The sequence below is a fragment of the Trichechus manatus genome, unplaced genomic scaffold (assembly GCF_000243295.1).
Source record: "Trichechus manatus latirostris isolate Lorelei unplaced genomic scaffold, TriManLat1.0 scaffold00048, whole genome shotgun sequence".
NCBI classification, from domain to species: Eukaryota; Metazoa; Chordata; class Mammalia; order Sirenia; family Trichechidae; genus Trichechus; species Trichechus manatus.
Window position 1 is genome coordinate 6,333,591 of NW_004443984.1, and position 72,089 is coordinate 6,405,679.

Consider the following 72,089-nt stretch of genomic DNA (forward strand, 5'->3'; position numbering starts at 1 on the left):
TGTCTGCTCGCTGCTTTTCCTGCTCTCTCTCCCGGGAAGCGAACCCTTGCGCCCGAGATGGCAGCCACCCTGCTCATGGCTGGGTCCCAGGTAAGCCGGGGGTGGCTTCTTGGACCCTGCCTCTGCTTATCCACCCCGTCCCGGCGTTTCTCTGCTTTGCAAACCCCTGTGGGAAATTCCCTGGGGTTAATTCACTCGCGTCGGTTTTTTGCCTCCAGGGGCCTAGTACCAGACTAGTATAGCGACAAATAGGCATTTATTGAGTACTTGCTGTATGCTTTTAAATACTGAGGGGACAAAAGATGGATGAGACGGATCCTCCCCACCTGCCCAGTCTGTAGGGAGACACACGCAATCGGTTAACTGTGATACAACGTGATAAGTGCTCCACTTGCAGTAGGACCAAGTGCTATGGTGTAGGAACCAAGATGTGAGAGTGATTAATATTGTCTAGGGGTTCCGAGGGAGGAGCAGAGTGGAAGGAGGGGGCGAGCATTAAGAACAGTTGGCATGGGCACAGAATAGTAGAATTTCACTAGTCTGAGAAAGATATAGGAAAAGAGGAAGATTGCGAGTAGAGGTATGGAACGATGTAAGTGCTAGATGTGTTCTGAGAAAGGTATGGCTAGAGGATAGGTTCTGGGGTAGGGCAGGGATGTCTGGCCATGGGACCAGAGCAGCCAGCTCATAAATTGCTTCCCTTTTTACCATACCTCCTTTTTGCTTATTTCTTTGGACTCTGTAGCTCAGACTTAAAACCTTGTTGCTTGCCTTCTCAACATTTCTTGCCATGTCTCTAACTTCAAGAAGAAAAACTGGGCTAATCCCCTAGCTACAAAGTAGTAAGGAAGCATTTGTGTAATTTCAGGCACCTGTGACATTTGAAGATATGGCCATGTACCTCACCCGGGAAGAATGGAGACCTCTGGACCCTACACAAAGGGACCTTTACAGGGATGTTATGCAGGAGAACTATGGAAATGTTGTCTCATTAGGTAATGATTCTACCTTTATTCACCCCCAGGTTTTTAAGACCATCAAAATGACTTAGCTCTTTCAGCACAACCTGGTTGTTTGGTTTTTAAAGCACTTAATTGGATTTTGGCTTGGGTTGCATCCTCCGGCAAATCTTTGAATGTAGAAACATCCACCTGGTCATATTGTCTAAAAAGAAAGAATGTTTCTGCACATTTTAAAACTGTTCAGATTTCTTGTGCCCTGAGTCATTTACCATTCTCCAGCCTGTTTGTACAGATCACTGACCAAACAGGTCTGACATAATGGTGCTTGCCAGGATATAAACGCCCTGTAAATGGTGCTTTTACTCTGAGGTGCTAGGAGATGAGGGAGAGGGTTCTAACCCAGGTTCATGAGAGGGCAAAAACCACCTTTTTGTGCTTGTTTTGGCTTCAGAGCCCTAACTTTGGCTCAGGTCCTTTATTATCTGGAGTAGGTTCTTGTCTAGAGATGTTTCAGAGTTGATTATAGATTTCAAGTGTTGGATGTTCTAGGAGAATCTTGAACTAAATGAGATCATTAGAGAGGGAAGCTAATTTTTTGATGGTTTGCAAACCTGTCTTCTCTGTTAGCTATCCTTTGATCTTGATGTAACTAGAATAAGCAGTATATTCTTAAGCTAAACAGTCTTTTGACTCATTTTGTTTCCTGTTAATACTTGAACAGAAGTTAGGAACAGTGTATAGTTCACTAGGTCATCTGCCACGTATGAGGACTAACCCTTTTTTTTTGAAATCTTTATTCTCATAGCCCTTTCCAGAACAAAAGGTAACTGTGAGGAGTTTTGTTTTTAACTTGGGCTCTCTCTGATGTCCCGTGTTTCTTGGATCTCTCCTTGAGAAAATCAAACATATGATCTATCACAGTCTGTCACCCACATATTCCACCCAGTCCAACAAAAACAAGAAATAAAACCTTAAAGAATTGTAAATTTATATTGCTGTAGTCCAGCCCAGGGAGTACTTGTTAAGATAATGGAAGTTCCACACAAAAAAAAAAAAAAAAAAAGCTTTTTCTGCTAATAAGTTTGGGAGTGGGTAAATAATGTTTACCAGGCTTCTTTACCTGATAACTCCTTGAAATCTTTCATGTGTTATCAGGCATTGTGAATGTCTATGGCGAGGATGTTGTATGTACCTTTACCAATTTATCCATGGACTCTTTTTTTCCTGACATACATAGTAACTTCCTTCTGAAGAGTGTATTATAAAAAACAATTGGGAAAATGCAATGTCTAGTTGAAAGTTCCTTGTGACAGTGGTTTTATATTTTGATTTTCCCCTGAAGACTGTATATGAAACATACTTAGTCATTGCCAAGAATGTTCTGAGCCGGGCATCTCTTTTGCCTTCTTCAACCCTCCCACCCCTGATTTCATTAAAAAGCCACTGGAAAGTAACAAGTGATATTCAGCAGTCACTTTTCCTGTCAACTAACACACAACATGGAAAGATAAAATTTGCTTTTCTTTATGCTAACTTAGTAGGATCTTAGTAAATATTATATGATGGTAATGAAGGCTTTTCATGTTAAATATATATATTTATTGGATTTATTAAATATATATTTTTATTAGAATACACATATACATAAAAACATGTAGGCTCTTGGCTTTTAGAGACTGATTTAGAGTTTGTGTTATATTTTCTGTTTCTGGTTGTTTTCTCCTTTCAAAACACTTGTAATCTATACAGTTCTCAAAAGAAAGCATTAACTAGTGGTACAGAGCGTGGACTTTCATCAAACAGGCCTGGGTTTGAATCCTGGCTCTGCGATTTACTGCTTTGTGACCTTGGGCAAGTCACTTCCCTTCTCTGGGTCTTGGATTACTCATTCATAATGTGGAGATCATCATAATGCCTAGGATGGTTGTGATAATGAATGAGGTAATTCACGTGGAAAACTTAGCACATTGCCTGGTACACAGTAGAAAAAAAATTTTTGTGCTTTTTCAAGTATTACTATTGTTTACCCTTTATTACAGATTTTGAGATCAGGAACGAGAACGAGGTGAATCCAAAGCAGGAGATTAGTGAAGATGTAGAATTTGGGACCACATCTAAAAGGCCTGTCGGGAATGCTGAGGAAAATCCTGAAAGTGAAGAGGCCTTTGAAAGCGGGGAGAGATCGGAAAGACATTGGGGAGATTTAACGGCAGAAGAGTGGGTGAGCTATCCTCTGCAACAAGTCACCGATTTGCTTGTCCACAAAGAAGTCCACACAGGCATCCGATATCATATATGCTCTCACTGCGGAAAGGCCTTCAGTCAGATCTCAGATCTTAATCGACATCAGAAAACCCACACTGGAGATAGACCCTATAAGTGTTATGAATGTGGAAAGGGCTTCAGTCGGAGCTCACATCTTATTCAGCATCAAAGAACACACACTGGGGAGAGGCCCTATGACTGTAATGAGTGTGGAAAAAGCTTTGGAAGAAGCTCGCACCTCATTCAGCATCAGACAATACACACTGGAGAGAAGCCCCACAAATGTAATGAGTGTGGGAAAAGTTTCTGCCGGCTCTCTCACCTAATCCAGCACCAAAGGACTCATAGTGGTGAGAAACCGTATGAATGTGAGGAGTGTGGGAAAAGCTTCAGCCGGAGCTCTCACCTGGCTCAGCATCAGAGGACCCACACAGGTGAGAAGCCTTATGAGTGTAATGAATGTGGGCGAGGCTTCAGTGAGAGATCTGATCTTATCAAACACTATCGAGTTCACACAGGGGAGAGGCCCTACAAATGTGATGAGTGCGGGAAGAATTTCAGCCAGAACTCTGACCTTGTGCGCCATCGCAGAGCCCACACAGGAGAAAAGCCGTACCACTGTAACGAATGTGGGGAGAATTTCAGCCGCATTTCACACTTGGTTCAGCACCAGAGAACCCACACTGGGGAGAAGCCATATGAATGCAATGCTTGTGGGAAAAGCTTCAGCCGGAGCTCCCACCTCATTACACATCAGAAAATTCACACTGGAGAGAAGCCCTACGAGTGCAACGAATGTTGGCGAAGCTTTGGTGAAAGGTCAGATCTGATTAAACACCAGAGAACCCACACCGGAGAGAAGCCCTATGAGTGTGTGCAGTGTGGAAAAGGTTTCACTCAGAGCTCCAACCTCATCACACATCAGAGAGTTCATACGGGAGAGAAGCCTTATGAATGTACCGAATGCGAGAAAAGTTTCAGCCGTAGCTCCGCTCTTATTAAACATAAGAGAGTTCACACCGACTAAGTCCTGTAATTATGATGACTGAGAAATTATTCAGTTGAAGGTACAATTTTATTTGATGTCAGTGAGCTCCTTCGAGACAGCTTTTTTATGCATACTGAATTTTCCAGTTGTGGGCCACAATTTAAACATCAAAGAAGACAAGCCATTTGGAATTCTGACCCACAGATTCGGGAATGTAACTCCCTTCCCTGAAATAGTGATTTTTATTCACTCAGTAAATTACTTCGTCAACATCAGCCCTACAAATTGCTGGAAATCTGGTTACCAGGGGCTAAACGCTGGTAAATGCTTAGGCCTGGAAATGGAGTAAATCTTTAAAAGTTATCTCTCCCATCCTTTGGCCCAAAGAACTATGCTAGGGGAAATGTGGGACTGTAATAGGGTGGCCATGACTGCTTTGGATAAAGGCAACAGGGACTCTACCTGAATCGCCACACCTATTCACATGCCATAGTAATTAGGCACATGTATCTTCCCCTCCAAAGGGCTTTTTCCTTGAGTTACTCATGCATTTGTATCTTTCTGTCTTCCTGGGAACAGGATTCTGCATGATGAAGGCAATGATCATAACTTTTCTCCTTCTCGTTTCTGTTTAAACTTTTGGAAAGCTTGCATCTTTATAAGAGCTAACTGAAGGTACAGATTGAAAGGAAAAATGAGACATGTTTGGGGACCAAGGACCTGTCAATAGCGGTGACTTTAGCAAGAGATGCCCGCTTGTTATTGGCATTAATCAGCATTTATGAATTTTCTTTGGGAATCAATGTAGGGAACATTGTAGGGAAAATATCTTCAAGGAAAGATAAGACCATGGAGTGATGGTGGAGTGTAAGGAGCAAGTGGAATTGACCAAGGAAGGAAGCACAGAGTCCTTTCCCAAGGAATGCAGGTCATTTCTGTGTTCTTTCCCCTCTACCTGTTAAGATCAGTTCTCCTTACTGCTAACACTAGAATTTGATAAGGGCCATATCTCAGTGTTTATCTTAGCTTATATAAGGGCATGTGTATATACAGTGAAATGTGTATTCCTGTGGTTTTTTTCCAGTAGCTGAAACTGCCAGTCACACAGATTTAGCATGTTCTTGGGTGATATTGTTCATGTGACAGAACTACAGGCATAACTTCAATGTGACAAATGTTCTTTTTCCCCCACTCTGTATAAAAAAAAAAAGTCAACACTAGTGTTCTAGTGTGCATTCTCCTATAAGATCTGTCCTTGTATAGAACTAAGCACTTGTTTATATGTATCAGTAATTCTGAAAGATAAGGAGCATACAAATACGTTGATTGTCCCATTCTTAGATTGAATTATCTTCACTGGCAATGAAGAAGTCCTTGGCCTAGTCAGAAGGAATTAATGAACCTAGGTAGGAATGTATTTCCATCCTCCAGGCCTTCTAATATAAGTGGTTAAAATAAGAGTTGACCTAATGTTAAGTCCAGTATTGTGAGTTCTCCTTATCTCAGCCTAAGTAGGAATTAAGAAATAGCCCAAATGTTGCTGCTTATTCAAGCATTTGGGGGCTGGAGTGGGAGGGAATTGGTGTCCAGGAGAATGGGACTGGAGTAAGGAATATATTTTCTTTTGAAAGTGTCCCAAGTTATTTTTACCATGCTTTATTGTGAATGTTGTAACATTTTAAAAGAATACTTCTGCCATAGCTCTTTGGGACTTGGTGTTAAAGGAGCCAGTGGTCTCTCTTGGGTAGTGTACTATAGTGAGTTACTATGACCCACGGCTCTGTGGACTACATGCATAATTTGCAAATGACGGAAACATGAAAGTAACAAAAATGAAGAACCACTCCCCCAAGGGGGTTTCTTTATGTTGCCACTCCTATTTGAATACAAACCTGGGCAGGGATCATGTCTTTTGTTCTATACAAAGTCTATCAGACTGTGGGTATTCATGTTTTATTGTTGAATGACTTACATGTTCTTGGTGATTGAACTCGAATATGTCTTGTCCTATACCAGTGTTGCTGATGATTTTCATGAATATTCTCTGTTCCTTCTGTGAGCCACGAATGGCATCTACTTGGGAGTGGCCGTGGAAGGCAGCATCTCCATGACCTAGCTATATTTCACCCCCTTTTCCTTCCCTACTCTCCTTGCCCCAATCCCCAATTTGCTCCTGCTGCTGCTTTTGGCTTCTTAGAGGTGAAAGGCTCAAGAAAAGGCTACTAAGTGCCCCACCCATCTCCACACATGCACACTCCAGCTAGGAAGTTCAAAGAGCAAGGACCAGCCCAGCCCTGTCTCCTCTCTTTCTGCCAATTGCTGTGCTGAATGAACTTTGTGTAGAAGTTATGCATCGGACTGTCTTTGCTGATGCTTTTTGCATGCCTTCTGCTACCAAGTCCCTGGCTGCTGCTGCATATACCCTGAACGCTTTGTGCCTGTTTTCTATGGTTGTGGAGAGTGAGTGAAAAAGTATGTAGAGCAGTTTTCCTTATGGTATTGGTTACAGTTATCCTAGTGTTTATCAACTTCTGTATTATTCTAACAGTATCCTAGAATTAAAAGTATAATTTTTAAAATCAAAGAACTTTGAGAATCATTTTAGTAATCCAAGTAATCCAGCACTTGATTCCTATAACAGCTCTTCATCAGATTCGTTAAAATTGGATATAGCTCTTTACCTTGATGCATTTGTACAGATGCTCTTGTAGGAATTTGGGAAGACAGTGTCTTCACACCTTGGTGAGCCCTCTGGATATTGCCATATCTTGGGAAGGTGCAAAAACCTGGACAGTTTCCTGTGAAGGTTATGCTGGTGGCAAAAGCCACATGGAAGTATTTGGTGACTCATCAGCTTTGGAAAAGGAAAAAAAACAACATCCAAATGGAAAAATGAGAGGAGGCCTTGTTGCTTTAAGGAGATATTTTAGGGTATTCCTTAAAAATACTAAAACAATTTCTACTGGGCTAGAATTGGGATTCCCTAGAACAGAGATACTTAGAAACAGTCAGAGGCTTTCTACTTATGACATAGCTGCACAGTTTGAGTGATTATGTATTAACAGGGTGTGGCTATGATTTTCAAAGTACTTACAAGTTAATTTTTTCTTTCAAAACTTTTTTTTTTTTTAAATGGGGGGCCAGCCTAGGCAGAGGTGAGGACTAGAAATGCATTAAATTGGGGGGGGGGGCGGAATAGAAGTATGGATGAAAATTTTTAATTAAAAAAAGGATTTTAGTTGATTCCTGGAAAGGAAATTTACAGGAAATGTCAATTCATCTGGGAAAATAACTCCAAAGCCTTTCCTCTAAGGGTATTTGGTATGTTAATATTCTACCATTATTATTGTTATTGAAGCAGATTTACTCCTTTGTAAACTGTTCTCTAGGAGCTTAGACGTAGGTTAAAGCTGTGTTTCCAGGCCATTAGGACAGCACTGAAATGATAATTTGCTAAATGGCTCCCCAGTGTTCCAAAAGTTAGTGTTGCTGGCAAAGAAGTTCCTATGCCCTGGGGGAAATGGACTTTATTTCCTCTTTGGTTGCATTCGTTAGATACCCACCTCTGCAGTGAAGTGGCCAACTTGGCCCTGCTTTTTCTATAGAAGACTTCAGAGATTTCAGACAACAGCAACAGTTAAGGTATCAGTGAAAAACAATTGAGAAAAATAGAAAATTACCATTGCCAGCAGCATACAGTGAAACTCCTTCAGTGTATTTATGAGGTCATCTGTAATCTGGCTTCTGCTGCCCTCTCCAGCTTCAGTTCTCTCCACTTTCCCTGCACGTGAACATTCTCCATGGTGCATCTCTTGCAGTTTCCAGAATGTTCCATCATCTCTCTGGGTTCATACTCTTTCCTGTGCCTGAAGTATTTTTTTCTCTCCACTCTTTTTCTGGCCAAATCCTACACATCCTTAGGTCTCAAATCTAACTTTTTAAGGAAACTTTTCCTGATTCCACAAGACTGGATCAGGTGTTCGTTTTCTGTGTTCCCTGAGTTTATCCCATTCGAAGTACTTGTATTGTTTGCCTGTCTTTCAGTTTCCTCCTCAAGACTTTAACATCCTTAAAGAAGTCACTGTGTCTTGCTCACCATTTTATCTTCAGCCCCTAGCAAATGTCTTACTTAGAGTAGGTAGTCAACAAATATTTCTTGAGTAAATGAGAGGAAGATATATATCTATGATCTTCATTCCCTTCAGCAGGGCTGGTGATTTTATTTCTAATTCATCACCACACAAGCCTCTCATAAAAGAACTGTAGGAATTGTCTCATTAGCACATCTCGTTGAGTCATATGCAAGAGGAAAAAGGCTCCCACGTGGCAATCGAATATATTTAAGACCCCTCCCAGGTAAAGCTAGGATAAATAAAGACCTGTCCCTGGCTGCTTTTGGACTTAATGGTGAGTCCTTGTCATCTTTGGAGGGTTATTTAGGAATAGGCTCTTTCCATGGCAACTTTGGAGACATGTTGCAAGACAGGCTCCAGTACAGGGAGCTTGGCTCTAGGTTGGGCATTTGGTTCATCTAAATTCTCCAAGCCTAGCACATACTCTGGTAAAGTACAGGGTCAGCAAAAAAGAGGAAGACCCTCAACAGGATTGATTGACACAATGGCTTTAACAGTGGGCTGAAGCATAACAACGATTGTGAGCATGGTGTAGGACCGGGCAGTGTTTCGTTCTGTGGTGCATAGGGTCTATGAGTCAGAACTGACTTGACGGCACCTAACAACAAAAACAACAGCACATTCTCTTTAATATTTTGGGGAGGGCTTGGATTCCCTTGAGGGGCTAATGAAACTTTTGGATCTTTTATTTTCCTTCTTGTTGAGTGTCGAGGGTTCTTTTTACGTTTTGGATACAAGTCCTTTATCAGATACATCATTTGCAAGTATTTTTCCGGTCTTTGACTTGTCTTTGTTCCTTTAGCAGTGTCTCTCAAAGAACCAAAGTTTTAAATTTTGATGGAGTCCAGATTTCTGATAGAATTTTAATCAAGTTTTCTTTTTTTAATATAAAAATTGATTTATGCAACAAGATCTCTCTCACAGTAAACACATTAAATGTCTAAATGAGACTCTTAATACTCATAAACCATGTAATATTTATGTTCCCGATAGAGCATGGCACAGAGTTAAAGTTGGTAAAGAAACAGTTGTGTCTTTAGTTTATTTTTCAGATGCCCCTCACTTAGGTTGGAAACATTTCATTCATTTGATTGATTATCTTAATTTATTGCCATTAGCACTACAGCAAATTTTAGGGCATATTAAAATGATTAATTACATGTCTGAAGGTATTTAAACATTAACAAACAGAAAATTTTTGGAAATAGACTATATTAGTCTATTTCTTTAAGTCTTACTGAAAATAATGACTTTTCTCCCCCAATTCTGGAGATCCAGTATTTGGGCTGGTTATGGATTGTCCAAGGGAAAAGAAAAATTTCAAATATGCCGGCCTTCTTCATAAAGGGGTCTTTCTTTTTTCACCTGACCATCATTGGGAACTATGAGAAATTTACAACTTTGCCAATGTTCACTTCTGAGAAAAGGATTTACAATGCTAGGAACAGAAAAAGCCATGGGAGTGATGGTTCAGTCCTTGACTTTGCAGGAGCAAGTATTTCAGGATAAAAATATCAAGAACACTTATGATTACTCTTTTGCCTTGATGGCTGATTCTCCAGGCCTTAGACAACATAGCCATATGATCCTTGTAGTGGCCTCCCATCTCTGCCCACACCTATCCACCCCTCAGAGGGAGGAGCAGTCTCCAACATTCTGTCTTCTCCCTTTTTCCCCTTGTGAGTGTATTTTTATATTTTTTGGTAAGATAAATATATTGTGTCTTTAGAATTATTACATTATTCAGTTAGGCGTATATTTAAGGGAGTCTTGATTACTCTAAATTTTACTGCTTAGTATATTTTACATTTATTTTACTAGCAGTTTCTCATTTAAATGGCAGTTTTCATAATTTTCTAGCATTTCTTGAATTAGCTGTTTTTCCGTTTACATGTCAACTTTTTTTGGTTTGCAACTCTCAAATTTAGAATAGCAATACCTGTGAAATAATGCCACTGTTAACATTGGTTACCAAAGTCCAAACAGCTTATTACAAAGTTTTATTTTGCTATGACCAGGCTTTCAAAGATAGGCTTTGAAATACACCCACCTTAACATTAATTCTGTTCAGTAGATTTCCTGAGCAATTTTATCAGTCTAACAGTACTTCCAACCGCTTAATGAAAATATCACCCTGAATATACCAGGGATACCTCAAAACCAACACTGAACTTGTTTTCTTCACTGCTAAAAACTGCTCCTTATTACGTCTCCTGTCTCTCTGAACAAAGCCATTCAGGTCACCCAGGCTTGAAACGATTGAATGTGGACTCCATTTCCCCTATATTCAATCAGTTACCAAGTCTTGTTAATTCTACTTGATTCTATCTGCAAAATATCACCAGAATCTGTCTTCTCTCTACTCACTTTTACCTCTCTCCAAGTCAGGCCTTTATCATCTCCTTTTGGGAATATAATACTCTACTAGTTTCGCTGTATTTAGTTTCTCTGTTACCCTGTGGGCTCAAGCATAGCAACAATTGTGAGGACGGCACAGGACCAGGCAGTGTGTCTGGTGTACACAGGGTCACAATGAGTCAGAACCAACTTGATGGCACCTAGCAACAACAACAACCACCACCTAACATTACCCTATCCCTTTAATGTGATGCCCCACAAACTGTATTTTCTAAAATATATATTTGAGGATGTGACAAGCCATTTTAAACCCTTCACAGTTTCTATATTGCTTAAAGGATAAAGACAACTTGTTCACAGTACTGCTCTATCGACGTCTTTCAGGCTTATCTTCCCCCACTGTGGTCCTCCTTTCAGAATTTGCTGACACTAGATTACTCAAATTCCCTTCACCTCGCCATGCAATGGAACTTTTCAGCACTTGTAACCATGCTTTCCCTTCCTCATGTAATGCCTTTCCTACCATTATTTTGCTTTGTCTAAACAGATAATCTTAAAAAGCCACTTATCCGTTAATTTCTCTGTGATGTTCTGATTTCCAGAGGCAGAATTAACCATTCCCTTATACTCTTATTATAGCACTTTGCACATCATCATATTTCATTATAGTTGACTATTTATCAGCATTACTTCATTGGATTATAAAGTTTTGAAACAACAATGATAATAACTCAGCACTTATGGACTGCTCTCAGCAGTTTTTTTAAAAACTTCATAGATAATAACTTATTTACTCCTCCTAACAGTCTTCGAGGAATAGGACAATTATTGTTTCTATTGTACAAATGAGGAGAGTATTTTATTCAGCTTATTTGTCTTCTAAGACTCAGTGTCTATCTTGGCACTAGACAAAAACCAAAACCAAACCCACTGCCGTTGAGTTGATAGCGACCCTATAGAACAGAGTAGAATTGCCCTATAGGGTTTCCAAGGCTGTAATCTTTACAGAAGCAGACTGCCACATCTGTCTCCCATGGAGTGGCTGGTAGATTTGAACCACCGACCTTTTGGTTAGCAGCCAAGCGTGCAACCACCATGCCACCACTAGGGCTCCTCTCGCAATAGACATAATCTCACAAAAAATAGTGGTATTTTGTTCATTGTATCTGCAAGGTTTCTTTTTCTTAATCTCCACATTGATAGCTCTTGAAGTATAAAACTTAAATCTTTGGTTTTTAGACGAAGGAAGAAGCATGCTTTCTGGACTTCACTCTTGTTTGGTTATATCTACCCTTTATTGGAGTTGGGGTTTTACCCCAGGTAGTACTGCCATTAGACTAGGGCAACAGGACCACCTCTATGGGCTCCAATCTTTAGAGAGCCTTGATCTGGTCCTCCTCAAGCCATGCCTTTCCCCATACAGCCCAGAGGATGTGTCCACCCAGAGCCCACACTCCTGTATCATACATTCCACGTATGCGGGACCCTAACATTATTTGCCCAAACAGCCCACTTCCAGGCCTCTTTTCCAGGTTCATTCTCTTGAGGGAATATCAAGCTGCTGGAGGGAAGATCAATGCCTAGGGGTCATGGTACCCCTAGGCATTAGATTGGGGTGTGTGTGCATGTGAACAAAGCTTAAACCTGCAGGTTGGGTGACCACACGTGGGTGTGCAGGCCCTCCTGGAATGACACAGAGCCAGAATGGGAAAAGAAGGGAGCAGGCCTCAGGCCAGGGACTTCCATTTTACACACTTGCTCCTGTCCTGATTCCAAGTATGCTATCAAACATTTCCATGAATGATTTATGATAAGGACTCAGAATACATGAAATCCAGATTTCTAAGGTGAGTGATTTAGTGGATGGATAAGTATGCTATAAATGGAACCAGACACACAAAAAGGAAGAGACTAGGGTAGAGATAAAGATTACAAGTTAATTAAGTCATTGAACAAAAATTTGTTGAGCACCAGCTTATGTGCCTGGTACAAGAGTGAACAAGACAAGGACTCTGCTCTTGAATTTATATTCTGGTGAGAGATGGACAATAAAGACATATATAATGTCCACAAGTGCAATAAAGGAAAATAAGGCAAGGTAAGAGGAGTAAGGGGGACTGCTATTTTAGGGTGGATGGTCAGGGGAAGCCTCTCTAAAGAGGTGACATTTGAACAGAGGCCTGAATGAAGTGAGGGCCTGAGTCATAAGGGTATCTGGGGGAAAGTGTTCTAAGTAGCCTGAAGAGCAAATGTAAAGGTGCTGGGGCAGCAGTTGGTGTGCTGGAGGAATGACTACCAGGAACTGGAGCACAATGAGGAAGAGGGCAAGTGGTGGGAGAGAAAAATCATCTCTAGAGATTAGTTGTTGATACTGAGGAGTCTGTCACATGCAAACATACAAAACATACAACCCAGCAGGCAGTTGGAAATATGAATCTAAAGCTCAGGACCAAAGGTCGGTTGTAGATAAAGAAACTGTAATTACTAGTATAGAGATGGTAGCAGTGAAAACCATGCAAGTGAATGAGATGATCCTGATAGAATGTTGGGAACAGTGCCAAGGATGGAATCCTGGAACACCAACAGTTAACAGATGGGCAGAGGAGAGGACCTAGAAGAAAGTATTACAGAACCCAGAGGCAAACCAGGGGAGGAGAGTCATAGGGCCAAGGACATGGCATATTGCAAGATGTCCAAATGCAGTAAAGATGTCTACTAAGATACTGTATTTGAAAATTCTGTAAATGGAAAAGCTCTATGTAAGTGGAAGATTTGATATTGTTAATAATAACCAGAGAGCCTAATATGGATATTTTTACTTAAAGAGTCATGGAAACTTAGTTATATACATATAAAATGACAACCAAAAAACCCAAACCAGTTGCCGTCAAGTCAATTCCAACTCATAGCAACTGCCCCATAGGGTTTCCAAGGAGCGGCTGGTGTATTCAAACTGCTGACCTTTTGGTTAGCAGCTGTAACTCTTAACCATTGTGCCACCAGGGCTCCAGTTATATACATATAGCCCATTTATAACCAATTCATCAAAATTTTCAAAATAAAACGCACATAAGTTATACTAAAAATGCTATCATTGCTGTATGGCACCACACTAATGATGGGAGCAGGATGTGTAATCCCTGTTGAATTTTTTATTTGTGGAACTGTATATTTAACTTGTATATTTGAATATGGGTAATAATACTTAGAATTCTACTGTATTTTAGTTAAAGGCTTACAACACCACGTCCATAAAAGATTTCTGGTATATAGATTTTCTGCCTGGATATAGGGAGGCCTTAAAATAATTAGAAAATCAATGGACCAAGTGTTACCTACAGAAGTCTCCTGGAAGCTGACTTCCGGGATTTAGGTGGCAACCGCTGCCAATGCCCTGTGCCTGTCTCTTTAAAACAGCTGCAGAGTTCACTGTTGGAGTAGATACATCAAAATCCTGGTATTAAGTCACCAGGGAATTCCGCTGTTGCCAAGTGGAAGAGCTGTGTGTTAAATTCTTCCACAACACCAAGTATGCATTCACTCTTAATTTGAATTTAGCAATTCCAATTGGCCTTAAAAAGTTGACTCTTGTATTCTTGAGTTCGATTGGGGAATGAATGGTTGGAAAGGAAAGCTCGCTTTACTATATTTATTTATTATTTGCTGTCTTTATTTTTTTCACTTTTTCCTTATTCCCTCAACAGAACCAAAGGAGAACAGAGGACTCACGAAAACATAAATTAAGGACAAAAAGAATTTCAGAATCAGAGACAGACTACTAGCACCAGGTTTGGGAACATGAAGGCTTATAAAGAGGGAAGTTTAACCTTACTGGTTTTGATTTGAAGGAGCCCTGGTGGCACAGTGATTAATGCTTGGCTGCTGACTGAAAGGTCAGTGGTTTGAACCCACCAGTGGATCCGTGGGAGGAAGATGCGGCAGTCTGCTCTCATAAAGATTACAGCCTTGGAAACATCTATAGGGCAGTTCTACTCTGTCCTTTATGGTTGCTATGAGTCAGAATCGACTTGACGGCAACAGGTTTGGTTTCGGGTTTTTTTGGTTTTGATTCAACTCTTCTGGCTGTGTAGCATAGTGGTTAAGAGAATGGAATTTGTAGTTAGACCTGAGTTAGGCACTTTATTTTTTAAAAGAAGCATAATCCTAGGAGGTAGAAATGAAAGACACAACCTTCAGCTCTAGTCAGTCGTTAGCATAGGGCTTGATTGGAGCACCACCATTTTGGAAAGTACTTTCAAATAATAAAAATTATTAAAGTTTGGTGAAGAAAATCAGTAGCTCTTTGACAAAAGAAAAGAAATCTTTTGGTAGAACTGAAGTTTTAAAGTAAAGCTGGGTAGGGGATTTGGCACCTAAATGTCTTTGGGTGTAAAAATGTGTGGGGGTGTTGTCTGACCTCCTCTAACTTCAAAAGGGGGAAGGAGAATCAAGATCAACAGCCCAAAGCTGATTCCCATGAGGCAGAGGTCAGACATGCCTCCTCTCTCCACCATCTTTACCAATTCTGATACCACACCTTCCTCCTACAGCACTCTACTTCTCTGCTGGGTTTGATAATTCCTTGCAATGGCCACACACAACTCACAGACCATACTCACAGTTACGGGATTTATTAGGGAAGTAACAGGTTACAGTTCAGGTTCAGGAATGCTCAGGATACAGTTCTTACATCAGGACAGCCTCTTTTCAACTGTGCTGCAGGCAGGTCTCTCTCTGTCCCTCAGCCCCTCGGCCTGGCCTCTGCCCTGCTCAGGCAAATATTAAAAAGCTCTTTTAGCTCTGCCACTAAGTGCACTGAGACATCCTACTCCACCAGTAAGCCTCTGCCCGAAGGTGCTCAGCTCTCACTCCATGTGCCTAGAAGCCCACAGTGCCATCTCCTGCTGGTCTCCTGGTTCTGCTACCTCTCACCATCTCCAGTGTTACAGCTCTCCCTCTCTGTCCTGATTCTGCTGCCTCTGCTACCTCTCTCTGTCTTCTGTGTTACAGCTCCTCTCTCCCTCTCTCTGTGTCTCCCTATTGGGAAGGCAAAACTGACAGTCCCTTCATTAGGGTTCCATACACCTTAATTGCATGGTCCCACCCCCACAAGGGTGCCATGCACTTCATTTGCATTATTAGCAAGCTGTCCAATCCCCTTGGTGGGCCACAAGCACCTTATTTGCATAGTCCCATCCAGTCATTTGGTGGGAGTTACAAAACTGTGGCAAGAAAGGCCATACAAAAGCAGTCCATTGCACCACAATGGGACGAAGAAGTAAGTTTGGCTTTTTGTATCTGATTCATGAAAATAGCAATTAAAGTACCTTTTGTCTTTACAGCCAGGCCATACTTTAAAACAAAACAAAACAAAAAAACCGTTGTTGTCCTAACTCATAGTGACCCTATAGGACAGAGTAGAACTGCCCCATAGAGTTTTCAAGGCTGTAATCTTTATGGAAGCAGACTGCCACATTTTTCCCTCAGAGCGGCTGGTGGGTTCAAACAGCCAACCTTTCGGTTAGCATCCTAGCGCTTAACCACTGTGACACAAGGGCTTCTTTAAACAAAACAAAACAAACAAACAAAAAACCCATTGCCGTTGAATTGATTCTGACTCATAGTGACCGTATAGGACAGAGTAGAACTGCACCCACAGGGTTTCTACCAAGCAGCTGGTGGATTCGAACTGTCAGCCTTTTGGTTAGCAGCCAAGCTCTTAACCACTGTGGCACCAGGGCTCCCTAAGCCATACTTAAACATACGTAAATGAATTGGGAGAAGTACGGCTAGAATGCTCCTTAGAAGTGAAGATGGCAAGACTTCGTCTCACGTACTTTGGACATTTCCCTCAAATTCTGTTATCAGGAGGGACCAGTCCCTGGAGAAGGACATCGTGCTTGGTAAAGTAAAGGGTCAGTAAAAGAGAGGAAGACCCTGAGATGGATTGACACAGTGGCTGCAACAATGGGCTCAAACATAGCAACCGTTGTTGAGGATGGAGAAGGACTGGGCAGTGTTTTGTTCTGTTGTACATAGGGTTGCTATGAGTCAGAACCAACTCCATAGCACCTAACAACTTGTAACACAAAGGTCCCTAAGTGGCTCAAATGGTTTGCGCTAGACTGCTAACCAAAAAGTTGGCAGTTTGAACCCATCCAGCTGTACTAGGGAAGAAAAGCCCTGGCAAACTGCTTCTTTGTTAAGATTGTTGTTAACAGAGAGTCCTGGATGGAGCAGGAGAAAGGTGGGGTGCAGAACTCAAATTCTAGTAAGACCAGACTTAATGGTCTGACTGAGACTGGAGGAACCCCGGAAAGCATGGCCCCTGGATTATCAGCACAGAACTAAAACAATTTCCGAGGCCAACTCTTGAGACAGGGATTGGACTGGACTGTGGGACATAAAGTGATACTCATGAGGAGTGTGCCTCTTAGCTCAAGTAGATACAAGAGACCAAAGGGGCAGCTTCTATCCAGAGGTGAGACTGGAAGGTAGAGAGGATTAGGAGCTCATTGAATGGACATGGGGAACCAGGGGTGAAAAGGAGGAGTGTGCTGTCACAGTATGGGGAGAGCAATTAGAGTCACCTAACAATGTATGTATAAATTTTTGTATGGGAAAAAATTTAAAAAATGTTAATTTTAAAAAAAAGATTGTTGTTAAAGGTCATGGAAGCTCCATGGACAAATCCAAACTCCCTTAGGAACTGAATTGCTGGGCTGAGGGCTGTGGGGACCATGGTTTCAGGGAACATCTAGCTCAATTGGCATAACATAGTTTATAAAGAAAGTGTTCTACATGCTACTTTGGTGAGTAGCATCTGGAGTCTTAAAAGCCTGTGAGGGGCCATCTAAGATACTCCACTGGTCTCACCCCTTCAGGAGCAAGGGAAAATGAAGAAAACTAAAGACACAAGGGAAAGATTAGTCCAAAGGACTAATAGACCACAACTGCTATGGCCTCCACCAGACTGAGTCCAGTACAACTAGATGCCGCCAGGCTACCACCACTGACTGTTCTGACAGGGATCACAATAGAGGGTCCTGGACAAAGCTGGAGAAGAACATAGAACAAAATTATAACTCGAAAAAAAAGACCAGACTTACTGGCCTGACAGAGAGTGGAGAAACCCTGAGAGTGTGGCCCCCAGACACCCTTTTAGCCCAGTAATGGGAGTCACTCTGGAGGTTCACCTTTTAGCCAAAGATTACACAGACCCATAGGACAAAACGAGACTAAAGGGGCCAGCCCAGGGGCAATGACTAGAAGGCACGAGGGGACAGGAAAGCTGGTAATAGGGAACCCAAGGTTGAGAAGGGAGAGTACTGACATGTCATGGGGTTGTTATCCAACGCCATAAAACAATATATGTATTAACTGTTTAATGAGAAGCTAGTTCTGTAAACCGTCATCTAAAGTTCAATTTAAAAAAAAGATTGTTGTTATTACTTTCCAGTTGATTCTGACTTAGGGCCACCTACTGCCAAGAAAACCCTGTGAAGGGGTTCTACTCTGTAACACGTGGGGTCTCCATGAGTTGGAATAAACTCGTGGACAACTAACAACAACTCTTAACACAATGATATGGTGCAAAAGTTAAGAACCCTTGAGCCACAGATAGATTTACGTGAAGCTAATAATGTTTAAAAGAGCCCTAGTGGCACAATAGTTAAGCGCTGCGTTGCTAACTGAAAGGTTGGCGGTTTGAACCCACCAGCTGCTCAGCAGGAGTAAGATGTGGCAGTCTGCTTCCATAAAGATTACAGCCTTGAAAACCCTATGGGGCAGTTCTACTGTCCTATAGATTCGCTATGAGTCTGAATTGACTTGAGGGCAGTGGGTAACAAAGTTTAAGCTTCCGAGTCCCTCACTTTTACAAACATGTGCTTCCAAGACTTCTCCTAAATTTGCCATTTTATATTACTTAAAATTCCAACATTTGTATACGTTTTATGCCCCGTAACACAAAAACTGCAGCATTTAGCTCGGTACTGAGCACATATTCGATTTTCAATAATTAATTTTTCATTGATAGGTTCTGGGAAATTTAAATGATCCTCGAGTGTATCACGCAATCCCTGCAGACACTGCTTGACCTCCTCCACTCCTTAAGAGGAATGGGGCTTTAGAAGTTGGGACAGGCAAGGAAGCTCTGACTCTACAGAAGCTTGGACGGTTTTTGTGGAAGGAGACAAGTTCAGACTAAGGCGAGGGCAAGAACCAAACCGTAGGGGTGGAAAGTGAGAAATAGGTTTAGGAATAACGGGAATAAGTCTCCAATGGGACTGCTCTTTTGGCTTCTTAGATGCATATATCTGCCTTATCTACTTTATGGATATTAATTAGCTCCAGACCCCATGAGAAAAATGTCGCTGGTCTATCTTTTGTGCTTGACATTGTAATGCCTTTAGCGGTTTCTCTCAAATTCTGAGCCACCAATGATATGGGTAAGGGAGCAAAAGAGGCAAAGAGGCAGTTTTCTGATCATTACAGGGGATGATTTTCTATATAAAATTCTCTTGCAAAATGACGAGCCCAATCACCCTTAAACTGTATTCTACCTAGAGCCAAAAAGATGACCTAGACAGAAGCCCGAACGCGTGGCGATGGGCGTGTCTGGGGCGAACGCCAGCAGCGGCGCGAGGATTAGAGAGCGATGCGACACCGGCGAAAGGGCGGGAGGACCTTAGCGGAGCGAGGCCGGCGCGGACGGTAGGGGGCGGGGTTCCGGAGGCGGCCACGCGGGGCAAGGCCTAGGTTGTCTGCCTCTCTTCGGCAGCAGAGGAGGAGGGAGGAGCCTCAGGCACCCTAGGCTTGGTGCTCCGCAGCCTCGCGGCCACCAGGGGCTTCCACCATAGACCCCTTTGTGTGCCTGCCCCCGCCCCGGAGGCGCCCCAGCCAGCGGCGCTGAGTACCCTCATTGGCTCAGCCGACGGCTTCACTGATTGGTTCTCGAGTCGTCCGGCTAAAGTTCGCTTCTCCTCGCTGTTATTGGTCGCCTGAGTTGCCTCTCAGGCCGACACGCGATGTGATTGCCTGGCAGCTCGGAGTCCCTGGAAGCAGTTCCGGGAAACCCCGCGTGCTGCCGGGATCGCGTCTCTGTCCATGAGTGGGGGAGGGGGTGGCGCGCGCGCCATTTCTAGTCGTTTTCAAAGCGCCTCGCGCTGATTCTCACGGGCCCGGCCGCCGGCCCCTGCTCTGCCCTGGTGAGTCTCGCGCCGGCCCGTGGGGGGAGGGGCCGGGAGCCCCGATCCGACCCGACATGGCCTGCCGGGACTCGGCGCCATGTCCCCTATTTCGTTTTCGCTCCGAGGCCCTGGGGTGGGGGTGGGGATGGGCTGGGGGCGGCTTCGGCCTCGTCCGGGAGAGCTGCTGTGGGCCTAGCCCTTCTGAGGCTCCTCCTTGACTTCGCTCATCCTCCTCCAACCACCGTCCCACGGTGCGGCCTGCCGGGCGCAGTCTGTACGTCCTGTCGAGTCGGCCGCGCTTTTCCCGCCTCCGTCCGCCGCTCCATGCGGCCGAGTCCCGCGAAGGGCCTGAGGCGTCCGCGGCTACATCGCCTTTCCCGGCCGGAGCCACTTTGCTCCGGTCTTAGCCGGCCTAGCCGCGAGTGGGCTGTGTTGTTGATATTTGGGACAGGCTTGAGGGGGTGGGGTGGGCAGCGGGCGGGATGCAAATCCCGGGGTTACCTGAGCCAGGAGAAAACTTGTGTGAGCAGAAGCTGAAAGGCCGGTTTGTGTGGGAAGCGTCTCCCCTCCCCCATCCTGCATGCTGTGAACCGAGATTTGAAGGAAAAAATGACTACTAGAGGCCATAAAACTTAGGCTACAGGCGGCGCCTAAGATATGTAATTCTAAGAATGTCATAGGCGCACTAAATTGGAAAGGCGATTCTTTTTCTTATACGGTAGTAACCGTGTTGCCAAAACTTAAAAATTGAAGCCAAGCGGTTCTTGAAAGGTTCAGTCCTCTCATACTACCTGTTTGAGACTTCTCCTATTCTCAAGAGGCTGAATTTATGTTCTCATGAGTCAGACAAGCGCTTGATACTCCTAAGCCGTGAGATAACCGTTAGTTTCCATTTATTTCGCTAGTTCTTTTAAAGCTCGTCTCTTAATATGAAGAATTTGCACAGAGATGTTCAGAAAAAGTCAGAGAGGGTTTAGTGCTGAATTTCCAAATCTCCCAGCAGCCCTTTTAAATCTTATTTTAATTTCTACTTTTTGCAACAATATTTAGATCCAGTGACTCCAGTCAAATTAGTGTATTTGCTGCATCCAGAAATATGGTTTGGCTGTGTGGCATTATGTTGAATTGACACAAGAGTTTTAAATGGTCTCATACAATATAAAAGTCTTTTTTAAGTGAGCACTTCGTATTTGGCTTGAAGAGAGGTTTTTCCTTGATCTGAAAGGTTTAATTTTCTGGAATCTAATTATAGTATTTTTTGTTAAAGTTTACAAAAACTTTTTGAAAATTATTTCAACCAGTTTCAGTATCAACTTGTAGAGCCTTTGCAATTAAATAGTCATAAATATTTCTGTCTTGTGCTTAATACACAATATGTCTTTTTTGCTTTACACATACTTTTAAAACAATACAACCTTAACAGATGTTCCCTGAATTTTTTTCTGTTAATAGTATTAATAGTATTCCAAGGTGCAGTGCTATAAGATCTTGTGATACTGAGAACTTTTGAGTTCTGATGATCTTACGGTTGTATTTGGGAGTGGGGGAGCATGGGAAGACAACTATATTTTCACAAAGATTTTGGACTTCAGGATGCATCTTTGTATTAATTAGTAAACGTATTCATCTTACATGATAAGTAGTAAGCAGTTTCTTGATAAAAAGTGTGCAATTTTGAATGTTTTCGTTTTTACTAGTTCATCAAAATTTGAGGCTTGTCTTGAGGAACAATTTGTCCATTCAGAGTTTAACCACAAAGTCTGTGTCTGTATAGACATTAGAGGGCTAACAAATCTTATGTTTTGTAATCGTAAGAAGTCATGATATTGTTTATCTCATTTTTAGAGTAACTTTTTCTGCGTTTTCCTTTCTTCTTCCTCTTTATTACCTCCTTTACTCTTGGTCTTTCTCTTTCAATAACTTCAACTAAATACCAGTGGACATTGAAATGGATAGAAGTTGTTTTAAGTCAGAAAAACTGCACTGGTGCGTTTGCACAGTGTTTGCTATTTTGATAAGCAGTCTGGAAGTGTGGTTATCTTATGTGTTTTAGTGCTGCGTATTTCTTTATAGCTGACTAGCTATCTTGAGTTTCATCAAGGAAAGTAGGTTTTTTCCTGAGATCCACTTTCATGTTCATTTTGTGTTGCAGTGTCTTTATTCTGCTGCCTGATGTCTTCATTAAATTATAATTTCATCACAGACAAATGCCCTTTAACTTTAATTCTCTGTCTTCTGAGGCAGTGTAGAGACTGCCCTTGTACCGTTTTATTATTTTCTCTCTCTCTTCAGGAAGTTCGTTTTAGCATTACTTTAATGGCTGAACATACAACATTTTTGGTAGGGTTAACCCGAGAAATATGATCTAAGTTTATCCTAATTAGGTAATGTTTGTTGAAACTGTTTGAAAGAAGTTAGCCCTCCATTCTTCAAAATACTTTGCAGCTTTATTTTACTGAAATGAAAAATTCAACATGTACTTTTTTTTTTTTTTAAAGAAGTAACATCAACTATAGCTCACTTTTTATTTTCTGTGGACTTAAAACAATTGTTTAGCTTTTAATCTTGGTCATTTTTTCTTTTAAATCTGTGAATGGGAATAGCAAATTAATTTTAGAACAAAAATTAACAAGTTGTGTTATGTTTTAAGTGAGGTGGAGAAAACCCAAACCACCACCATATTGAACTAGAGACAACAGGGCATTTATTGGATTTGAAGCAGAGCTAGGAAAATTTGAAATCCTTAAACCTTGATTAAGTGGTCTGTGGGTGTTCATTTTGTTTGTAAACCAAACTTTTTAAAACTGTTTTAAGAATTGAGAGCTTGAGGGACTTTTAGGATTTTGTGGTGACTTGTTGATATGCTCACCAGGACACACAGCTGCTTTTGTTAATCAGCGATCCTATGATCAATAATAATCATCAATAAATTCAAGCCTTTATTTAACCAAGTGTACATGAAGTTTCTTAAAGATAAAATGCTTCCATGTACATTTTCTATGGTTTCACAGGATTATTATTGCAAATTTAGGTTAGCTACATCACAAAAGGCATAAAGTATTATTTGATAGAGGTTATTAGCAGCATGTATACAAATTAGTTTAGATAAATCATGCATTGTCCTACAAACTAGTTATTTCTGGCTTAATGTAATATAGCTCCTGAATTTTTTCCAGCAGCATAATAAAATGGCTAATCAGGTGAATGGTAATGCGGTACAGTTAAAAGAAGAGGAAGAACCAATGGATACTTCCAGTGTAACTCACACAGAACACTACAAGACACTGATAGAGGCAGGCCTCCCACAGAAGGTGGCAGAAAGACTTGATGAAATATTTCAGACAGGTATAATATGCATTTCTTGTTTCTGACTGGTTATGAAAGTGAGGGCAAACCACTTTGAATTTTATAGATTTTTAAGGTTAAATAATACTTATTGTTTCTGATATGTAGAGCTGAATGTTTGTTACTTTCCCTTCATTGAGGGCATACTGGGTTTGACTTTGATATTCTTATTTCATTATTTTGAAGACTCCTTAGTGTTGAATATACAGTCTTAGTTGTTTTCAGAATAGTACATCAATTTGTCTTAGATTTATCACCAATTAAAATGTATGTCTCAGCATACCAAATTTTGCATTTTTTCTTAATCTAAATCAGTCATCATTTTGCTTTTGCGTTTCTACTTTTAGCTTCTCAAAGTGATTGTTAAATCAGCTTGGGCCTGATTAGGTGGCATAATAAGAGGAATAGTTAGATGTATTGCCTGTAATGATAATAAATGTCAGACTCCTTAAGAGTTTGTGACCTGTCTAGTTTCTAATAGACAGTGATCCACATCTCTCAGTAATTGGAAGTGTTTGTTGTGTAACAGCTGCCTTTTTTTTTTAAATTCAAAAGTCCCATGGTTAAGTGCTTAAGCAAATTTGAACATCTTAATATGGTTGGTTGTTAAGTGGTTTGCAGTTTTAAAGAGGGAGAGAAATATTTACCCTTAGGGAGTGTTGTTCATAAATAAATGTGTCCTCCCCTTTTGGGGCCATAGATGGAAACTTTTCTTCCTCTGTGTTTGGTGTGCTTATCCAGATTCTGGGAGAGAGAATCGAATTGTCTCACATATGTGTCTTAAGTACAGTAGTAACAAAATACTAGTTTTTTTGGTCCTTAATTTTTTTTTTTTTTTTATTAAATCTGAGAAGCCTAGGATAATTTTAGACACTAAAATGACTTCTAAAAATAATTCCTGGGTGATGGTCCGATTTGAAAATCAGTCCTCAGGAACTTCGCTCTGACATTCTGCCATTGAGAATTGGCAGTGATCTGTTTAGAGATGCTCTCTTGTAGAGTGTTTTGTTATTGATAAGAGGCTGATGGTTTGGGTGTAGGTGTGGATTGGCAGTGGATTGATGGGTGTCCTGAGTTGTGGCTTTGGGGGGTGGTATGGAATATTCAAGTAAGGAAACTCCAATTATTTAGGCATGCTCATTTTGAGCTCTTAAATCACGGCAACATTTTTCTTATTATATAAGTAACTTTGCAAGTGGCATTATGTTTATTTAAAATTTATTTACTGTATGGAATAAAGTTTTTTTTTTTTGCTTTATCAAAACGGAGTCACTTGATGTTCATATGGATTTGGGGGATTGAATATGCCAACTATTTCCATTTTACATCAGATCAATTCTGAAATATATTCTTGTTTCTATATGTACATATCTATAGCTATAACACAAACTTAGACTGTTAAGAAATTATGTTTTAAACTTTAGAAGTTCTGTGTGCAGTTAAATATACTACATATATAGAATGCAGTGCATATATTTTCTATATAGTTTACTTGTAAGTCTTTAGTCAAGTCCTTAATGCCTTTTGGAAGAGATTGCCATTTTGACAGTCAGTGTTGTGAATGCCACAGCATCATTTAATCTTAGCTTGTCACCTCAGAAGAACAAAGAATGTTTTAAAGTATAACTTTCAGAATTGATTAATCAAGCTGCACTTGGATTTGAAGAAGAGTTTAAATTTTTGCCTTTCCGCATTCTGACTGCAGCAAAGTAGATGCTCAGATAAATACAATTCAGTTTATGTTTGGTGCTAAGAGGGAAAGCCTTTGACACTTAACTGGAGAGTGGAAAGAATTGTTTAGTAAAAGTGCTTGTTCCCCCACCTCTGTCTTGTTAGTTACACTTGAAATGAAGTTAGCAACAACTGGAGCAGACCATAATTTGAAGGTAGATCCTTGGGAAATACAGTATATTCTTACTACTCTAACATAAACCAGAATATAGTATATTAATGCTCAGTCTGTAGTACAATGTGTACTTAAAATTTAACTTCCAAGACTTACAACTTTTGGGGAGTGGGAAATGGGTTTAGGATTTTTATTTTTCTGTGGGATATGGGAATTGAAATTCTTGTTTATAGGTGTTGACATTTTGTCTTTTATTTTCATATTTGTACTCAGTCTTTCTACATAATACTGGTATAGCTGCGTTTATGCATATAGTTAAGTAAAAGTGTAATTTGTTATAGTATTGAATATAATAATTCTTGATTAAACATCGATAGGACAGTGTAGATTACCCCTTTTGTTGCAATAATGTTACTACTTTTCAATTTAATTTTTAGGATTGGTAGCTTATGTCGATCTTGATGAAAGAGCAATTGATGCTCTCAGGGAATTTAATGAAGAAGGAGCTCTGTCTGTACTACAGCAGTTCAAGGAGAGTGACTTATCCCATGTTCAGGTAAGGTCATTACTCAGAAATGTCTGAAAAATTAATGATCTGAAATTGTTTTGCTGTTACTTTTTTTCCTGTGAAGAAGTGATTTTTTTGTTTGTTTGCTTGTTTTTCACTGCCTCTGCTTCTTAAAAAAAAAAATGAGTTAAAAATACGCTACTAGCAAAGGTTGCAGAAGCACATGCATAAAGTAAAAGTCTCACCCCCCTCTTTGTGTAGTAACTTACTTTAAAAACTTAAAATGATTATTATTATTAGTTTTTTACATGTTAAACTTGCTCAGAGCCTTAACATTTTTTAGTTGTTTACCTGATCCTGTTTTATCTTGGAGGGAAATAATGTAGGTAGGAGGAATAGCTTGGGACTATCTGGCAAAGATAGCCTAGATCCAGTTAAATATCAACAAATGGAAGACTGTTTTCCCAGCATAGAAGGTAAGTTCCCTGAGGCCTTGACTGTCTTTTACTACTGTCTGCTCCAGTCTCTGGCATATAGCAATTATTTCGTTGAATGAATGGATGAGTAAATATTTTGTTAAAATTTTTTCCTCTGGGATTTAAGTTTAATTGTGTATTTGACTCTTCCAAGATTCCTGGTGACTCTTTTTTGAATTACTTGCCTGTTCTAGAACAAAAGTGCATTTTTATGTGGAGTTATGAAGACCTACAGGCAACGGGAGAAACAGGGGAGCAAGGTGCAAGAGTCCACAAAGGGCCCTGATGAAGCAAAGATCAAGGTAAAACTTGAGTTGGATAGTTTTAATGAAATTAAATTTAATGATTAGATAGAATGCTTCTTTTTAAATTTTTTTAGAGTTTTTACAGCTTTGAGGGTTTTTTTCTTGCTGTTTGTTTTTTAACCAGTATTCAAAAAATTAAATAACTTGGGGGAAATATCTTCTAGTTAGTACATGAGAATTAGAATCTTGGGGTAAACAGTCAAATTTATGTTTGATGAGAAACCTTAATGCAAACTCTTCCCTCCTTTTCTGTTTCATGAATGATAAGTATTTTATTGATACTTCCAATAGTAGTTTCTTGGATTGATCCAATAATATCTCTTTTTAAAAAGCTTTTGGTTCAGTTTCTTTCCACCTTGTTTTCTCTTAGTAAGGAAGTGTCATTAGTTAAAACTGTTCTCCTTTTAGTTTTCATTCACCTTTGTTATCCTCAGTTCCTTTATTTGTAAAATGGGGATAGTAGTAGTGCCAACACATGAGTTGTTCTGAGGACTAAATGAATTACGTATGTAAAGCAGTTAGAGACCTCTTGAAAGTGTTAAAAAGCAAAGATGTCACTTTGAGGTCTAAGGTGTGCCTGATCCAAGCCATGATGTTTTCAATTGCCTCATATGCATGCGAAAGCTGGATAATGAATAAGGAAGACTGAAGAAGAGTTGATGCCTTTGAATTATGGTGTTGGTGAAGAATATTGACTATACCGTGGGCTGTGAGAAGAGTGAACAAGTCTGTCTTGGAAAAAATACAGCCAGAGTGCTTCTTGGAAGTGAGGATGTCAAGACTTTGTCTCACATACTTGGGCATGTTATCAGGAGGGACCAGTCTCTGGAGAAGGACATAATGCTTGGTAAAGTAGAGGGTCAGCAAAAAAGAGGAAGACCCTCAAGGAGATGGATTGATACAATGGTTGCAACAATGGACTCAAGCATAACAACCATTGTGAGGATGGCGCAGGACTGGGCAGTATTTCGTTCTGTTGTACATGGGGTCGCTATGAGTTGGAACCAACTCGATGGCCCCTAACAGCAGCAACAATATCAAAACAGTTAGGATAGTGGCAGGAATGTAGTAATAACTATATAACATGAGCTCGTTATTATTATTACTATTATTATTTTGATACACTGTTTAAATGCTGAATATAGGGTTTTAGTGAAACACGAGTGAACCTAATTCCTTCATGAAATGGGTACTAATGACTATAGTATATGTGTGTATAGACTATAGGATTTTCACGTATTTAATTATTTTAAAGTTTTGTAAGAATGGAGTTTTGCCATTTTTCAGATGGGAGAAAGAGATACAAAAAAGCTCTATATAACCTAGTTGTATGACAGAAACTACAAGTTATAATTCCTGTCTGAAACGTAAACCAGTTGTGCTTTACTGGAGACATTAAATTAAATAACTGTTTCCAATTAAAAGGTCTATCACTGCAGTCTAACTGTGACCATTACTTAAGAATAAAATACTTATATATATATATGTATAACATATACAGATATTTTTAAATGTATATAGCAGGACTCCATGTGAGAATTCAGTTGAAAGAAGGGTTCCATTGTTAAAAAAAAAGTTTCTAGTGGTTTATAAATAATATGTAAATATGTAATATACATATGTATATTGCATATATTGCTGTGTTTAAAAGTAGGAGCAGCTCTGTTTGTGTGAAAGGTAGTAGATTGACAGGCCTAAGTTATCACTGTGGAGTCCGAGTTCCTCCAAATACGTTTTTGAAAACTGCTCAACTTGATGATATCTAAAATTTCCTGTTGCTCTGACATTGTACAATTTAAAAACACCTGAAGTGTAAAATACTTCCCTTTCTAGGTAGATTGCACTTCCTTGTTTTCTATTACTAGATTGTTGTCTTTTGTTCTGTAGGCCTTTCGTCTAAATATTGCTTCAGTTATAATACAAACTCCTTGAGTGCAAGGAGATTATCTTCTTTTGTATGATTCTTCATAATACCTAATGTAATGTTGTGAGGAGAGTCAGTAATCAGAAGACACAGGTTCTATTTATTTTTTGAAATCTACGTGTACTCATTTGGTAATTGCCAAATATTTTGAGTCAGTTCTGTGTGAGAAATGTTTCATTTCTTAAGGAACTTATGGTGTAGCAGGAGTATGAAACAAGGATCAAACAAAGGTTAAATTATGAAACTTCAGGTACAAAGAAAGAGTATGTGAGTAATAGTAAATGGTAAAAGCTACATGAAGGAGTTTGGTTTTTGTACTGGTTTTTGAAGGATAGAGAACATTTTATCTGAGAAGAATCACTGGTGGAAATAAGTATGGTATGTAAAGGGGACAAGTAAGGAGAAAGGTCTAATTGAAATAGTTGTTGTGTGCCATCACGTCGATTCCGACTCATAGCAACCCTATATAACCCTGTAATGACCTAGGATTTCCTAGCCTGCAAATTTTACGGGAGCAGAACACCAGGTCTTTTCTCTGAGCAGCCGCTGGTGGGTTCTAACTGCTAATCTTTCGATTAGCAGCTAGCTGAGTGCTTAACCATTCACTACCAAGGCTTCTAATTGAAGTAGAACCTAAACCAAACCCATTGCTTTCAAGTCAGTTCTGACTCATGGTGACCCTGTAGGAGAGAGTAGAACTACCACACAAAATTGAAGTAGGAGGGGTACAAAATGAAGAATACTATAGTACATAAGTATGAATAGGTAGCGTGGGGTCAGTTTGTGTAGAACTTTTAATAATCGTTGGCCTATTTTTAAATTCTTATAACAAAAAAGTGATCTGTCCTGAGACACTTCGTTTGTCTATAACTTAAATGTGTAGAAAGGAATAGTAAAAATAAAGTGGGAGGGACACGTGTGTGCAGAACCAGTGTTCATTTTGACATTTTTTCAGCCTTACATTGGGGTACCTTTTGGAAAGGATTACTATTACTGATTGTATTGATTTAATATTCCAGTATAATCAGATGTGATTATCTTTAGGCCTTGCTTGAGAGGACTGGTTATACTCTGGATGTAACCACAGGACAGAGGAAGTATGGTGGTCCTCCACCAGACAGTGTGTACTCTGGCGTACAGCCTGGGATTGGCACAGAGGTAAGTGTTCTTCAGCTGTTTGCCAAAATCCTTACAGTTTATGAACTTTTCTGTCTGTTGTATGATGGGGAAAATGTATGATTTCTTTCAAAGTGTAGCAGTTGTTACTATTATTTTGGGTACCCGTCTGTGTTCTGCTGCTGTCATGAGCAAGGATAATCATGTGTCTGGTAGATACCTGAGCATCTTATAAAGGAATTCAGGGTTCTTGGAACTGGTTGCTACAACTATGCTACTAGTAACGTGCTATTTTAGATGCTTGGTAAAGTTAGGGAGAAGTGATTCATTTATTCTGTCCTTTTTTATGTCTGTAAATTTGAACTGTGGTTGTCATCCCTCCATTCCCTGTCCCCGTCTCCCAGGAAAATTACACTGAAGGTACTCATTATTTACTGAGAGTTATTGATGGGAGGGGGGTGCACAAGAGACGGATGTGGAATCAGATAAAAGGTTAAGCACATTGGTCTGTATTTGAACAAAGAAGCAACTCCTTCTCCATTTCTGCCTTCATAAAGATTTCTCCATATGCCTGTATGCTAGCCTGTTCTAATCCTTTAAATGGAGAAAACTATGTGCCAAAATAGGACTCGGCTGCTAACCGAAAGGTTGGCGATTTGAACCCACCCAGCAGCTCTGTGGGAGAAAGACCTGGCGGTATGTTCCCATTACGATACAGCCTAGAAAACTCTATGGGGCAGTTCTGCTGTGTCACATGGGGTCGCTATGAGTCCAAAATTGAGTTGATGGCATCTAATAACAACATGTGCCAAAATAAAAGCTCTGTTACAACAGGAACCTTTTCTGTTTTGGTGTCTCCACTGTGTATCTTCAGTGCCTAGCAAATGCTAGGAATATAGACACACAATATTCGATGAACAATTGATTGTGGTCTTCTTTAAAAACTGAAATTATAGCCTTGTAACTTAAAATCTCAACTACATTGAATGGTAGTTTTATAGAACTTTATTTAAAGCAAAGTGATACGGGGTGGCTTCCTTAGATGATGATGCCAGTTAAATATTTAGGTGGTATATTATGTAGCTTTTATTTTTATTAGAGTTTTAAGAAGTTGTAAGAAGTCTACTCAAACTCCTGATTGAGTAACTTTACAACAAACTGTAGTGTCTTATTGAGACTGTTATAAGTGACACCCTCCTAAAAACTAAAGCTTTTCTGGTAACCAAAAGCAGAGATGATTATGTTTAGTTTGTGATTGGATAAACAAAGTTGTCATCATTTAACATAACTTTAGATCTGTGTCAGAACTAATTCTAGCTTTATGTTCTTTCTATGTAAGTGGAATTTATATTCATTGGTCTTTGTTCCTACAACTTCTTTTTATCATTATTATAGTCAATATTTTATTTCTTAATATTTAGCATTATTAAAAGGGGCTCTAAGCATTTTATTTTTCATGATACCTGAATCAGCTAGGTATAATTATTTTGAGTTTCTTAAAAATTAACCTAAATTATTTAATGTTATATAATTATTGATACAGTTGGAATTGAGATGTTGAGCCATCTATAATGACATTTTCATGAACAAATGTCAATGAAACTTAATGAACAAGTGAATAATATTTTAGTCGTGTTTCACTTTTGTGTCCTCAGTAACCTCTCCCCACATTCCTCATCTTTGATGTCGTACATCTATTATGAACCCTTTTGAATCTACATTTATATTTCTTTTAGTTCTTAAACAATACAGAAATATGATGCAACTTTCTTACTTGAACTTTTACAGCATGTGTATTTTTCTAATGGTTTTAAACTTTGTTTTTAGCATCAGAATTTTTTTTATCATAGCTCCCACATATAAATTGAATAGCTAAAACATGGAACTGCACCTTTGGCTTTCTCTTATTTTTGAGGCAGTTCCTAAAACAACTCCAAGACCAGAACAGTTTGGAAACCAGTGATCAGTAGCATACCATTCAACATGTGATATCCTTGTTAGTATTACATTTATCTTAGTCTTGTTTCTCCAATAGTTAAAAAACCCTAGGAGTAAGAATTAAGTCTTTATAATAATTTTATATTCTTCACAAAGTTCAATACAGAGTCTGGTGCAAAATTAGTTTGGTTGTATCTATTTCATCTGACTCCCTGAGTGGTGCCAATGGTTAAGTGCTCAACGACTAGCTGAAATGTTGGCTGTTGGAATCCACAAGAGGTTACTCAGAAGACAGGCCTGGCAATCTGCTTCTGTAAGGTCACAGCCTTGAAAACCCTGTGGAGCAGTTCTACTCTGCACACATGGAGTTGCCATGAATTGGAATTGACTTGACAACTGACAGCATCTATTTCGTAATAATTACAGAAGAGAACTTTTTTTAGCCCATTAGAGTAGTTTCATTAATGAGCTTGTTAATGAAGACTTGTTTTATCTTTATATAGATAAGGAGTTTGCTAGTATTATAAGTAAGATTTCACTGGAGGCATTTGAACAATAGGATAAACTGTTTTAAGTATCCAATTAAAAACAAATAGTTGGTATGCTAATTGTAAAGGAAGCATACATTTTCTCGTGTTGCATTGCCTCTTTAGGAGAAAGATGCATTTTCCTAAATTATATGTTAGATGTCATTACATATGGCAGATTTGGTTGCAGCAAAATCCCTATAATGAGAATACCAGCCTAAGCTCCTAAGAAGCAGGTTGCTACAACAGAATCTCAGTGTAAACTTGGGATTCCTCCTATAAAGCTAGATTTCATGAGATTTGGCCTACATTTAATAAAATTTAAATTTTTGGAAAGTCAGAAAAAATAGGTTTTTAATGTACTGGATTACTGAAAGATTTAATAAGTAAATTTTAATTGGTGTCATTTAAAAAATTTTATTCCCCATGCAGAAACTTATACATACATTGTTATGTGACTCTAATTGCTCTCCCCATACTGTGACAGCACACGCCTCGTTTCCACCCCTGATTCCCCATGTCCATTCAACCAGCTCCTAACCCTCTCTGCCTTCTCATCTCACCTCTGGACAGAAGCTGCCCAGTTATTCTCTTGTGTCTACTTGAGCTAAGAGGCACATTCCTCACGAGTATCACTTTATGTCCCACAGTCCAGTCCAACCCCTGTCTGAAGAGTTGGCCTCAGAAATTGTTTTAGTTCTGGGCAGATAGAGAATCCAGGGGCCGTGCCTTCTGGGGTTCCTCCAACCTCAGTCAGACCATTAAGCCTGGTCTTCTTACTAGAAATTTGAGTTCTGCACCCCACCTTTCTCCTGCTCCGTCCCGGACTCCCTGTTGTGTTCCATGTTAGAGCGGTCATTGGTGGTAGCCGGGCAGCATCTAGTTCTTCTGATCTCAGGCTGATGAAGTCTCTGGTTTATGTGGCCCTTTCTGTCTCTTGGGCTAATACTTTTCTGTGTCTTTGGTGTTCTTCATTCTCCTTTCCTCCAGGTGGTTGGGACCAATTGGTGCATCTTAGATGGCTGCTTGCAAGCTTTTAAGACTAATTGGTGTCATTTTTGATGTGAGTTTTTGATTTTTCTCTAATGTTTTATTACAGTCATTAAAGGCTGTTTGAACTCTTGATTCAGGAAGTTGAAATAAGGGTCAGTGCCTGTGACTGGGAGTATTAAAATTAAGTTATAAGGACTATGAGGTTTCATCTTTAGATAAAATCTACCGTAAATTAACGCTATAAATGAGCAGTCTTTAACAGACATTGTTGCTAAACGTTGTCCTGAAGCAAGAAATAGATATGAATAAAAAAACTCATTGCCATCAAGTCATTTCTGACTCATAGCGACCCTATAGGACAGAATAGAACTGCCCCATAGGGTTTCCAAGGCTTTACAGAAGCAAATCGTCACATCTTTGTTCCGAGGAGCAGCTGGGTGGGTTCAAACTGCCATCCTTTCAGTTAGCAGCTGCGGGGTTAACCACTATGCCCTCAGGGCCCCTTATGCAAGAATTCCAAAAAAAAAACCCATTGCTGTCAAGTCGATTCTGACTCACAGTGACCCTATGGGACAGAGTAGAACTGCACCATAGGGTTTCCAAGGCTGTAGTCTTTACAGAAACAGATTGCCACATCTTTGTTTTGCAGGGCAGCTGGTGGATTCAAATTGTCGACCTTCTGGTTAGCAGTAAGCTCTTAACCACTGAGCCACCAGGGCTTGCTATACAAGAATACAAAAAAAAAAAAAAACCCAACTCAGGACAGAGTAGATCTGCCCCATAGGGTTTCCAAGGAGTGGCTGGTGGATTTGAACTGCTGAACTTTTGGTTAGCAGGCGTAGCTCTTAACTCCTGTGCCACCAGGGCTCCTATACAAGAATAACCAGAAACCAAACTTGTTGCAGTTGAGAGTCGATTCCGACTCATAGAGACCCTATAGGACAGGGTAGAACTGCCCCATAGGGTTTCCAAGGAGCGGCTGGTGGATTCGAACTGCCAGTCTTTTGGTTAGCAGCTGGGCTCTTAACCACTATGCCACCAGGGCGTCATACAAGAATAGTAGGTATTAATTTTAAAATGCATATTTTTAGTGTACTTAGGCTTTCAGACCTAGTTTAGTTACAGTATTTTTATATTTTCCAGCTAGTATTGTAAATCTGTTTTGGGAAGCAAGTTCTGTTCTTGTTTTTTATTTTATTTTTTTGTTGTTGAGAATATACACGGCATAACATACACCAGTTTAACAATTTCTACATGTACAATTCAGTGACATTGATTACATTTTTCAAGTTGTGTAACCATTCTCTCCTTTTCTGAATGGTTCCTTCCCATTAACATAAATTCACTGCCCCCTAAGTTTCCTATCTAACCTGTTGATTTGCTATTGTCAGTTTTGATCCCGTATAGATAGTTCTTAAAAGAGCACAGTGGTCAAGGCAGATGTTCTTTAGTAGTTCAGCTAAACTGTTTAGTTTTAAGAAGACTTCAGGGGATGTTTTTTAAGGTGCAAGTTTTGTTTTATTTTGTTGCCATTAATGTAAATGTAATATCCATGGTAGCCATGGCTATATAACAAATTCTTATTTGTTTGATGTTCTCTGGAGGAATTAAAAGGAAATGGTAGGTAGAGATCTAATTTGGTTTATTAACTAATGGCTATTACAGAACCACTGCATTTCAGAGACTTAAAAGTATATGACTGTAGCATTTGAATTGAATTATATATAAGGAGAAACTGATATGTTTGCAAAATAGCAAATTTAAGTAGCAGTTGGGTAATGGAAGAACCCTAGTGGATACCTAAGAGACTGTTCAGCAGCCTGATTCCTTCTATTGATCCTATCCCTTCTCCTTTCTAAAGGGCTTTCTCTATTACTATTAAAGTATTCAGTGCATGGATAGTAGGCAGCCAGGCCTTTTTCCAAGCCTTGATAGTGAGCAAAAAAATAATTGTTGTTAGGGTGTTCACAGAATTCTGTTGATTCTGGAGGAGGAGGGTTACCTGCAGATGACTAAGTGCTTATTCTTAACAGCTTTTATGCAGCCAGAATGACTCAGGGTCCAACAAGTTAATAAAAGAAAAATACTTCTATTTTGTTTTAGTTATTTAAAAAGGAAGCTTAAAAACTTAAAAGGAGTGATGCTCATTAATTTGTTTTTGAGTGCTGTTTCTTTTTTAGCCATCTTAAATTATTTTTTAAGTCCCAAGTTAAATTGATCTTGAAATGAAACCATCTTCTGTTCTTTAGATAAACAAGTATTTTTGATATATGGCCTTTTTTTTTAATGCACCCCAGTGATTATAATATTGGGAGCTTTATTGACCACAGATTTGTTGATGTTTCTTCTGGAGTAAAACACAGTATTCTTATGGAAAATCTGTAAGTTGGTCTTTTAGCATTCAAATAATACTTTAAAGTCTGAGGAGCTTGAGCTTATGAATTCTTTCTAGAAAATGATTATTAAATCTTTAAATTACCTTTCCTGAAAATACAGATTTTTCACTTTAGGTTTGCTTAATGAGGCAGTCCTGTCTGATTCTAAAAATATATGCACAAGTGTTCTGTAAGTAGTATATCAATATATATTTTCATTTTGCCACTCTGTGTGCTTTTTCTTTGCTTTACATGTGTCTCTAATGGGTAGGGAGAAACTGGTTGGGTAGGGAGAAAATACGGATGGTTGAGAGGTGTAATTATTAATCACTATTGTACTATGTTAATAGAAACGATATAAAACGGAACTTCCCAGAACAGTTTAAAATACTTGAATATTCAAGTATTCAAGTTAAACATATTCAAGTTAAAAAATACTATCATCAGACTAGGCCAGAGAGATTAGCTGCACCTAAAAATACATTTCAGAGTTAATACCAATTATTCTCGTGTATTTCCTGTCTTGGTACATCTTATCAGTAGCTTTCTTTTACTGCTGTCCTCTTTTAATGAGCACTCACTTTTAGGGTTGACAGTACAGGATGGTATAGTTGATACTAATGAGAGGTGATCAGATTCTGGATATTTTGAAGGCAGATCTAACAGGATTTGTTGACAGATTGAATATGGGGTAGGAGAGAGAAGATTGAGGATGACTTCAAGGTTTTTTACTTGAACAGCTGGAAGGATGGAGTTTCCATTTACTGAAATGAAGGAGGCTGGGGAGGAGCAAGTTACTATGGCTGAAAAACAGTAGTTCAGTTCTGGACATGTTAGGAGTTAGATACCTCTTGGTTGTCCAAGTGGAGCTATTGAGTAAGCAGTTGCTTATATGAGCTGGCGTTCAGGGGGAGCGTTCTGGCTGGAGATTATAGATGTGGGAGGCATCAGTATCTAGATGGTGTTTAAAAACCACGAGTTTAGATACAGTCACCAAGGGAATGTGTGTAGTTGTATGTAGATAAAGATCTGAGATCTGAGCCCTGCAGCCCTCATCATTTAGAGGTTGGGTAGATGAAAAAGAACCAGCAAAGAAGACTGAAAAGAAGGAGCCAATGAGGTAGGAGAAAAACCAGGAGTGTGGTGTCCTAAAGTCAAGTGAAGAAAAGTTTCACAAGAAAGAGGGGTTGGTTAATTACATCAAACTTTCCAAGTAAGAGGAGGACTGAGAATTGACTCTTGGATGTGACAACATGGAGATTTTTAGTGACTTACCAGAATGGTGATGAAGGCCAGATTTGGAAGATTCAAGAAGGAATGGGAATAGAGGAATTTGAAACAGCAAGTATATGTATCTCTTTTGAGTAATTTTGCTAAAGGGTAGAGAAATGGAGCAGTAGCTGGAAGAAGTTGTAGGGGAAAGGTATATTTTAAATTTGCGGGGAGGAATTATAACATGTATATACAGCTAATGGGAATAACCTAGTATAAAGGGGAAACTTTGTGATATAGTAGAGTTGTTGCTGAAGTAAGTATCATTGAGTAGGAGAGAAGGGATGGGGCCTAGTGCACAAATTAACAGTATGAGTTAGACGCTCATCCATTCATTCATACATTCATTCAAAGATAAATAGCTGTGATGTCCCAGGCACTGTGTTCAGTGCTGGGAATAAAATGAGGAATAAGACATGAGCTTTCTACTCATGTGGAAACTGAACCCTCTTGCTGTTGTTATTCCCAGATAAGGAAATTGAATCTCACTGATTAAGAAACTTGCTAAAGGTAACTAAAAAGTAAATTTGAATCCAACACAACCTGAAACTCATTATTTCTTACCTTCCCCTACCTTTATTGCTGTTACCCTACACTAAGCCACCATCATATCTTGCCTTGATTGCCTTGTTAACCTCACTGGTTAGTCCATTTCTCCCATACAATTCATTCTTCACTCAGCTGCCAGGATGTTGATTTTAGAACATAAGTGACACCTAGTCACTGGTGTGCTCAAAACCCTCCAGTGGCTTCCCACATCTGGAGTAAAAATCAAACTTATATCCATAACCTAACAAGCTGGTTCCTATCTCTCTTTTCCACCACTGTCTTCTGTGGACCTTCCATTCCAGTCACTGGCCTATTTGTTGTTCCTCAGATATGTCCAGCGTATTCCCATCTCATGGTCTTTTGTACTTGTTCCCTCTGCTCGGAATGCTCTTTTGCTCCAATTTCTGCTTAATTTTCTCTTCCTTAGGTCTCAGTTCAAATTTAGCATCCTCAGGGAGGCCCTCCTAGTTAAAACCCCTTCCTTGTTACTACTCCCTGTCCCTGCTTTTATTTTTCTTTCTAGCATTTAACACCTAAAATTGTACTCTGTTTATTTTCTTGATCTTTTTTTTGGGGGGGGGGGTCTGTCTCTTTTAGTAGAATATAAACCTGAAGGCCTAGATCTTGTCTGTGGTAAGTAGTGTATCTTTAGAACCTAGAAAAGTACATGGCACGTAAGCCTAAAATATATGTGATAGTCTTCCTGAAAGGTTTGGACAAGTCGTATGAGTAGGCAGGGAGGCATTTGTCAGTATATGCTAGGCATTATGCAGTGGAGCAACTTCAAGTTGATACTTAAAAGGTTAATTAGTTATGGAGGGAGAGGGAAAATACCTGAGATTGTTTCTCTTTATAGTAGTATTATTTCTTCCATTATCTCGGAAAGCGATAAAGCAGAAATTATGTTCTTCCAAAGAGAAATGGGGAGAATCAGAAGCCAGTTGACAAGAATGGGTTTTAGTCATTTTGATTTTTGAAAAAAGAGAACATTGTTACAGAAGTATTATATTTTCATCATATAATATTTAGCAAATATAACTAAAGAAAAAAAAATAGAATTACCTGTGATTTGTCCATGCATTGATACTCACTCTTGGCATTATTTTGGTAAAATAGTCATCCTTTTCTATACATACATACATATTCAAGAAACAAAAATTGCAACCACAAGACTCATGGATTTTAGGTAAAATCAGGACAACCAAGAGGAATTGTTTAATAAGCAGTTGGAATATAGAATTAGATCTTGGGATGTAGATCTGAGAGATGGCTGTATAGTTGTAGGCTCTAAAAATAGAGTGAAGAATAGGAGATAGAGCCATAACTCTGGGAAACTCCCAGATTATTAGGTGGGTTAAAGAAGCACCATGCAGAGCATATAAAAGAAATAATTAAAGGTAAGACCAGATTAGTGAAGTGTTCTGAGTTAAACTGAAGGAAGAGAATTTTCCAGAAGGTAGCAGCACCAGTGTTAATGCTTGTACAGATGGCAGGGGAGGATGAGAACTGGGAAAGGCTTTTGAATTTGGTTATTAGAAATCCATTAGTGACATCTGTACACACAATTTAATGGAGTTAGAGAAAGAAGCCGATTTTAGGGAGTTAAAGAGAGCATAGATGCCAAGTGCTTTTCAGAATGAGTTTTCATGAGGTAGATGGTTCTGCAGGGATATCACTCAGATCACATACACAGTATCTTGTATCCCTAGTTGGGATGATGCCTTAGATGTCTTGTTTATACTTCTCTGTGGTGTCCATGTTGTTAGTTGCCTTTGAGTTTGCTCCGACTCATGGTGAGCCTACCATAACAGAATGAAACATCGCCCCTGCACCATCGCACAATCTTTGGTGTGTTTAAGCCCATTGTTACAGCCAACATGTCAGTCATGGAGGGTTTACCACATTTTTTGCTGACCCTCTACTTTACCAATTGTGGTGTTCTTTTATAGCAGTTGGTTTTTCCTGATGACATATCCAAAGTAAGGTACTAAGCATATAGTAGATACATTGAAAAGAATAGCTGTTGAGTAAATAGAACAGATATGGACCATGAGTTCACAAAACGTAACAGTGAAAACAAAGATGTGTAATATAGGCTAAAGTGAAGGAGGCTTTTTGGTACATATTTTGTTTTTTTTATGGGAGGTTTGGGCATGTTTGAAGACAGAGGAAGAAACTAACGGAAAGAAAAGAAGGTACGAAGCAAAAAGAGGAGAGTTTGAGAGTTGAAGGAATAAAGGTTTGTAATTATTTCCAGGAGGCAGTGAGACGAAATGGACTTAGGGTTATGGATTTACTCTTGGAAAAGGAGATAAATCTTTTCCTCTGAGGTATGGGAGAAGTGAGGGTAGATACTGAAAGTTTTTTTTACTGTGCTTTAGATGAAGGTTTACAGAGCAGATTAGTTTCTTATTAAACAATACACGTATTGAGAAGTTTTTAAGACTGAGAGGAAAGAATATGAGGAAACCAGTGAATGAGGATTAATTGTTGTGTGAAAATCATGCTAGGAATTCAAAAGAAGACTTAACATTTTACCAGGTGGCAGTGACAGTGAATCTGATTATTTTGGAAAGCATAGTCTGAAGACCACACAGCTGTTTGTAGAGCTTAACTTCAGAAAGTTAATATCCAGTGATAATTTTGGCATCTTTTGGATTGCTATTGTTCATTAGTTACCTAAGATGAAGGTTATTTTTCAGAATGTGAAATGTTTATGTGAGTGAGTTCCAACAGAAAATTTACCTGACATGGATTCTGTGTGGATTTCAAATGTTTTAACATAAAATAACATAAAAGATTGCTTTTAATGTTGCTGACATTGTGGAAGCTTGAAAAAATTACAATCTGATATTAAATTTACTGAGATTTTCTGATTGGTTAATTATATTTTATTGTATATTTTAATTTTACTTATTATATAATCTTATAATTAAAGATAGAGCACAGAGTCTTCAAACAGTGAAGAACTTTTTTAATACCTTAAAATTTAATATCCTGAAAGAGGAATAGATTGAAGCAGTATTCTGAAAAATATTGATGTTGCCTATTAAGTAGTAAAGATTTTAGAGTTGAGGAGAAAACTTGGGGAAGGACATGTCAATCTTTCATTCAGTTATTGTTTTTGTAAAAATGGCAGATATCCTATTTCCATGAAGACACATGCTCTTCTGTTTTTAAGAGAAAAAGACACATTATAACAATTCAAAATTTAGACTTGTTAGTATAATATTTGCACACTCTTGTTTAGTTTCAGTATAGAATAACGTTCTGTGGTGATGGCCCTAGTGTTGTTAGAATAAAAATTAGGGTTAGCTCCCTAAGTCAGCTGTAAGATTCAGCTAGCTAATCATATTTTCCCCATTGTCCAGACATACTTAACCATCTTTCTATTCTTTTTTTCTGTCCCTCTTCCTCTCCACCACCCAACAAAAAAAGAAGTTATGATTTATGGCTCTAAAATCAAATACTTATGTTGGGTTTCTAATGAAGAGTTTTATTTCAGGTTTTTGTAGGTAAGATACCAAGAGATTTATATGAGGATGAGTTGGTGCCCCTTTTTGAGAAGGCTGGTCCCATTTGGGATCTCCGTCTTATGATGGATCCACTGTCTGGTCAGAACAGAGGGTATGCTTTTATCACCTTCTGTGGAAAGGAAGCTGCACAGGAAGCTGTTAAACTGGTACGTGAATACTTGAGGAAGAAACCTCAATACGAAAATGTTTTAAGCTAATGATGTTTCATTTTCTTTAGTTTTTGCTTTTAATGTTTTTATATTGACTGAGTTGGTATGTAATCTTTGATTTATTTTTTTCTGCTTATAATAAAAGTGAAAATACCCAAGAATATATATTATATGGAAAGTCTTTCATAATTCTAATAAGTTATCCATTAGATTGATTAGTACTAAACATTTCACTGAATATTTGGCTTTTGCAGTTCTGTGTGTTGGTTTTATACAAAAAGGATATGAATTCTTAAAGTCTAATGGAAGTTGGAATGAATTCTGGGAAACATAATAGTGTGTGACAGCGGCTTTTAGACACAAGTCAGGAAATGGTTGTGCTTTTTATTTATTTATTTTTTTGCTTGGGGGCTTTTGTTTTATTTTTGCCTCAGCCTAATAATACAACTTATTTATTTTCTAAGTGTAGTTGTGTTCTTTTGTATCTTTGTTTTTTTTGTCTTTTTCTTTCCAGGCCCTTGGGTCCTCTATGTCTTTAACCTTTCTTTCCTCTTCTATTATTTTATAGCTAATCTTCTAGTAACTTCCTTTCTGTAGGGTCTTTTGCCCTTTATACTCACTTCAGAGTAGTAGTAGTAACAAACTTCTGGAAATTTAAGTGTATCTTCACTTCTACTGTACTAAGATACAACTAGTTCAGTAACTTAAAATAACAATATGATTGTTTTTAGGCTTCCTCTTTTGGCAGACATCTCAGGGCCTTATTAGTTTAGTACTAGTCTTTCTACAATGGATAACCTTCTCCATCAAGGCTTCTAGTTTCATTAGTGGTCTCTGAATTAGTTCCATTCCTAGCTTGGCCCAGATTTTCCTTTTTTTATTATGGACTTTTTCTTCCAACTTGTTTATTTAATTCTGAGACATTTTTCAAAGCTTCATTTCCTCTTTTTTGGCAATGTATGAATGATATATATATATATATATATATATTTTTTTTTTTTTAATAATCACGTATCTTTTAGTGAGTATCTTTTAATGGTAGGTAAAGCATAAAAAGCTAAAGTTTGTCATGGAAGTCATCACCACAATTATTTAAATAAAACATTTTTTATTATCATTTCATATAACTTTAAAAGTATTATGTTTGATATGCAGTTTAAAACTTTATATGTATATATTTAGAATTCTGTTTTTGTGTGGAATGTGCAATTCTTCTAAATTTCTTTTGCATTGATTAACTGTAGTTGTTGCTCTTTATATATTGTTGTTTTGCCTATCCGTGTCTAGTTTTATCCCCAAGGACCCTGAATGATCAGTCTCGTATACTTTTTCTGAAATTCTCTGGAAAGAAAGTTTAAGATAGGTAAAATTGAAATATGAAATAAGATATTAAAAAAAATAAATAAAGCAAATAACTTTGAGTCACTTACATATGGAGAAGCAGTGAAGATTAACAAAACCAAACTAAAATGAGAGACCGTAACAGTGAAGTTAAAAAATAAAACATTTATATTACAACAAGCATGAGAGAACTAGGCAAGTTCTTGAAGCAGGGAGTGCTGGGCCTTAAATTGTTGAATTTTTAAAATAAGATCAGTTGTCCTGAGTTTGGGGTGGTTGTGGGGTGTCTTTGTTTTTTTTTTCCTTGCAGTGTGACAGCTATGAAATTCGCCCTGGGAAACACCTTGGAGTGTGCATTTCTGTGGCAAACAACAGACTTTTTGTTGGATCAATTCCGAAGAATAAGACTAAAGAAAACATTCTGGAAGAATTCAGTAAAGTCACAGGTAAAACAAAATTGTATTTATAAATTAGTTTTGGAGAATCTGTTGTACTATTTTCTAAATGCAGAAAAGGAAGGGTGTTTGTTATATTAATCTTATTCAAATCTCCATTGTCTAAATTTTCTCCCTTCTGCTTTTTAGTGGTTTGGACTAAGCAAGTTCCCTCATATCCTCAACTTCTTGGAATAACCCCTTCACTTCTTTGCCTTAATTGAACCCTGGCTTTTGCTAGAGTTACACTCTGTAGCCCTCAAGCGAAGTCTTTCCCTCCACCCCCCTGACATTCAGTGTGTTTTAGAGCCAAGAGGGGTGAGGATTCTTATCCTCCTTCCTGTTACCTTGTCTAGACCAGATTTTTCATTCCAAACCCATGGAATTAATTGAGAAATGGATTTTATATCACAGCTCTACGTACGTTCATTTATAACATCTTTTGCTTTCCTGGTTTCACCTTCTCATTAATTGAAGATTTCTTCTAGCTCACAGTCTTTCTTTTCTGCCTCAAATTGACTTATTCTTAGTGCCTTTAATATCTGCGTGTATGAACCATGCAATACCTTTGTCTTCTAGCTCTTATGTCCACTTCATCTCCGGTTCTTTACTTCAGCTCCCCCACATCCAGATATGCTACTACCCATCATAACTGTGTTAGTCACATATCCCAACTGGCACAATTCTTTAACCTCATCACTTTTTATTACTCACCAGTTCCCTTTGGCGTCATATCCATTCATTTCTTCAGGAAATGTTTGTTCAGGTACCTGTTAAATTAGACATTGTGCTGTGCTGGGATACAATGGTGAATAGGAAGATGTGTTCTCTGCCCTTATATAGGTCCTACGTTTTGGGAAGAGAGCCAAAAAAAAAAAAAAAGTTAAATTTAAAAATTATGGTAAGCACTAAGGGGGAAATATAGGATATTTAGCTAGAGAATAGCTACTATCCCTGCTTTATATGTGATGGTCATGGGAGGTTTTTCTGAGTGGTGACATTTAATCCAAAACCTGAAGAATAAGGATGATGTAGCCATACAAAGAGCAAAGAGAAGTACATTCCAAGAGAGCAACATATGCCAAGTCTCTGAGACAAGAAAGAACTTAGTGTATTAAAGTAACTGAAAGAAGGCCAGTGTTGTTAAAAGGTAGAATTTAGGGGTAGAATTGTATGAGATGAGTTTCTAAAAGTAAGCAGGCCTTTTGTAGACCTTGTAAGGAATTTGGATTTTATTCTAGGTACAATGAGGAGGTAATTGAAGGTCTTAAGCAGGGAATAACATCTGATGCATGTTTGCAGAGTATTACTCCTAATACTGTGTGGATAATGGCTTGGAGAGGTTATCAAGAGTGGAAGCTCATATATTAGTTGAGGCTGTCATAGTAGATCAGATAGAAGATTGAACTTCAGTGGTAATGGTGGGATGGAAAGAAGTAGATGGGTTTGGAATTTGATAGGGGAAATGAACTAAAGGAGGAAATAAAGAATATAATGCCTCAATTCTTGTTGAACAGTATTATTTATTAGATATGAAAGTCAAGGAAAGGTAGACTTTGGGAGTGATGGTGCAGTTCTGGACATGTTAAATTTGAAATGTCTAAGAGGCATGTCAAGGAAGCAGTTAGACGCATCTGGAACTCAGAAATGTCTGGGCTAGGAATAAAGTCTAAGTATTTATAAGATTATAGATAGAATTTAAAAGTAGGAGCTGGGTGATCTTACCTAGGAAGAACATATATGGAAGAGGGCGCAGGACTAAGATCAGAGAGACACCAGTGTTTAGCGAACAGTTTCACTCTTGGTAAAAACAGTAACTTTATTTTTTTTTATTTGTAATCTACACACAGCAACACAAACAATATTTCCTTAATTTCTATTTGTACATACACTTCAGTGACATTGATTACATTCCAAGTTGTGCACCCATTTTCCCTCTTTTGCCAAACTATGCCACTACTGTTAACATACCTAAAAACAATAACTTTTAAGGTAGATCCAAAATCCAGGATTTTGTTGAATGTTTGTTCTCTTGGATTCATATTGATAATTTGGTCTTCAAAGTCCTTGATAGTGTTTTCATAAATTATAAGGTCATATTATAATTCTGTCAATCATTCTAAAGCCTTGTAGAATGTTAACATGTCAGGATACAGTAGTTAGACCTTCTCTTATATGTATGGCTGTACCTTCAGGACCCCTAAAATTACAAGGAGACATAAAATACTGTCCCAAACCCATATCTTAACAATGCCAATCTAATTGTCTACTAGGTAATTAGTGAATCACTTCGAGGCTTCTTCAATTTTTTATTCTTCCGCAAATGGGTTTATGTCTGCCTAATCTCTAGATGTGTGGTGGATGCTTTTGGCTTATATATCTGGCTGTTGGTTTAACAGAGGGTTTGGTGGACGTTATTCTCTATCATCAACCCGATGACAAAAAGAAGAATCGGGGGTTCTGCTTCCTTGAATATGAGGATCACAAGTCAGCAGCACAAGCTAGACGCCGGCTAATGAGTGGAAAAGTAAAAGTATGGGGAAATGTAGTTACAGTTGAATGGGCTGACCCTGTGGAAGAACCAGATCCAGAAGTCATGGCTAAGGTAAATGAAATTGCTTGGGGGTGTGGGTAGGGTTATCATTTTAATTCTGTACTCAGAATAAAGCTCAAAATTTTCAAGTTAAGGTGAATACAGTTTATAGTTCTTGACCTTAACTGTTTAAGCAAGGAGCTGCTTTAACACTAAAGTTCACAGTCTGCTTTGGTATCCAGGAATTTCTTTTAACCATTCCTTTTCCTACAGATTAAATGTGCAAAAGGAACTGAAATGAAATCCGTTCAATTAAGTATCTATTTCAGTACACACCAAGTATTTGTTTAGACACTGAGAGATACAGAGGTAAAAAAGACAAAGTCTTGCTGAGTGAAGAGAGAAGTAATGTTTTTGAAATTTTGAATTATAATCCTCATTGACCATACTATAACTTTTTTTTTTCCTCCTTTCTCCTCCTGAATTCCTGTCAGGTATTTCCTCTTCTTTTTTTTTTTAAATTTTACTTGGTAAAATGTATAGAACATCATGCTGTAACTTTTATTTCATGACCATAAATAATTATATTTTATTTAGATTTATAGCTAATATTTTTCTATTGGCTTTTTTTTTTTTTTTTTTAAATGATAGAGTTCCTTAGAGTATTGGGAGTATTTGCCATGAAGAAAGGCAGAAGTTTGCTATGTTTATTTTTTTGTTCGTAGCAAAATAATGCAAGGCAAGTCATGTAGAGGGCACCTCTATTTCCTTCTGAGCCCTGGACTTGCATCCTGAGCCCTGGACTGGCGTTGCTAGAATATTTGCCTGGTAAATGAGGTGCCTTGAGTCCTAGTTCTTAGCCCTTCCCTTGAATGCCTCTGCTATGAGTTGGAATTAACTGGACAGCAGCTGTTTTCTTTTTTTTTTTTAGTGTTTTTATTTTTAGTGACTCCTGCAGTTCAAGGGGCAGTCCAGAATTGTATCTCTGCTGCTTTTAGTGAGTTTTTGAGTATCTTATTGTATGTCTCTGCCATTCCCAGGGAAGCAACAACTCTGTGGATGGCCATGAATTAATGGTTAGATACTTCTTGACTGAGAAGTCTTTTCCTCAAGCTTTTTCTTTCAGGTTCTGAGGTGGCAAGTTTTCACCCTAACTAGTTTGGAGGAGAGCCTTAATTTATACAAGTATGGTAAAGGTTTGATAGGCAAAGACATCTTTGGGTTAAGCAGAGAAGATCCAGTAAAAATAAACTAGAGAGTCTCTCAGAAGTGATTCTTGGTGTCTTTTTCTAGTATTCCTTGAGTAGATGGGTATCTAAGTAAGGTACTGGGAATCTCAGTATGCTGATTTTTAAATTTTTGCTAGCCCAGTTTACTTCTAGTTCTTTCTTTTCCTAATGTAGTTGTGATTTTGGGCAAACTACTGAACTTGGATGTCATCTGTTTTATTGAAGTTGGCAAAATCTCTTAAGATCCCTACAACTTAATTCTGCGTGTAGAAACTGAGCATAACCTGTGTTGCTTTTTCTATAAAAAATCTTAAAGTAGCATTATAAGAGAGAAACTAAATATAAAATTTCTAGAAAACCTAAAGTTTAACTAGTAATTTGCTTATCAATCACTTTCAGTATACCTCTGTTAACCTTTCAGACTGAAGTTGTGAAGTTCATCCTAAATCTTTTTTTTTTAGGGTTAGAAAACCTCCAGATTTTCTTCCAGTAACCATTCTTCTTCTGGATCAAAAACAAGTTTCAGAATGAAAAGGAGGCCTCTACAAACTTGGGATTGAATAATATTTACTCCTTTGTTGTATTCTGATAGAAAAAATAGTTTACCCATTAGAGTAAAGCATTGTCACTCACTCTGTCAGTATTTCAATTCATTGAAGATTCTTTGCCAAGTTGGGTCAATTTTATAATCAACCAGAACCTAAGAGTCTAAGTGTATCTTTCTTAAAGGGACCTTTTTCCTTTTGAACATTTTAAATGCAATTTCAACATGTGATTTTTATATAGAATGTTATGGTTTCATCACAGAAAAGAAGAAAAGATCCATGGAGTTACCAAAAAAAAAAAAAAAAATGAAGTGAATAATGAGGGTTTTTCTAATGTAGGAACTAGATCTTAGTATGACAACATTGAGGGAAAAAAGGAGTAGGAGGTAGGTAGAGGTGAAAATGTTAACTTTCTTTCCCTTGAATTAATTTCTTCCCCAGATCCTTCTTACTCATATAGCCGTTATCTGAGATAACAGTGTGTTCAATGGGTGTGTTAAAATTTTTATTGAATTGGTAATACATTTCCTTAGGTCAAAAAGTCAAAATGATATAGAAAAGTATAGATATAGTCCCACTTTCACCCCATCCCCATCTACTGTTCTCCCTTGTCCCCTATCAAAAACAAACAAACCCACTGATGTTAAGTCAATTCTGACTCACAGTGACCCTGTAGAACAGAGTAGAGCTGTTCTGTAGGATTTCCAAGGCTGCACAGAAGCAGACTGCCACATCTTTCTCCCACGGAGTGGCTGGTGGGTTCGAACTGCCAACCTTTCGCTTAGCAGCCAGGCGCTTTAACCGCTGTGCCACCAGGGCCCCTCCTTTGTCCTCTGTAAGCATCCGTTTATCTTTTTAGTGTTTCCTTAGGCAAATACAAACAAATATAAGTATATATTCTTATTTTTCCTACTTACACAAATGGTTGCTGGTAGCATAATGTATTCACTGATTTGTGTTTGGTTTATTGACCATCCTGTCTTAATTAGCTGTAAGGAAATGCATCGTTACTATATGTATCACTAAGAAATAAAGAAATGCTGCTTATTAAACTATGACACAGTGCTTGCTTATCCATTGACTGTAAGTTGTATCGCTATTTTGGAGATGTGCAAACAGGGGAGGGAGGTGTGTCTTACCAACAGTATATCCTGGCAGTCTGTCAATTCAGAGATCTTCCTTGGTTCCCCCCCCCCCATAATATTTCATTCTGTGGATGTACCATAGTACTCAACCATCTGGACATTGAGTTGTTTCTAATCTTGTTATTACAGTGCTGTCAACTGGTGCAAGGGCAGATATATTTTTAGGATAGATTATCATAGGTAGAATTGTGGGCCAAAGAGTAAATACATTTGTAATTATTTAAAGATACTGCCATATTCCTATCTATAGGAGATATTCCATTTTGTACTTGCACTACCAAAATGCAAGAGGCCTATTTTCCCCATTCTTGACAAAATAGTGTATGGTGAAGTTTTTGTATTTTATCAATCTGATAACAATTGATAATCCCAATAATATAATTTGCTGCTCTTATGTATGAGTTTGAGCTTTTAATATATTTAAGGGCCATTTATGTTTCTTTTTGTATGGACCATGTATTCATGAATTTTATCTACTTTTTAAAATTCAGTTATCAGCTTTTCTCTTGTTTTCTGGAACTCTAGGTATAAAAGATTAGTTCTTTGTGATTTAAGTCACAAATACTTTTTCTGTATTTGTCATTTGTCTTTTGACTTTGCTTCTGGCATTTTTTGCCATGTAGAAGTCACGTATTTTTAGTAGTTGAATTTATCACTCTTAGGGTTTCTGGATTTACAGTCACAAAGCCTTTTGTACCCTAAGGTTATATAAAGGAATCATCCTTACTTTCTTCTAATACTTTTGTAATTTTTCCATCTTTTTTTCATTAAATTTTTAAAAAATCTGTTTGGGTTTTAATATATAATGTGAGATAGAAATCCAACTTTCATCTTTTTCCAGATGATTACCCACTTCTCCTAGTGTTATTTATTAAAATGTTCATCTTTATGGCACTAATTTGAGAATCACTTTTAACAGAAACTAAATGCCTTTATTACGATTTGGGGTATATTTCTGGAACTTTTTATTCTGTTTTATTCGTTTGTCTAATTCTTTTATTAACACTGATTCACTTATTTAAGCATTATAGTTTGTTTATAGGGCTAGTCTCTAATTTTTACTTTTACTTTTCTTCCTGGCTATTCTTGCTTATTTAGTTTTTCATACGAACTTTAGAATTGGCTTATCCAGTTCCAGGGGCAAAAACAAAAACTTATTTTTTAGGGGGCTGGACGGTCATGTTAAATTTATAAATTAACTGAATGAAAATTATGTGCTAACTCCTTGAAGGTCTTATTCACAGTGTTAGGTAATTGACTGACAGGGCAAGAGAAGGCAGGAACCAACAATTTGTAAAAATGGGTAACTAACATCAGGATCATTTTCTTGGCAGCTTCTCATAATGTCTGTGACAGCACTTTAGCACTTAATGTTTTAGAGCAGAAAAGCCTATGCCATGAAGATAAGAAAAAAAATACTTTAAGATAAGACTTCATCTAAAATTAAGTAGCCAATACCAATATTGTGTATTTATTACTATTAGGTAAAAGTCTTATTTGTGAGAAACTTGGCTACTACTGTTACAGAAGAAATATTGGAGAAATCATTTTCTGAATTTGGAAAACTTGAAAGAGTGAAGAAGTTGAAAGATTATGCATTTGTTCATTTTGAAGACAGAGGAGCAGCTGTTAAGGTAGAAATTTTGGAATTTTGCTTCTTGATGTTTAAATTGAAATTAAATTAAATTCCAGGCGTGGACTTCCTTCTTGATATAGCTAAACTTTAAGGAGTTATTTGGATTTAGGAGCAGCAATAGGCAGCTCTCTTACCTTTTAAAGTGTAGTAACAGAACATCAGTTTTGTTCTTAATGGAAGTTCTAGAGAAACAGGTACATTCTTTTTGTTTTACTTTCTGGCTGAATTCGTCTTTTGCAAATCAAAATAATTACGAAGTAAAGTGTTTATTAAATGTATGTTAACAACGTATGTTTATGAAGTTACATTTTAAAATACCATTTCTTGTGAAGTAAATTTATTTTTCTAATTTTCTGTAGGCCATGGATGAAATGAATGGTAAAGAAATAGAAGGGGAAGAAATTGAAATAGTCTTAGCCAAGCCACCAGACAAGAAAAGGAAAGAGCGCCAAGCTGCTAGACAGGCCTCCAGAAGCACTGCGTGAGTCTATATTTCAGTAGATACATCTTTGAACAGGAAATTACTTCATATTGGAGATCAGGCTAATAAAACAAAATCAAGAAGAGCCTTGAAGTAAACTAATCTTTTTTTTTCTCTTTTCTTCCCTCCATTGCTAGGTATGAAGATTATTACTATCACCCTCCTCCTCGCATGCCACCTCCAATTAGAGGTCGGGGTCGTGGTGGGGGGAGAGGTGGATATGGCTACCCTCCAGATTACTATGGCTATGAAGATTACTATGATGATTACTATGGTTATGATTATCACGACTATCGTGGAGGCTATGAAGATCCCTACTACGGCTATGATGATGGCTATGCAGTAAGAGGAAGAGGAGGAGGAAGGGGAGGGCGAGGTGCTCCACCACCACCAAGGGGGCGGGGAGCACCACCTCCAAGAGGTAGAGCTGGCTATTCACAGAGGGGGGCACCTTTGGGACCACCAAGAGGCTCTAGGGGTGGCAGAGGGGGTCCTGCACAACAGCAGAGAGGCCGTGGTTCCCGTGGAGCTCGAGGCAATCGTGGGGGCAATGTAGGAGGCAAGAGAAAGGCAGATGGGTACAACCAACCTGATTCCAAGCGCCGTCAGACCAACAACCAACAGAACTGGGGTTCCCAACCCATCGCTCAGCAACCGCTTCAGCAAGGTGGTGACTATTCTGGTAACTATGGTTACAATAATGACAACCAGGAATTTTATCAGGATACTTATGGGCAACAGTGGAAATAGACAAGTGAGGGTTTGAAAATGATATTGGCAAGATACGATTGGCTCTAGATCTACATTCTTCAAAAAAAAAAATTGGCTTAACTGTTTCATCTTTAAGTAGCAATTTGCTGCCATTTGTATTGGGCTGAAGAATCACTATTGTGTATATACTCAAGTATTTTTATTTTTCCTCTTTTCATAAATGCTCTTGGACATTATTGGGCTTGCAGAGTTCCCTTATTCTGGGGGCTACAATGCTTTTATCGTTTCAGGCTTCATTTTAGCTTCAAAACAAGCTGGGCACACTGTTAAATCATGATTTTGCAGAACCTTTGGTTTTGGACAGTTTCATTTTTTTGGATTTGGGGTAGATTACATAGGAGTATGGAGTATGCTGTAAATAAAAATACAAGCTAGTGCTTTGTCTTAGTAGTTTTAAGAAATTAAAGCAAACAAATTTAAGTTTTCTTGTATTGAAAATAACCTATGATTGTATGTTTTGCATTTCTAGAAGTAGGTTAACTGTGTTTTTAAATTGTTATAACTTCACACCTTTTTGAAATCTGCCCTTCAAAATTTGTTTGGCTTAAACGTCAAAGCCGTGACAATTTGTTCTTTGATGTGATTGTATTTCCAATTTCTTGTTCATGTAACATTTCAATAAAACTCAAAAATCTATTCAAAACATTACCTATTTCAAATTCAATTGTGTCCTAAAACATTATTTTATTCGTAATCCTTGCAAAGAATATTGTTTTCAAAGGATAACTGCCTATGTGAGTGATCAAATTCATGCAAAATTTCTTGTCTATTCTAACATATATTGTGGACATCAGATGAGAATTAGTCTAAATTCAAGTATTTATTCCAAATGTCACTGCATTAATTGGTGTTCTATCATAGTTGCTTCTAATTTTGAAAATTTATCCTTTATTTTAAAAAAACTGATTCAAAGACTTCTGAACATTCTTGCAGGCATTGGATAATTTGCAGTTGTTAAAATCGGGTTGGGGAAGCAGACTGCAATTTATTTTGACCCACATTCTTTATATAAAGGATAATCATGGTTGAAGTCCTCATTTGCTGGATAAGTGAATGTATATAACAGGGAAAAGTTGATTGTATTGTGGGCTAAAGTTCAGTTATAGTATATGTGATCATGACTACCTTTTCAGTTACTGGTTTAGGAATATAATTTCCTGTTGCTATGCAAATTTGCTTTGAGAAACAATTACACCTTATCAGAGAGGCTTAAAAAAATCTAGTAGTCATACTTCTAACTTTTGTTGATACCCCTTTTATTTTCATTTTTTTTACTATCTCTAGTGGCTAAATTTTTTGTTGGCCAAGCCATAACATCTTCCTTGTTTAGCCTTTAGAAATCTGATTTATTCCAGTGACTTTTTTTGATATGAATGAGAGGAACAGAACAATCTAAACTTTACAGAAAAGTGTGGATCACTTCCAAATTACTCAAAATTTCCCTTCCATTTTACTCTTAGGTGGTTCTAAAATGTTTTTATAATGATAAAAATAAGCTTTTAGGGAATAACTAAAATGGACACACCTCTATTTCATGTTTTGTTCCTATTTGGTGTCTTTTGTGACAGCAATATTAAATATCTAAACCATAAGCCACTTAACTCCTTGAGAGCTTGGTTAGATCCTGTTTTGGGTTTCATGGCTTCTCTTTTGATTTTGAGTAAGTAAATTAATAATTGCTGATGAAAGTCAGTGTTTCTCAATTCTCTTTCAAAATACACTCATTTCATAGTACAGTAATTTAACAGACCTTATTAGTATTCATTCCTCTTAAGTTTTTGGAAACTGATAAAGGAATTATTTGGTCTGTTGTATAGTAGTTTCACATTGATTAACATGGGTATGTATTTAGTAAGGTTTAGATCTAGTTTTTTTTTTAATGTTCATTTATGCAAGTAAAGACACCAAACATGCATTAAATGCTGCTTTTCAACTTTGACAATACAATTTGAAGCTATAACTGTAAATCTAAATTAGATTTAAACCCTGATTTTTCTTGGAAAGAACAAAAGGTCTATGAATGAAATTTGAATTGTTTGTATTAAAAATTAGATGTTACAAGATACAGAGTCGTCATGAAAAAATTAGGAATGGGAATAGAAATGATTTGGAAAAAATATTTTCTTATTGTGTTTCCCCCCACCCATCCTAAAATGTAAACCTATCAAAAACATAAGAACAAAATTTGGATTCCATGTCAAAACCATTTCATTGAAAATTATATTTTAGTCACTTGAATTTTAAAATGGCCACTTCCTCCTTTGTCCTGCTCAACAATTAAAAATATATCTGGAGAGGTATCCCTTTAATATTGCTGTATAGTTTTTGTGGCTCTTCTAGTTAACAAAAAACATAACTTTACAAACATTAAATCTTACTGTAGAACTCTTTGATGTCTTATAAATTATTGTAGACACATTCAGATAAATAGATTCAGAGCTGAACTTTTTCACAGAAATCTAACAATGTAATATGTAAGCCGGAGAAATGTCAGTTGAGGGAGTTCTAAATTTTAGATTTACATTAGTTTGTTTTTTAAAATAGATGCAAATTATAAGTTCTGAGAAATTAGATTTTCCGCTGTCCTGCCTTAACATCCTTTTTGTTCCCCAACCTAGTTGATTTGGTTTTATTTATGAGCCTGCCACAGTAAAGTGTGTGTTAGAAAATGTATTTGCTTTATATTGCGATAGACCTGTTCTTTGTAGATACCCCCCTGAGATTGACATAAATATACCCCCTTCCCATAATGGAATGCTAATTTTATTTGATCACTCATTTATAGCAGTTGCTTAAATGTATGTAATTATATGAAGGTGTTTTTAATTTTTTAAAAGCAAAAAAGTTCTAATAAGTTGCCAGATTTCTGATAAATCCAGGGTTGTTGATCAAGAAAGATGGAAGATGAGTTATTATGGTTTTGTAGTTAGTTTTTTTAAACAAAGGAGTTCAGCATAATTGTTTTTAGTTTCTTAGTTTCTGGGGTTATTCTGCGTAAGAAAGCCCAATGCTTTCTGTTAGTAGTAGATGACTTTTCTCTCATTTGACTTTGAAATCTGACTTAGAAGGTGAACCCTTTTTCTTTTTAAAAAGGTCAGCATGCATCAAAATAAATTACATATTTTAAATTCCAAAAGAGAAAGAACATAAAATTAATTCCATGCCTTGCGTAAAGCCATATAATAGTATTCTTGAAACTCAGTACATCATTTGCCTCCTGCCCATTTGGATAATCATACCTATGTTTTATTGTGTATTATTTGTAAAATCAAAGCCAGTAAATACTTGCTATAAGGCTATCGTCAATTTTAAAGACTTCTGAATATGTTAAAATTTGCCCTTTTGATTTTCAAAATAATTTTATTATATCAAGCTATCCGTATTCTTAAAGGAAGCCAACCTGAAGTATTTGGAAGAAATGTTAATGGTAGTATTGTCCTTTATCATATGAAATCTCTTAAGTGAACAGCTAAGAAAAAGCCTTATAGAAAGAGTGCACTGGATTTATAAGTGTGTTTGTTTCTCTAAGGTTGGGAGCTTCTGTTAACTTAGAAGTGGAGTTGTTATGCATAAGGCAGTGAATTAATTGGATGACTATTGGAGAATCCAGAATGAGAACTCCATTAACCAGACGTGTTTACTTTTGCATTAGAAGTTTGTTAATTAGGTTTTCTATTTGAAATACAAACACTGTTTAAATAAATTGCGTATTTAATGTATTGGTCAGTAATTTAATATAAATAAGGATAATAATTAATTTGAAGTACTTACTGTCAATCTTTCTAGTAGTTTTTTTTTTTTTTTCCTTTTTAAATACATACATATGTATATTTTATTTAGAAGTTACCAGAAGCTCTGGTTTGTTTTTGTGATTTTTGGGGGGGGAGATTCTTTTGGTTTTTTTGTTTTGTTTTGGTTTGGTTTTTAGTCGTTTTCAGATGTTATCCAGAAATCTGCAAGTGTACTTTTCCTGTTTTAACTCCTTCCTTTTATCACCTGACTATCAGGGAAGCGTGGTTGAGGCTGCCCTGACCTGACATGTCATGATGTCGACTTGCTAGGTGGGGTTCGCTGGGGACGATAACCAGTGGAATTGTTGGTAAGAACTTTTTTTTTTCCTATTTTGTTTTTTTTAAATCAATAGTGGGACATTAAGTGTGGGAGAATGCCCATATCCTGTAAGTGAGCAATTAATGTCATACTTGTAGTAAAATAAGACTTTAATATTAAAATAATGTTCTCAGTAGGAACATATAATAAGTATTCCCTACTCTTTATTTTCAAATTGGTAGCAGATTATCAGGAAAGGCCTCCAAGTTTGAAATACTAAAATATTCAGGGTATATTTTAAGTGATAAACCTTACAATTTAGGAAGTACTAGTTTGAGGAGAGAATAAATTTGCTTTGTTTTACTGTAATGTCTATTCCTCTAATATCATGTTTACTACATTTTTATAGGTAGATTAGCATATAATACATGTTAAGAGACATTTAAGGAGCCCTGGTGGTGATGTGATTAAGTGCTTGGCTGCTAACCGAAAGGTTGGTGGTTCGAACTCACCAGCCACTCTGTGGGAGAAAGATGTGGCAGTCTGCTTCCATAAAGGTTACAGCCTTGGAAACCCTATGGGGCAGTTCTAATCTGTCCTGTAGGACCACTGTGAGTCTGAATTGACTTGACGGCGATGGGTTTGGGTTTGGAAAAGACATTTATTGGACACTAATTTTAGTGAAGCAGGAAGCTGTTGATAGAATGAAGGGTTTAAACACTAGAAGAAGTTATTTATTTAAAAAATCCTCCAAAGAAATCTTAACATTGTGAAAGGAAACTTAAAATTTTAACAATTTGATAAACACTAGTGGACTCAATTTAGAGATACATTTGATATGACGACTTTGAGTCAGGAGGCAATTACATGCTTTAATTATTAGTATTAGGACCTTGAATATGGCAGAATCAGAAACCTATCAACAACTTTTGTTTGTCTGAAACCCAGACAGCTGGTAGGATTAGTAGTAGATATTGGTAGAATTAAGAGTCAATATTTAGATGATTGCTAGACATTAAAATCTCTTGTACTCATTAGGGGATTCTGTAGTGGTGAAGTATAAATTGAGGAAGTTAAATTTAATAACTAGGTATTTGCTGACCATACCATATTTAAAAAAATTGCAAATATGACATAAACACTGATTAAAAGTAATTAGAGGTTTTCATGCCTGAAGAACCTTCTTGGTATTCTTAAAAAAACTTCCCTTGTCAGTCTAGAAAGAAGCTCTTAGAGGCTAAAGAAGCATTAACTAATGTCAGGACTGTAAAGCTTTATCTGAGTTTCCTGTATACTCGCTACACATCACTACAGTGAAATTATACTTGAAGAATTACAGTGATTGTAGAGTTGTGTCAAGGTACTTGCTTCTCTTCTGACACATTTTATGCTTGTATCAATTATAGAAAACATCAGAGTATAGAACTTCAAAGGTTGCCATAAATGACTTGCAGTAGGAACACTCAAGTAATTCTAAGAAATTCACGTAACTTAAGGAAAATACAGTGCAAATTTGTTGGCTTTATACACTGACAACAAAATACATTTCATGGGACCAGGAAAGAAAGAGACATTATAGGGGAAAGTTTAAATTGCTCAGATATTAATAAGGGCTTTCATTTTATGTAGTAACTTTGTCTCAGGATCCCATGAACATCACCTATCTTGATTTCTCACATTTCATGGTTGGGCAAAAGGGCCTTCTCTAGCCTGTTCAGTAATATAAGTACAATTCTACTTATGTGAATTTTGTTATGATGTTTAGTACTATGTTCTGAGGCTGTTTCTGTAATTGGGCTGAAAGTTCCTTGCAAACATGTTGCTGATATGCATACAGTACGTGAGAAATATTAAAATAGGGACATCTGCAAGACATTTTCCATTTAATCGTCAGTTTAATAAAAATTATGCTTTTGGTACAGTGTTCATGTACCATAACTGTATTGGAATATTTGTACAATGTTAAATATTTTTAATAAAATTTAATATGTTCAAAATGTTGTGTTGGTGATTTTGGGTGGGGTGTGATGGGTTCAATTGTGTAAAACAGACTCGGTAGTTCTGCAATTGAGACTTTTACAGTCAAATGGAGTTCCTGTCTCAAATTCAGTAATAGATACTAGGTACCTGTTATAGGAAGGTAGTAAAGGCGTGGGATAATAAAGATAAAAGGACTGAACTTGGGGGTTTTATTAAAGTGTTAGGAAGTAGCTTTGCTGGGGTTAGAATTGGCTCTGCAGATGTCAAATGGGGATATTACTGGCTTTTTGCATAACAGGGTGTCAGTAAAATTTTTCTGAGGAAATTGTGGCATAGCCACATTGGAGATGATCCTAGAGAACCCACACAGGTGGACAAAGGGAAACACTTGTACAGTGTTTTCATGTTTTCAGCAGGCTTTTTTTTTTTTTCCCCTCCGTGTGTCCCTGACCCCTTCACATGACATGCCAGGAAGTAGAGAAATAGGGTATGTTCGAGGAAGGTTGTGTTGGAGGGTTTAGATGATCATTGGGAAATATCTCCAGTGTATGAGAAGTACCATATAAGGAGCTCTCCTTTGTTTCTTAAAGTAAATTTTATAATGTTTCTCTTCATACTGATCCCATTCTCTTGCAGGTAACCCTAGTACAATACTTCTTCTGACTTACTTTTCTTGAGGTTTTATTCTTTACCAGACTTAAAAAGGTAGATGTTCCCCACAATATAAAATGGAATTTTACTTGAAGTGATGCGCTCATTCCGTGTTTTTCCAGTCATCTCTATAGAATTTCTTTGAAATTCTCTTAGTGCCATTAATAGCAAAAAAAGATTTAAGAGGAAGGTGACAGGGACCTAATGATGTCTGAAAAAATTAAGAAACTGTTACACCTGGTCTCTTCTGAATGAAGACTGTTAAATGAGAGCTGTGGGAAACAAAAAGTAGTTCCCCTGTTGTTTTAAGATATTCTAAAGAATGAGTAGACAAAATCCTTCCCCAGGTCAATATTTTCCAGAAAGTGATGTGCCCCCCCCCCTTTTTGTCCCCAAATAAAAAACTCACTTGAGATAGGAAGGAATGTTTGTTACACCAGCAAAAATATCTAAATTCGTGTACCTTTAGGTGTTGACAGAGCTGGGAATTGGGGGGAGGGGGCAGCTTACAGATTTGTGGTATATTTTTAAATTTTTTCAAAAATAAAGGGAGGTTACTTTTGACACAAGGAGCCCTGGTGGTTCAGTGGTTAAGGACTCGGCTGCCAACCAAAAAGACTGGGCAGTATGCTCCCATAAAGACTACAGTCTAGGAAAGAAAGAAACCCTACGGGGCGGTTCTACTCTGTCATACAGGGTTGCTGTGATTTGAATCAACTCAGTGGCACACAACAGCTTTTGACAAACATTTTAAGCTTAGACTCTTTTAGTGTCTTTTGATTACTTAAAGCCAATTTATTTATTTTTAGAAACAGCTTGTTAGCTATTTTCCTGTGGAGTGTATTCACATAGGGGAAATATAGCCATGAGAAAAAAATCACATTTTTATTTCCTTAGACTTGGAATTTGTGACTGAAATCATGACTGTGTGTAGACATTTCTTCCAAAAACTAATAAGCAAGAGTAGTGTTTTACTCAACTTCCAAATGGTGATTTCCAGGCCTATCTGTCCATTTATTAAGAGGGCAGGAGATTTAATTAGTCATGAATTTGTACAACTTAGTCATTCCTTTTAAATAACGTGACATTTAATCACTTTAAAATTCTTTCTCACAAAGGTGAAGATGAGAATCAGTATTGTCAAGTGTAGTGACATTGGCAAGTAAAGGAGATCAGCTTCAAGTTTTCAAATATGTAAATAGAAAATTAAATTTCCTAAAATATGAAAATAGTGCATTATTGAAGACCTCATATACTCTCTACAGAGCTTTTTAGTAGAATTTGGAGACGTTTCTATACAGGTGTTCTTATATTCCGTACTTGCCAGGAACCTAGTTGCCTAGGTTTATAAGAAGCAGCCCTGGTAGTGCAGTGTTAAGCGCTCAGCTGCTAACCAGAAGGTCAGCAGGTCAAACCCACCCGCTGTTCCTCAGGAGAAAGATGTGTCAGTCTGTTTACATAAAAATTACAGTCTTGGAAACCCTGTGGAGTAGTTCTACCCTGTTCTATAGGGTTGCTGTGGAGTCGGAATCGATTTGATGGCAGTGGGTTAGGTTTAAGCAGAGGTTAATATATTTTAAAAGGCTATTACGGTTTTTATTAGCTAAATTGTTATTTTGAAAATTTTCTGTTTTACATTTATTGGAATATTATCAAAGCAAATTCTTTTTTTCATTTGATCCGAGTAATTTTAATTGTGCTTACACATTTTGTGATTGTTCAAGTACCTGAATTGGTTTGGTCAGAAGGACTTGGGTATTTTTCTGGCAACTGGTATAACTAAATTTTTTTGGTTAGATGATAGATGTTTAGTGTTGGCTTGTTATATTGAAACTTTCCGTGCTTCTCATACATTACCAGATTAATCATATTTAAATATAATCTGTGTAAAGTTTGTGTGGAAAACAATTTGATCTAACATTTAATGGTATTGTTAGTGAAACTTCATTTTAAATCATGAGCAGTAATGTAGGTTTTTTTTTTTATGTATTAAGTATAGAAGTAATGAGCCCCGGTGGTGCAGTGGTTAAAGCGCTCATCTGCGAACCAAAGGTTCAAACCCACGAGCCGCTCCACGGGGAAAGGATGTGGCAGTCTGCTTCTATAAAGATTTACAGCCTTGGAAACCCTATGGGGCAGTTCTGTGTTGTCCTTCAGGGTTGCTATGAGTTGGAATGGACTCAGCGGCAGTGAGTTTGTTTTTGTGTTTTTGGTGTATAGGTAATACGACATTTGCCATTTCTACAGACTTCACATGTACAGTTCAGTGACATTAATTACATTCGTCATGTTGTTCAGTCATCACCATTAACCACTCCTGAATTTTTCCATCACCTTTAACAGAAGCTCTATGTCCCCAAAGCAATGTATCTTCCTTTCTTTAGTTGTAATGTCATTTCTAGCAGACTTTCTTAAGTATGAAAGACAAATGAAACCATTCGTTTCAGTTATCAGAATGTCTGAATGAACTTCAGATGGTTATTTTAATTTACTGGTTAAGCTGTTCAGGGCATAATTTACCATTCAGCAATCCATCCCAAACTTTAATGTAGATGGGAATTCCTGATCATCTTATTTAAAATGCAGATTCTGACTCAGTGGATCTGGGGTGGAGCACGAGAGTCTACATTTCAAGCTCCTAGATGATGCCAATTTTCAGAACTTTGAGTGGCAAGGTCATAAATTATCCCACATTTCCAGGGGAGTTCAGAGAATAGACCTTAGTAGGAAAGATACCAACCAACAACAGATGTTTGCCATGATTTGCCTTGTAACTATTTAAGGATCTAGTTGGTTTGAGATTAAAAATTATGGTAAAAGTCACCACAAATGTTAGCAGTGTTTAGGATCCTAAGAAAGGTGCATAATCTGCAAGAAAATGAAATGAGTTTAGAAAAACAGATTTTCAGAGTTTTGGGGAATTGGTAGAAAATAACGGGAAGGAAAAAAGCTTTGAAACAAACAGGAAAGCTAACTGTATATAAGTGAAATATTAATGTCACAGATACTAACGTTGGCCTCTGACTCAGGACAAACCCTACTCATAGCGACCCCTTGTGACAGAGTAGAACTGCTCCATAGGGATTTTTTTTGGCTATAATCTTTATGAAAGCAGTTTGCCAAGCCTTTCTTCTGTAGAGGCATTGGGTGGGTTTGAACTGCCAACTGTAGGTCACAAACTGCTTGGGGGCACCTAGGCTCCTGGCCACAGGTTCAAATGAAAAACCAAAGCTGTTGACATCAAGTTGGTTCCAACTCAGGAGACCCTGTAGGACAGTAGAACTGCCCCATAGGATTTCCTAGGCTGCAATCTTTATAAAAACAGACTGCCATATATTTCTCCCAAAGACTGGCTAGTGGGCTGAGGGCTTAACCACTGTGCCACCAGGGTCACAGGTTACTAGTGCTTAAATTCAAAGCTACAAAAACTTGAAAAGCAAAGAGGAAAACACAGAAGATCAGGCCACTGAGGAAGTGTCATTGCATGTTTAGGAATTAGAAAACAGGTTACTTAAACTCATGAGAGATAAAATAGAAATATCTTCTAAAAGCTCAGAAAGGGAAGGTAATTGATTAATAGGTTACTAATGACAATAAAAAAGTTAACATTCATTAATTAGATCAAGTAAATCTTTTGGTAGAAAGCTAAAGCAGACTAAGGAAGAAAATCATTGAAGATGGCTTTTCAAAAACAGTTTGCGTGGATTAAGATCAACCGGAGGGGAATGCTGTTGAAGATTAGAAATGACAGGTATATCTGGCTTTCTTTGAAAGGGGTTTTCTTTAAAGGAACTAAAATGTGGTCCAGTATAGCTGTGGTAAAATAAGGGATTTTTCAACTTGAAAACTTGATTTTGAAAAGTAAAAATATTATAGATAAAGTATGGAAAACAAGTATTTATGATGAGGTTTTCTTTTAGGGTAGATTAATAATACGGTGGTATAAGTACTACCTGTGCTATCATGTGTCATATAATCAACAACCCTACAAGGTAGGTGGTGGTGTCCCTGTTTTACAAATGAGTAATTCCAAGATTAAGTCCCACCTTTCAGCCAAACGACATAGACAGGCCCACAATTTTATAATATTTATAACAGTAATACCGAGAGGAACATGTTCCTTAGAAGAATCAATTATACAAGATCAAAAGGACAACATTTGCCCAAAAGCAAATATGAGAAGTCAGGAAGGGGTAGAAAATCAGAACAAAAGGAAGTGGGAACCTAGAACAGAAATGGGGAGAGTGCTGACACATTGTGAAGAATGAAACAAATGTCTTGGAATACTTTATGTACAAACTGTTGAATGGGAAACTAATTTGCTCTGTAAACTTACACCCAATGCACAATTTAAGAAAAAAGGTTAAGTAACTTTTTAGTGGTCACCTAGCTGTCACATGACAAAATCAGGATTCAAACCCTATTTTGCCTAACTCCAAGCGCACGCTATTTAACTACTGTATTTGAAATAGGCCCAATAATGTGAGGGTGGAATTAAATGGTAAGTTTTATGTTTACTTTAGAACTCTTCAAAGTACATCTAAAATAAAACGAAACCTAATTTCAATTTAGAGTAAAATTTGTCCTAGATTGAGGTGGGTTGCTAAAGTGTTTTCATTTATTTTTTTTCTTTGTGTTTTATTTTGATAGTTCATTGTCATTTGTTTTCCTTCTGTCATTCATTTATTAAAATTTCAGCCAAAATATCATATTAGATTTTAGGCTCTAAAAAAACCATTTTTTACCCTGGCAGGTTTATACTTGGTTTGAAAAAGGGTGCTAATTTCCAGAGGACTTAAAAGTTAAAATTTTTTCTTCAGCAGCGTATTTACTCACAGAACTCAAATGTATCTTTATTCCTGAGTTCTATCGATACCTTGTGTTTAAGCATTTTTAAAGTACTAGTATATTGAGCTTTCCCCATCACCCATTTAAAAAAAAAAAATGATGAAAATAGTACACAACAAAACATTTGCCAATTCAACAACTTTTGCATGTATATAATTCAGTGACATTGATTACATTTTTCAAGTTGTGAAACCATTCTAGCTATCCTTTTCTAAATTATTCTACCACCATTAACATAAACCCAGTGCTCCCAAAGCAAAAACACCCGCTTTTCCCCTTCCTCCCACTCTTGGTAACCACTAATTTTTGGTTTCTGTATTTTTGCTTATTTCATATAAATGAGATTGTGTAGTGTTTGTCCTTTTGTGACTGACTTATCTTGCTCAGAATAATGTTTTTAAGGATCATCTATGTTGTAGCATGCATCAGTACTTCATTTCTCTTAATGGCTGAGTACTATTCCATTGTATGTATATACCACATTTTGTTTATCTGTTGATGAACATTTCGGTTGTTTTCACCTTTTGGCTATTGTGAAAAGTGCTGCAGTGAGCATTGGTGTATAGGTTTCTGTTTGCATTCCTGCTTTCACTTCTAGGAGTATATACCTAGGATTGAGATTGTTGAGTAATACAGTAGCTCTGTGTTCAACTTTTTGAGGAACCACCAAATTGTTTTCCACAGGGGCTGTACCATTTTACATTTCCATCAGCAATGGATGAGGCTTCCTGTTTATCTACAACTTTGCTAGCACCTATTGTTTTCCTTTTTTTTTTTTTTTTAATTCTAATGGAGGTGAGGCAGTTTCTCATTGTGATTTTGGTTTGCATCTCCGTAATGGCTAATGGGAGCCCTGGTAGCGCAGTGGTTTAGAGCTCAGCTGATAACCAAAAGGTCGGCAGTTAGAATCTACCAGCTGCTCCTTGGAAACCTTATGGGGTAGTTCTACTCTATCCTATAGGGTCTCTGAGTTGAATCGGCTCGACGGCAACAGGTTTGGTTTGGCTTGGAATGGCTAAATGACATTGAGTAGATACTTCATGTACTTCTTGGTCATTTGAATATCCTCCTTGGTGAGATGTCTGTTCAAGTCTATTGCCCTTTTTTTGAAAATGAGGTTGGTTGTTTTTTTGTTATTAAGTTGTAGAAGTATTTTATATATTTTGGTTATTAGACCTTTATCAGCTATATGGTTCCCAAAAATTATCTCCCAGTCTGTAGGTTATCTTTTCACTTTGTTGATATAGTCCTTTGATGAATAAAAGTACTTACTGTATTTTATGCAAGTAATATGCTTTATACATTTTTACCAATGGCACAACCCCCTCACGCATTGTTTTCCTAGGTGTGCTATGAGTGTTAATATGTGCGAACACATTATTTACGTGGGCGCATTCTTTGCGAAAATATGGTTAATTCCTGTGAAGTCTCATTTATCAATTTGTCCTTTGCTGCTTGCGCTTTTGTTGTTATATCTGAACATGCATCGTTAAAAACTTGGTCCAACAGCCTTGCCCTGCATTTTCTAATGAGAATTCTGTGGTTTTCGTTTCCACATTTAGGCCCTTGATCCATTTTGAATTGTTTTTTGTGTATGGTGTGAGGCATTGACCCTGATTCATTCTTCTGCATGTGGAAATCCAGTTTGCCCAACTCCATTTGTTGAAGAGACTTTCTTCTTCATTGAGTGGACTTTGCACCCTTGTTGAAAATCAGTTAACCCTAGGTGTATAGATTTATTTCTGGACTCTGTATTCCATTGGTCTGTATGTTTGTTCTTATACCAATACGCAGTGGTTAAGCATTCGTCTGCTAACTGAAAAGTTGGTGGTTTGAACCCACCAGCTGTTCCTTGGGAGAAAGATGTGGCAAGTCTGCTTCTGTAAAGATTTACAACCTCGGAAACCCTATAGGGCAATTCTACTCTGTACTGTAGTGTTGCTATGAGTCGGAATTGACTCAATGGCAGTGGGTTTGGTTCTTTTATTTTTTAACCAGGCTGTTTTAGCTGTGTAGCTTTATAGAATGTTTTGAAATTAGAAAGTTGTGAGTCCTCCTACTTTATTCTTCTTCAGGATTGCCTTAGCTGTTTGGGTTCCCTAGCCCCTCCATATAAATTTGAGGATTGACTTTTCTATTTCTGCAAAAGGCTGCTGGACTTTTGATGGCAGTTGCATTGAATTTACAATTGCTTTGGGTAGTATTGACATCTTAATTATATTAAGCCTTCCATTCCATGAACATGGGTGTCCTTCCATTTATTTAGGTTTTCTTTAGTTTCTTTTAGCAATGTTTTATAGTTTTCTCTGTACAAGTCTTTTATCTTCCTGCTTAAATTTATTCCTAGATACTTTATTCTTTTAGATGCTATTGTAAATGGTAATGTTTTCTTAATTTGTTTTACAGCTTGCTCATTGATGATGTATAGAAACCCAACTGATTTTTGTGTGTTGACCGTGTACCCTGCTGCTTTGCTGAATTCATTAATTAGTTTTAATAGCTTTCTTGTGGAATCTTGGGGTTTTCTGTGTACAGGATGATGTCATCTGCAAAAAGTTAGTTTTATTCCTCTTCCATGATTTGAGTACCTTTTTATTCCCCCTCTCACCCAACCTAATTGCCCTGGCTAGGACTTCCAGAATGATATTGAATAGATTTGGTGAGAATGGACTTTGGTCTTTCTCCCCTGAGTATGATGGTAACTATGTGTTTTTCATATATGTCCTTTATTATATTGAATTTCCTTCTATTCCTATCTTTGCTGAGTGTTGTTATCATGAAAGAGTGTTGAATTTTATCAGATGCCTTTTCTGCATGATTGAGATGCTCATGTGATTCTTTTCCTTTGTTCTCTTAATGTGGTATATTACATTGATTTTCTAATGTTGAACCACCCTTGCATTCCTGGGATAAATCCCACTTGATCATGATGTATAATCCTTTTAATATGTACTTTGATTTAGTTTGCTAGTATTTTGTTGATTATTTTTGCATCTATGTTCATTGGGGCTATTGATCTGTAGTTTTTTTTTTTTTTATTCATGGTATCTTTGGCTTTGGTATTCTGGATAATACTCACCTCAGAGAATGAGTTAGGAAATGTTCCCTCCTCTTCTATTTTTTGAAAAAGTTTAAGTAGGATTGGAGTTACTTCTGTAAATGTTTGGTAGGATTTCCACTGAAGCAGTCTGGTCCAAGACTTCTCTTTGTTGGGAAGTTTTTGATGACTGATTCAATCTCTTCACTTGTTATGGGTCTGTTGAGATCCACTATTTCTTCTTGAGTTAATGTAGGGAGTTTATGTGTTTCAAGGAATTTGTCTGTTTTCTCTAAATTACTTGTTGACATAAACTGTTCATAGTATTGCCTTACAACTCTTCATTTCTGTGGGGTTGGTTGTAATGTCCCCATTTTTGTTTCTAATTTTAGATATTTGCGTTTTCTCTTTTTTTTTCTTAGTTTAGCCTAAGATTTGTCGATTTTATTGATCTTTTTTTAAAAACCAACTTCTGGTTTCATTGATTCTGTTTTTCTGTTCTCTCTTTCATTTATTTCTGCTCTGATCTTTATTATTTCCTTTCTTCTGGTAGCTTTGGGCTTAGTTTGCTCTTCTTTTTCTAGTTCCTCATTAGGTTGTTGATTTTTAAGTTTTCCAACATTCAATTTTTAACTTTAGTCCCACATTTTTTACTTATCAAGCTTGAGTATGTATGCCTGCATGATAAAAGAAGCCAGTATGCTCAGCCCTGAAATTGATAGTTAGGAGAACCTACTACTAATGCATTCTTCCAGAGAATATTATCTTCCCTAATACAGACAGAAAAGTGGTCTTAAAACATTTTTTAAAAATAAAATAATAATGGCTTTAGATTATTCACGATATTTTCTCCTGTTCCGTATCATGAAAATCTGAGCTTTATAGAACAGTGTAGGTCAACAGATACCCACATTTTTCTTAACATTGTAAGGACATAAAGACTGTAATACTTTGGTTCTAGAATTCTATTTGGGTTAATTGCTCCAGTAATTGGGTATTTCAGAATAGAATTGGTGATTTTCAGTATTTACCAGTCCTGAATTTAAGGTCTCCAGGATGGTAATATTGTGATGCTGTATTAGAGAGGAGCTGAAAACTTAGTAGCCTAAACTCTCAAATCAATTACTTCGAGTTTATAAATAACTAAGATCAGTTAACTTGGCTATCGGAATACTAGCTCTCAACAAAATTTTCACAAGGCTAGTTTTGTTTGACGTAGACTGATGCCTGCCAGAGGGAGATTATTAGTAGTGTGGAATGTTACATTACTAAAAGACCTCAATATTTGATGAAAAGTCACTATCATTGTTTTTTTAAAAATAACATTTGTATAACAGGTTTAGCATTGCTTTGTATTTTAATGTGGAAAATAGGTCCAGCCAGTGATAAAAACTTATTAAAACTTACCCAGAGATCCTGTCTGGGGTGGACTATCTTCAAGCCTAGTATGATGGCATGGTGATCACGAGCTATGACTGCTAACAAAAAGATCAGCAGTTCAATCTACCACCCACTGCTTAGAAACCCTATGGGGCAGTTCTACTCTGTCTTATAGGGTCTCTATGTGTTGGAATCAACTCGACAGCAATGGGTTTGGGTTTTTTTTGTTGTTGTTGTTAGATATATGGTATAAGAGATTTGAAGAAAGTAGAAGTTTGAAAAACTACTCTAGCAGCTGAAAACTTACATGACTTATTCTCAGTATATAAGTGATCCTACTTACCAATAAATATTTGAGAAAAATTTTTAAATACTAGTAAGGTATCAGAGCCAAATTGAGATTTCTTGAAGTGATGTTGAAAATTTTTATTTTACTCTTACTTTCATTAAGGTAACGTGATTTTCACCTTAAAAAGAGTATTACAAAAATATATGATAATTGCTAGTTTATTTCTCCACATTGTGAGCTTTTAAAATGGTTGTAATGATTACCAGAAATTCTCATCCAAATTTAGTCTTTGAGAAAGTATTATAAAAGTAACTTTTTCTTTTCAGAAAGTACATTTACATCTGGATCAACCTTTTGCTTAGGAAGGAATATCATTAAATGGATTGAGCATGGACATCATCAACCAAATAGATGATCAGTTAGAAGTCAGCTATTTATTGAAAGATTAAGTCTAGCTTTTACTGACACTGATAATAGATATGTCATACATTCATTTCACCATCATTGAGTGTTTTAAGAGTTAGGAATATAAAATTAATAAGTCATAATCATTGTCCTCAAAGAATTTAGAGATTACAGGAGGCAATAATAGATTCATAAACAGAAGTGATAATCATCAAACCAAATCTTGCAGAAGCACCAGTAGAAGTTTAAAAAATGTTCTGTGCTTCTGGTAAAATATTCAGCTTAAAATTATAATCAGTGAATAATGTGTATGATTTAGATTGTTTCAGGAGAGCAGAGAATTTGTAAAATGTATGTATTTTTATTTTTTTAAGCTAATTAAGCTTAGCGTGTCCACTGGATATTATCAAGGTAACTTGATTTTAAGAATTTTCACCTATACAGTTCAACGTTTGTTTACAGAAGATATAAAAACTATAAAGGTGGGATGGCTGAGTGCAGTATGAATCTGAAGGAATACATGTAAATGAGGGTTTTCTTATGTTTTTAACTTTTTCCATTACTGAAAATTTGAGCTTTTAAGTGAGAAATCCCTGGTCTAGGTGAATAAATGAACAGTTCTCTGAAACATTTCTTCCCTCCCTAAGGATAAACAGACATATAGATGTTGCTGGTTAAAATGGAATGGGTTTAATAAAAAGAACTTTTCACCATTTCCTGTAGCTCACAGGGTATTTCTTATAAGGTCAAAAGTTGTTTCATCCTCCATTATGTCTTATGAAACTGGTTAATGTGATTTCTGGTATACATTTTTTTTGTCAGTAGTATTAAAGGACATTAATACATTTGACAGTAGTTACGGCTTTAGTCATTACTTTAGAAAGAAATGATGGATGATAATAGCTCCTTTTCATGAAGAATTTAGGGTTACATATCTCATAAGAACATATGGTTTAACCTAGTGGGTTTCCAGCCTTTTCACTTTAACAGTCTATATTTTTCACCTATAAACAATTTCCTTTTTAAAAAGTTCAAAGACCTGTAACTGTCAGCTGGAGCTTTTAGTCATGAGAGAACTGAGGTTAACACACGGAACTGGTTATAATTTCAGCCAAAACCAAACTTTGCTCAAAACCCACTGTCAGGTCACATCAGACTCATAGTAACCCTATAGGACAGAGTAGAACTGCCTCAGAGAGTTTCCAAGGCTGTAAATCTAGCAGACTGCCACATCTTCCTGCGGAGGAGCGGCTGGTGGATTTGAACCGCCTGTTAGCAGCCAAGTGCTTTAACCACTGTACTACCAAGGCTTTTTACAAACTTGACAGAAGAGCTAATACTGAATATATCCACTGCCCCATCAGTCTTAATTACCTTATATTAACTTATTTAAACCGCAAACTAACCCTGTGAAGTTAAGTATAAATATGGAAACAGACACATATTTTGTTTCAAGGCCTCCAGCTGGAAATGGCCTGATACTGAACCCAGGTATATCCGATACCAGACCTCACACTTTAACCATTCTATGTATGGCCTCCTGGATTTTAGTTACACTACGCAGTCTTATCAGGTAAAGGTCATTAGACTTCAAAATATGGAATAACTGGAATACTACTAACTAGCTGATTTGACTAGTGGTTTACCCAGCTCAGAACTATAGTTGGTGCCAAGGACTGGTTTTATAAAAGAGCATAAGAATTAGTGTTGTCATTTTAAGATTAATGATAATCTGCATAGCTCAGAAATTTCCTTTTTGTAAATAATGTACTATCAGTGTAGCTTCTGTTAATTGAACTTCTCACTAAACCCATTTACAGTTTTTCAAATTACTTTTTTTTATACTTTAGACTTCCATCACAAGTTTACAAAATAGCTTGTGGTTCGAGATTTATTTTTACCAATCTTAAATTCTCTCAGAGTATTTCAGGATTTATTTTAATACTTTTAATAAAGTAAGCCAAGCTGTTTTTTTAATCTGCAACCATTATGATTTTACATGGAATTCAATTTTATCATCTTAACTTTTTCTTTCCAGATTGGAGTTCTTATTCTTTGAAGGTAAAAGCCCCTTTATCCCTGTGAACATTTCTTAGTTGCCCTGTTTCGTACCTTCTCTGGCTTTTTTGCTTTTGAAGTGGCTACTGGAAGGTCATGAAGTATGCTGGGTGCATATATAACCATGACTTTGTGTAGTGTTAATTATCCTTTTTTTCTTTTTTTTTTTTTAATCCTGACTGACCTCACTTGTGATTTTTCTGTTCGTTTGTATGTGTTTTAGAAGTGGGGTATCATTGTTTCCATTTCACTTCATAACTTGCATGGTTTTCCTAGGCTGGGGTCATAGGTTAAGTGATAAAACAGAACCAGAACTTACTTCCTGGTAAGTTTTCCACTCACCTTCATTCCTGGAAGAAATCCATAATGGTATGCATAAGCAAAAGTTGAGTGGCATCCTGGTTGCCTGTTAATTTAGGAAAAATCTTTTCTGTGATAGTAATTGAATAAACAGCCAACAATGTCAGAACTAGGACTTACTTAACAGCCTGGAAGGTATTAATCAAAGCCAGGCTGGCTCTAATTATACTTACCACCAAGACCAACTTCAGTATACCAGATACTACATATGTGACTAAAAAGATGTGATCAGATGCTTTGGGGTTGCATTTAGCCGTGTTCTGCCTAATCAACCAAACCAGTTGCTGTCAAGTTAACTCCGACTCATGGCGACCTCGTGTGAGTAGAACGGTGCTCCATAGAGTTTTCCGTGGCAGATGTTTCGGAAGTAGATCAGTGGGCCTTCTGAGGTGCCTCTAGGTGGTAAAAATGATTAACACGCTTGGCTGCTAACGGAAAGTTGTTCTGCCTAAGAGGTTCATAAATCCAGATTATTTTAAAGCTGTTCAGTTGAAGCCAGCGTGCTAATGGCAGCAGTGATCTTTAGGCTATTCCGTTGCCTTTTTTCTTCTAATCATTGTCAGTGATCTTTGTGTTGCTTTTGACATAATTGAGTAAACCTTCATAGTTCCTCTTTGTGTCCAGCTTTTGCTGGCTCTGTTTGATCCATAATTCTGTATATCCCCTTGTCCCTGTAAGGCCCCTTTTCTATGTCTTCTTAAGAACTTCATCCACTTAGGGCTACTGGATTTTATATCTTACCAAATCATATCTCTGACTCTGTTTGTCAGTGTTGAATCCCATATGCGCTTCCAGATCATATGAAACTTGATACTGTTGAAAAAGCGTTTGTTCCTTTTAGCAAATGTTTATACCTGTGTTCCTGGCACTGTACTGGCATTGAGGATTCAAGGGGGAGCATGTGACAAAAAGGAACAAAATTTTATGGACATAGCTGTGAAAGAATTAATGTGTTTTGGGAGCTCCTCTTGATCCCACAAGTTGCAGTCAGTGGTTTTCTTCTGTTGGATTTTCTGTTAATCAAGTCATGCTGATTATTCTACAGTGTTTTTTCCTTAATGTCTTTAGTCATTAATCCAGTGTCCTAAGGTTATGCTTCTTAACCTCCTAGATTATTACCCCTTCTTCCTAATTATGCCTGATCTCTTGTTCTGTCTGTACTACACAATTGCCATCATTATCATACAAATACATTTCTATTACCTCATGGTGTCAAATCTAAATTCTTGAACTTTGAGACCTTTCATATACTTATCTGGCATCCCATCTTCCCTTTCAAACATCTTACTTCTTTCCCAATCTGGCTGGCATTCTACTTAAGCCTCTATTGTTAGCATTTGAAAAGACGTTTGTCCAGCTTGCTTTTAATCCATTACTTTCTAGCAGTTACTTTGGAGACTGTTCCATTTTCCTAAGAGACATGGATTGGGATGTGACATCATTCATGGAATAACAGGAATATATGATTGAGCTGCCAAAATTGCTATATAGAAAATAACTTCTATGCTCCAATAAGTGGCCTGCTTCAAGCAGCATTTGGAATTACTTAAGTGGCCCAACTTTTATTACCTAGATGCTGTGGGTAACAAAATTTGAAAGTAGCAATTGGAGACATATCAGAATTAGCCATTTGGATATGAGATACGCAGACAGGTTTTGAGGTTAAACCTAGTGCTTTCAAAGGAAGCTTCAGGGAAGATTCTCTGCTCTTGACCATTGTCAAAATTGCACTTCATGAAAGTTCACAGACCAAAACATAGAAAAACTTTTTTTTTTTTTTAAAGTAAAAAAAGCTTTATTTGGCATATATTCAAAAGGACAAAAGTGGGAAGCGAACAAGCACGTGCCACAGCCATGTCTGCCTGAGTCCAAAGAACAGTTACAGAGCTATCAGTATATATCAACATCACAAAATGGGTAGAACCATTGAAAGCATCACTTTTTCAGTGATTGGCTAGAAATTATAATCTTACATTTTGAATCATCTTTCTTTACAATCATTGGTACGGGTTTCAGTTACAAAAGTCAGGAGGGTCTTCATTGGTCCAACAAATTTCTATTCACTAAATGCTAATACAAAAAGATAAGAGTGGAAAGTCTTTTGTGTTCTGTTTGATGGGCTTTTGTGAAAACTTCCTTAAGATGTTTTCCAAGATTATC

The 72,089-nt window shown here is 37.4% G+C and overlaps 2 protein-coding genes across 6 annotated transcripts in view; both read left to right on the forward strand.

Moving 5' to 3' along the window:
• ZNF436 (zinc finger protein 436) overlaps positions 1-7,178 on the forward strand; it is an 8,436-nt gene extending 1,258 nt beyond the window's left edge. The window contains exons 2-4 of the mRNA XM_004377136.2: positions 1-90; positions 869-995; positions 3,002-7,178. The exon at positions 1-90 is cut by the window's left edge and continues 3 nt beyond it. Coding sequence (XP_004377193.1) covers positions 58-90; positions 869-995; positions 3,002-4,254 — 1,413 coding nt within the window. The 5' untranslated portion in view covers positions 1-57 and the 3' untranslated portion in view covers positions 4,255-7,178. The remainder of the gene's footprint in view (positions 91-868; positions 996-3,001) is intronic.
• A 12,612-nt stretch (positions 7,179-19,790) lies between these two features.
• HNRNPR (heterogeneous nuclear ribonucleoprotein R) lies at positions 19,791-54,633 on the forward strand. Of its 5 annotated transcripts, none has more exons than XM_023732114.1 (11): positions 19,807-19,915; positions 23,077-23,242; positions 25,526-25,644; positions 26,267-26,374; positions 29,346-29,459; positions 40,577-40,753; positions 42,408-42,543; positions 44,922-45,136; positions 49,468-49,617; positions 49,979-50,100; positions 50,238-54,632. In XM_023732114.1, exons 2-11 carry the CDS (start codon positions 23,086-23,088, stop codon positions 50,848-50,850), a joined length of 1,911 nt encoding a protein of 636 aa, XP_023587882.1. In that variant the 5' UTR covers positions 19,807-19,915; positions 23,077-23,085; the 3' UTR covers positions 50,851-54,632. The 5 variants fall into 5 exon arrangements, with proteins under 5 accessions (XP_023587883.1, XP_023587882.1, XP_004377195.1 ...); XM_004377138.3 differs by having other exon boundaries at positions 44,931-45,136; positions 50,238-51,514; XM_023732113.1 differs by having other exon boundaries at positions 19,809-19,915; positions 23,074-23,242.
• Positions 54,634-72,089: the final 17,456 nt, after the last annotated feature.

Coding starts and splice junctions, on each gene's coding strand:
- HNRNPR (XM_023732114.1), top strand. CDS start 23,086: ATGGCTAATCAGGTGAATGGTAATGCGGTACAGTTAAAAGAAGAGGAA. Junction 26,375..29,345: donor CTGATGAAGCAAAGATCAAG/GTAAAACTTGAG, acceptor GATTATCTTTAG/GCCTTGCTTGAGAGGACTGG. Junction 50,101..50,237: donor CAGGCCTCCAGAAGCACTGC/GTGAGTCTATAT, acceptor CTCCATTGCTAG/GTATGAAGATTATTACTATC.